The following is a 72089-nucleotide window of genomic DNA, read 5'->3' as shown; positions in this document are numbered from 1 at the left end:
CGCGAATTAATTAATAAATATTTCATGAATTAATATTAGGACAATTTTTTTTTTAATGGGAATGATAAATAAATCTATCAATCATATCAAAGCCAAAGCCGAGCCAAACGATGACAGCGTGAGGGGGCATTCTCTTCTTAACTCTTTAAGAGTTAAATAAAGTGTTTCTTAATATAAAGACAATATTATTCTTCTATTTAATAAATGAGAGATAAATGGCTTTTCATTTAATCTTTTATTTAATTTCCTCATATTTCCCAATTCACATTACATCCACATTTCCCAATTCACACCTTACACAAACCCAACAAGTGTTAGCCCCTCTAACTCTTTATATATTTGGGGGATATGCTCGTCCCAAGTCAGATCACATACGAAATTATTTGAAATACTTTTCCGTGATAAAATCTTCTACTAAAAGTTTTGTATCAAGACTCTCTTTGGTCTACAACTTTAGTCTAACACTTCAAGTAACTTAATATAAGTGTTCCTTGGTATAGTCATCAATTTACAACTACTCTCCCGACATTTCCTCAATAGGTGAAATGATAAGATTGGACACGTAAGTTCTTGGTAGCCTAATTTTAAATACTTCGAATATGTGAGTTGCTACATGGATAAAGAAAATCCATTCGTTTTGTGAGGATTTTCGATGATTAGTGACATGAGTCATAGTTATTGTAAAATCGTTTTTATTATAAAGAAATTCATAAGTTTTTAAAATTAATATTTACCGATTCAAATGATACAATTTTATTTATATCAACCGCTAGAAAAGTAACGAAGAAGAAAAGGAAATTAAAATACCAATTGTTTGTTGGAAATCAAATATGACGATGAATTCTTTGAACCAAGAAAAATCGAAACTTGTGGGTACTTTGGATCCACCGTGACACGTTCACCGTTCACCGTTCACCATAAGATCTCGTGCCCGGCGATTTTACAGTCAATGCCCATACTTCAGGCGCTCTGTTTGCCCTTTCCTTTTTTTTTCCTTCTTTTTTTTTTTTTTGGATATCCTGATTTTCAATCTCTATTCAATTTTTTTTAAAAAAAAAATAAATTTGCCGAAGATTTTCACAATTTATATTTTATATACTTAAAATAAATTATATGCTGAACGTAAAAGTAGTTGCTTTGCTATTCTTCTCCTCCGTCCATACCACGTGTTGTGATGATTTATGTCTAAATCAAGATAACCCCTCTTTTGTCTTTCTCCTTTCTCCTCTGATATTTATGTTGCCCACTTACACACCATTCATCAATATCAATACACAATAATCTTCACCACGAAAAAGGGTTGAGAGCTCTTTTATTCTTCTTTCCTATTTACATATTGTCATTTTTCTCTTAATAAAATATCCTCCTTGCATATTCTATATCAATCTTCCTATTTGAATACCTTCCACTTCCAGTCTTTCCCATTTCTCTATCTAGAAAAGTTTCGATTCTGGACTGGTTACCAGATATATACTTGCAAATTGAGTATGATTCTTACTTTTATTATCACACTTTTCGTGTCTAACAATTTGGTACTCAAGAATATCTTTCGATTTTGATACTGTCATTTTGGTATTCCTCTTTAGTTGATTGTTGGCTTTAATTCTATTCAGTTATTCTATGTGGCTTGTGGTTTATTTTGAAGAGTAAAAATATAAGTGAACATTTTGCTGGTATAGGTTTGTTTTCCAAGTTTGGTGATATGAGCATGGAAGCTAGTGCAAAATCGAATGGAACTGCTATAGGTGATGTGTCAGCAGCTATTGCTCAACCACTTTCTGAAGAGCCAACTGAGATTGCATCTAACATCAAGTATCATGCTTATTTTACTCCTCATTTTTCTCCTTTCAAGTTTGAGCCAGAACAAGCATACTATGCTACTGCTGACAGTGTTCGTGATCGCTTGATTAAAGTGAGTTGAACCTCTACTACTATGGAACTTGTTTTACAAAGTCATTTTTAATGAACTTGTTTTACCCAACCAAACATGTGAAAGTTGATCATTATTAAAGGCAACACTTGATCATTATTAAAGGAATCTTAATATCAGGATGACAAGGATATGCTTATACAAATTGGATGTAGATAGGGGAAGGGAGAGCCAGAAATCACTGATATTTAAAAGGCAAAATTCCTAGTGTAGGTGTGCTCAAATGTAAATAACTTGTATTCTCTATGTTTGTGTATGTCCCATTGGATATAGGATGAATGGAAGGCCCTACATATGCATGGGAGATAAGTTCCCAGGTTTTATGGTAGTATACAGTTCTGTGTGTATAGGATTTCTGAAACCAACTAACTCGTTATTTTTGGGAAAACAGAACTGCGTTATGTAACAACTCCAATTTCACAAAAGAAACATTCAAATATTATATTCACTAAACTCAAAGTTACAAAGGGAATATGAAACTAACAAGGAAATTGTAGAACAACAATGGATTAGAAACCATCGACGAAGATAACTAGAAGGAAGATGAGATGTTTAGACTCAAAGGGGATGAGAGGACTAGACATTTTTCTCAACAATATGCATAATCCTTGAATCACATAGCACTACTCCTTTTGATGGAACTGTTCTCACATCCACTCCTCAACCCGGATCCCAAATTAACCTGGACCTATTGCTTGTTTTCAGCCCAATAGCTCTTGTCAGCCCATTAATAACTTGTGTGACCTTTGTATCTACATTGGGCTGGACTTGGTTCATAACAATACCCCCGTCCCAATTAAGAACCTTGTCCTCAAGGTTCAAGTCATGAAATCCATCCAAAACTCTCTCAATTATTTGATCAGTAGCAATTTCCACATGCTGCAATGTCACAATTCTACAGTGAGACAACACTCCTCCATCCAGCACTAAATTTGGCCAAAGGAAGTAATCTAGATGATCTGATGAAAAATGCAACTTTATGTTGTCTCCTTATACCCTTATTAATAGAAATAGAACATTATTTATTCTCTTACTTTCACCTTTTTTTATGGAAGCTTCCTGTATAGTTTTAGATTTTCATTTTTCACCAACTGAAGATAAAAAAAATGACAATAAATGCTCGATCCAACTTATTCTATTTCAAACATCCAATAGGATAAGCTGTACTGTAACCTACTTGGACGACGCCAACCTAATGGCCTGGCTGTCTGCATTTTAAGATTCCAATACTTCTACATAATGGCATTAGGACATCAAGGTACAGATGCATGGGATCGCTATCAAATACGAGATGCATTCAACGATCTAGGTTTTGAAATTGAGAACCTTACTATGTATTCAGTGATCTATGTTTTGAAATCTAGATGTATTGTTTCTTTTAAAGGGTATGGTTACAAGCTTTTCCTTCTACAGAGCAGTAACATTGAGCTTGATGAGGAGCATGGAAGTTGGATTTCTAAGCGTTACTTCAGCGGCATTCTTGTGCTATTAATCATTGTTGCTAATCTCAGTGTCGCTATTTGTCTCTTTCCTTTGCAGCAATGGAATGACACCTATCTTCATTATGACAAAGTTAATCCAAAGCAAACATACTACTTATCAATGGAGTATCTCCAGGGACGAACTTTGACAAATGCAATTGGAAACTTAGACATCCACAATGCATATGCTGATGCTTTAAAGAAACTGGGTCATGAGCTTGAGGAGGTCGTTGAGCAGGTATTAAAACCTTAGGAATCTTTGGCATGAAATAGTTTTCTTCAATGGTTTGTTATTGTACTAAAACTATCAACTGCTCGGTGGACCTTCCCAAAATCCATATTTGTCAAGCTATCAATTAGATTGTGGAATATGTTTGAGTTGAATACTCTTCACTCTTTGAGACAGTTGTACTTTTTCTTTTGCCTTGAAGCTGCTATAGGTATTGCTATGATATTCTTTTGTTTTTCTTAATTATTTTTAAATTAGGTTTCTCTTTAATTTTGAAGGCGACATGTATTTCAGTGAATGTCGAGCCTGAATAAAAGCCTCCTTTCTGATATTAGTAGGCCGGACCTTTAATGATTGCATAGTGAGTTACGTGTTCCTTTTTTTGATAAGTTAGTGGGTTATGTAAGAAATATAGGAGAAAAATACTATTGAATTGTGTATTTACATTATCACACAGAGACCCTATTTATAGACACTATAAAATCCTTTTCCAATTAGGATACTATAAACTATTCCTATTTCTATTCCTATTCTAAGTAGGATTGTGTACACCTATTCCTATTCTAACACTCCCCCTCAAGCTGGTGCATACAAATCACATGTACCTAACTTGTTACAAATGTAATTAATACGAGGACTAGTGAGGGAGTTGGTGAAGACATCTGCAAATTGATCACTTGACTTCACAAATTTTGTAACAATATCTCCTGAGAGTATCTTTTCTCTGACAAAGTGACAATCAATTTCAATGTGCTTAGTCCTCTCATGAAACACTGAATTTGATGCTATATGAAGGGCCGCTTGATTATCACATACAAGTTCCATATGATCGGTTTTTTCAAATTTTAGTTCTCTCAGCAATCGTTTGATCCAAACTAGCTCACAAGTTGTTACAACCATTGCTCGATATTCTGCTTCTACACTAGATCGAGCAACCACACTCTGTTTCTTACTTTTCCACGACACCAAATTACCTTTTACTAAAACACAGAATCTGGATGTAGAACATCTATTAGATGGTGATCCTGCCCAATTAGCGTCTGTATATCCGCTGATACGCTCGTGATCTTGATCCTCGAAGAGTAGTCCTTTACCGAGAGCTAACTTTATATATCGCAGAATACGAATAACTGCATCCCAATGACTTTCACAATGGGAAGTCATAAACTGACTTACAACACTAACAGGAAAATAAATGTCAGATCTAGTCACTGTGAGATAATTCAGCTTTGCAACCAGCCGTGTATACCTTTCAGGATTACTGAGTGGTTCCCCCTATCCAAGGAGGAGTTTAACAGTCGGATCCATAGGAGTGTCAATGGGTCTACATCCCATCATTCTTGTCTCCTCAAGAATATCTAAGGCATACTTGCGTTGAGAAATAAAAATACCTGATCTAGACTGAGCAACCGCAATACCTAAAAAATACTTCAGTTGTCACGATCCAAAAATCGAGGTCATGATGGCACACATCTCAAAACCCAATCTGATGTGTAACCCTAAAAATAAAACTCATACAAGACTCTCAAAGGGGAAAGTGATGCCACAATTTAAATAAAAAGAAAAACAAAAAAAAATTATCCCAAAACCTGGTGTCATAAGTATAAAGAGCATCTAATACAAGGTTCAAATCTGAAGATACAATATAAGTCTCTGAATGATCCAAAAGACTGAAAAATAAAGATAGAGTAGTGACGATCCGAATTCTGGGACCTCACCACTAATCTGAGAATACACTATCCGCTAGAATATCAACTGCCACGTGAGGTACCCCGACTAGTATCTGCATCAAAAAGGGATACAGAAGTAGGGGTGAGTACAATTCACATGTACTCAGTAGGTTTTAGCTGACTGGGTATAAAGAATTAATCAAACCTATGAAATAAACTAAGGAATGCTTCCACCTGCATACAGAAAAGTCCCACTTCAGCATCGGTGCCGCCAGTTTATATATATATAGTGACGCGAGTAAAGTAAACCCATAATAACAGCTCATAATCGCAATTAATCAAATAATTCAAGCAGCACAGATATCAATGCAATGCAATGCAATATGATGATGCAATGATGTGGTGGTACGGTAGAATCAAGACTGTCGCACAGCCTGTCGTATACACCTGCCGAGCTATGCTACCAAGCAGGACCCATGGGGGTCTCGCAGACCATATACCTCAATCACAATATCTCATTATCCTTGCCACCTCCTCGTGGTCAAGGGATCACAATGCATCCACTACCCTGCCGTAATACTGCCTCGGACAGGGACTCAAGATACAAAAGTTTAAAGGTGTTTCATTTTCTTTCTCAAAAAGAATTTTCATATTTCTCAACTTCTATGATGAATGAGGATGAATGCATCAAAACACATATGACATGGAAGTAATATTCAACTCACATGTGGTAGAAGGTTCAAAGTTCTCAAAATTTAACCTACACATGATATTCACCCTTAATAAATAGTAATAGAAATATTCATCCCTTTCTCAACAATATTTCAATACTCAAGCATTCTCAAAACCCCCAACTCAACCTCTCAGGCGAGCATCACAAGTCAAATAATATACTCAAGCCTCTCTCTTAGGCAAATCACGAATCACATGCTCTCAAAGAAAATAAGATAACAAATAAGGCCTCCACACAAGCTATGTAATACAAATAAACCCCCACATAGAATACATTAATAAATAAGCCCCCACACGGGCATCACAATATATATATAACATTTTCAACTCATACTACGACCTCATCCCAAAGTCTATAACATATGAATGACTAATTATCCCATCTCAATCTCAAAGAAGGATAGCCAAACCTACCTCAATTGCCGAAACCGCACTCGAACACCTCCACCGAACAAGCAACTCTTGAATTCAATGTCCGGACTGACAACCCACTATCAACAATAAAACATACACATCACAAGGAGTCCAATGACACCCATATTGATAGGTTTCGGAACCGGGGGTAAAATGGTTCAAAAGTTAATTATTTTCAAAAAAGGTCAAATCTGGAAATTTATTGGACAATCACATTCTACTTGTAATAAGGAACTCATGGTTGAAAAATTCATAAAAATAAAGCTCAAAACGAGTTAGAAATCACCATTTTCCTTAAATTCGAATTAGGGAAGAAACAAAGATTTTTGGGGTTTGAAACTAAACTTTAGGGGTTAAAATCATCAAAAACTTAATGAAAAGGGAAGGTTTTAGGTCAAAAATCACTTACCCAACACTTTGCCTTAAATATCTCTTCTCAAATCACCTCAAGGAGTTCAAGAACTCAAACAAATGATGAAAAATATTGAAATGGGAAGAAAGGGGCATTTTTTGCCCAAAAAGTTACTGTTCACGTGTGTTACTGTTCACGCGTGTTTTGTACAAATTTTTGAAAATCACCCTCAAGATCATTACATTAGTCTGTCCAGGGCTTTAGTCTGGAAGTGTTGAAAGAGATGCTGCTTCAAATTAGTGATACCATCTTGATCATTGTCGGTGATCACGATATTATCAACGTAAACAACCAAATAAATACACAGATTTGGTGCAGAATGCCAATAAAACACAAAGTGATCAGCTCCAATACGAGTTATGCCAAACTCTTAAATTATTGTGTTGAACTTCCCAAACCGGCTCAGGGAAAACTATTTTAGACCATAGAGTTACCTAGACAATCGACGTACAAGGCTACTAGACTCCCTCTTTCAACAAAACCTGGTGGTAGCTCCATATAGACTTCTTACTCAAGATCACCATGTAGAAAAACATTCTTAATGTTCAACTGATGAAAAGGCCAATGACGAACGACAACCATAGATAGAAAAAGACGGACATATGCTATTTTAGCCACGGGTATGAAAGTGACTATAATCTAGTCCAAATATCTGAGTATACCCTTTGGCAACAAGGCGAGCCTTCAACCGATCAACCTGACCGTCCGGGCCAATTTTGACTAATAAACCCAATGACAACCAACTGTAGATTTACCTGTAGGAAGGGACACAAGCTCCCAAGTAACACTCGTATGTAAAGAAGGCATCTCATCAATCATAGTCTACCTCCATCCAAAATGAGAAATTGCTTCACCTATAGTATTAGGAAAGGAACTAGAGGACAAAGATGATACAAAGGCATAATGTGGTGAGGATAGACGATGATAACTTAAGAAAGTATAATGTGGGTTAGCATTTCAAGTGGATCGTATACCTTTTTGAAGTCTAATCGGTTGGCTAGGAGGAGGCAAGTCCGCAGTAGAAGTAGGGTCTGGCACATGACATGAATAATATGAGACTTGTACTAGATGCGGATGACAATGATAAGTCAGGAGTGGTGGCACTACAACCGAAGATGTAGAAGTAATTGTAGATTCCTCAAAAGTCGGTACAGGTATGGATAAGACCTTAGATACATCAAGATGATTAGAAGATGTATAGTAAGGTTCAAATTCAAAGAATGTGACATCTGCGGGCATAAGGTATCGATGAAGTTTAGGTGAATAACAGTGATACCCTTTTTGAACTCGAGAGTAACTAAGAAAGACACATTTGAGGGCACGAGGGGCTAATTTATCTTTCTCTAGGGCTAAGTTATGAACAAAGAATGAGCTCCCAAAGACACGACGGGGGATAGAGTAAAGATGTGACTGAGGAAACAGTATGGAATGTGGAACCTGATTCTGAATAGAAGATGAGAGCATCCTAATAATTAAATAACAAGTCGCAAGGACTGTATCTCCCCAAAAACATAGTGGAACATGGGATTCAATGAGAAGAGTGCTAGTGGTCTCAATGAGATGCCTATTCTTCCTTTCTATTACACCATTCTATTGAGGGGTGTACGAAAGAGATGTCTGGTGAATAATTCCTTGGTGAGTCATAAACTCCTGAAATTGGGAGAACAAGTATTTTAAAGCATTATCACTACGAAAGGTATGGATAAAAACACCAAATTGATTTTGTATTTCAGCAAAGAAACTTTTGAATATAGAAAATAACTCAGAATGATCTTTCATTAAGAAAACTCAAGTGCATCTTGAATAATCAATAATGAAACTAACAAAATAATGAAATCCTAAGGGTGAACTGACTCTACTAGGACCCCAAATATCATAATGAACTATGAAAAAATAGACTTTGAATGACCCTAGTACTACGTGAAAATATAGCACAAGTATGTTTCCCAAGTTGACACAACTCACAATCTAATGTGGATAAACTAGACAAACAAGGTAGCATCTTATTGTAGCTTGGATAGACTCGAATGTCCTAAACCTTTGTGAATTAGGTCTGGAGGATCTGTAGGGGTGCATGCTGTGAAGGAATTTGAAAAGGTAAGATAGTAAAAACCTTGTGACTCATGTTTTGTGCAAATCATCTGTCTCGTAATGCTATCTTACATGAGAAAAAAATCGTCAAAAAAAGTTAGGCCACAATGTAGGGCATGTGTCAAACGACTAACGGATGTCAGATTAAAAGGAGAGCCAAGAGTATAAACAACAGAGTCTAGAGTGATAGAAGGTAGGGGTTTGGCTTTTCCAACCCCTTTTGGTTTTGTTTGGATCCCATTAGCTAAAGTAATAGCAGGAAGAGATTATGAATAAACAATATCGGACAAAAGTGATTTATTACCAGAGATATGATCAGAAGCACATGAGTCCATGACCCATGATCCAAGAGTACTAGACTGTGAAACACAAGCAAAAGAATTACCCGCAGCAGAAATATCAACTTGTGCAATTGAAGCTACTTGTGGAGACATTTGCTTACTTTCTCGATATTGAAGGAACTCATCATATTCTGTATGAGTAATATGAGCATTATTGGATTATTGATTAGGCTGAGCAACGGATGCTACTTATGGAGATGCCTGCTTACTGGCGATTCCGAAGGAACTCATTATATTCCTTTTGGAGCAATAGGATCATGACTGGGTGGTGGACCATGCAAAATATAACATATGTCATGTGTGTGTCCAAGTTTATGACAATGGCTACACTTGGATCGAGGTTTCCCAAAACACCTTCCTCTTCGCCGATTCTGCATAGACTGATATGTTCGTTTTTCTATGGTTTGAGATGCGAGAATCGAGGAGTCAACTATGGGTGATAAAACTACTTTGTGACTGGAAAGTGCACCCAGACGAAGTAGACAAGAGAATAATTCATCAATTGTAGGAATATTAGGACTAGCTAAAGTATGATCACGCACTGAATCATAGTTAGTAGGAAGCCAGCAAGTGTAAGAACTAGAAATAATGTCTGCCTATGTTTTTGTTGTTTTTCCACATTTGTAGTGACTAGCATCAACGTTTCAAATTCCTCCATGACTGCCTGTAGTTGTCCCAAGTAAATAGACATATCAGATTCTTGTTTCTTCAAGTTTGTCATCCGAGATATCACATCATAGAATCGAGATATGTCATTGGTGTATAAAGCACGGGTTTTTTCCCAAACTGTATAACATGTCTGGAATGGGCGAAACAAGGGCATCAACTTGGAATCAATAGAGCGAGACTACATAATTAGGCATCTACTTTCTCCCATTGTGTTTTGGCTTTTGCATTTTCCTCACTAGCCTTTGCCTTTTCATCTACCACACAAGCATTGTTCGTTAAGTGATCTTGGACACCTTGACCCTTGCACCAGTACCACAACTCAATTGAAGAAGCCCAAGCTAAATAGTTGGAACTTTCCATTAATGGTTCTGAAGTGATTATAGGGGTTGAACCAAAAATATCACACTCAAAAAGACATGGTTTGAAATTTGTCTTGAAAACAACAAGAAACGCCAGATTATAGATATTTGGTTGCTTTGGTTGCTGGAGAATCTAGATCTCGCCGGAAATAGCCTGAAAATTGCCGGAACCCTAATTTCAGCGATCGGATCTGGTTAAAAACTGCATGAGTATGGTCGGAATGGCTGGACGACCACAGCAGAAAAAAATGCTCAAAAATAACGACTAGAACAGCCCTCACGCGCCGCCGCGTGAGCCAGATCTCGCCGGAAACTGTCACTTCCGATCGGCGTGTTAGAGTACGTGGGATGCTATTTTTCGTTGGTTTTGGCTGAGGTTTGGTCGCCTGAGCTTTCCAAGTCTCATGGTGGTGTTGGTTTTCACATAACACCCACATAATAAGAAATGACACAAATCAGTATCAACTGCCAGATGCATGGTGACTTGTTTCTTCCCTTGAATTTTCTCATCAATGCTTTGATACCAGGTGAGAAATATAGGAGAAAAATATTATTGAATTGTGTATTTAAATTATTACATAGAGACCCTATTTATAGACACTATAATACAATCCTTTACCAAATAGGATACTATATTATTCTGATTCCTATTCTAAGTAGGATTGTGTACACCTATTCCTATTCTAACAAGTTACATGTACTTTTTTCCCCTATATGATTACAACAACAACAACAACAACAACCCAGTGAAATCCCACAACATGGGGTCTGGGGAGGGTAGAATGTACGCAGACCTTACTCCTACCAAGGTAGGACGGCTGTTTCCTGGAGACCCTCGGCTCAGTAAAAGCTAATTGCCATATTTTCTTGAGAACGGGTTAAAGATGAAGGCTGGATGAGTGGGTGAAAAGATTCTCTCCCCAAGTCCCAGTCTAAGTCTTCCACAGTTCAACCTTATGGTGATATTATTACTTCGTTAATTCTGGATATTGCCGGATGAATACTTCACCACATAATGTTACTGTATTCTCCAACTGTGTTGTGATTTGTCCATTACGTCATTCTGTCCTGCTATCCTAAATCTTCTCCATTTTCTATTTCTGATAGTAATCAATCAACAATTATCTAACCTTCTATTTGCTATTTCTGAAATGGAGTTGTGACACTTCAAGAGGCTTATTTCTGTTAGTGCCACTGGAAAGTGATGGGAGATTATTTGGCTTGCTATAATTTATCTTCTATTTATAGGAAAAAGATGCAGCATTAGGAAATGGTGGTTTAGGAAGGCTCGCTTCATGCTTTCTTGATTCCATGGCCACATTGAACCTTCCAGCATGGGGTTATGGCTTGAGGTACAAATATGGACTTTTTAAGCAGCTTATCACAAAGGCTGGGCAAGAAGAAGTTCCTGAAGATTGGTTGGAGGTCTGATTTCATGTAAATGCCTTTGTAAAATACCATGAGAATTTGATGCTAGTAATCAAACTTGGTTGTGTACTATGCAGAAATTTAGTCCCTGGGAAATTGTCAGGCATGATGTTGTCTTTCCTATCAGATTTTTTGGTCAAGTTGAAGTCCACCCTTCTGGCTCGTAAGTACTAAAACAAACTATATATGTGGTAAAGTATTTAAAGAAACAGACGTGCCAGATTGAATTTCTTGAAGCCATAAAGCTGTCTAATTCAAACTCAATTATTCGTGGAATTTATCGCAGGCGAAAGTGGGTTGGTGGAGAGGTCATACAGGCTGTTGCGTATGATGTACCAGTTCCAGGATACAGAACTAAAAACACTAATAGTCTTCGTCTCTGGGAAGCCAAAGCAAACTCTGAGGATTTCAACTTGTTTCTGTTTAATGATGGGCAGTATGAATCTGCTGCACAGCTTCATTCTAGGGCTCAGCAGGTTTGCTGCGAGAACTCTACAACTCTTAACTGTTCTGTTTTTTCTTAGTAGTGGAGTTGAATTATTAGGTTGAATATTGTAAGGCTAACCCGGAGATAGAAACGCTTTACCTTGAACTGTCACTCTCTCATTCCATGTTCAAGAGGTGAGTGGTTTAATTTTGGTCCATGCAGATTTGTGCTGTTCTTTACCCTGGGGATGCTACAGAGAATGGAAAACTCTTACGGCTAAAGCAACAATTTTTTCTGTGCAGTGCATCACTTCAGGTTTACAGTTTCCTTTTCTCCTTTTTGCTCCTGTTCCATTTAAATACCATATCTTAAGGCATTCTCTTATTTAGGAAGTCAACCTAATGGGATGATACTAATGAGCGTTTTGTTTCCTCCAGCTTATATTTTCATCTTGATCTTGTGCATTGAAATCTGTCCTCCTGCTAATTGGTTTTGAGTGAATTTTCTTGCTTGTTTCTGGAGCATCCTGAAAAATGTTATGTTTACAATATTTTTTTAAGTAACTTGTGTTTTTAAAAGAAAAAACAAGTCAAAAGAAAAAAAGAACAGATAATAGAAACACAGGAAATTATATTTTTATACTGGAAAACAGTGGAGCATGGAGTCCACTCTCTGCAAAAGCTGAAAGTTCTTCTATAGATTCTATAAATGCATTTTTGGTGCCAAATGTTTCCCTTTTACAACAACTACAATGAACCAAATGTAATCCCACAAGTGGGGATCTTGGGAGGTAGTATTTATCAGCCTTACCCCTGCCTTGTGCAGGCAGAGAGACTGTTGCAAAGGACCCTCGGCTCAAGTAAAGCATAAAAAAAATCAGTATGACAAGGAAATACAATAGTGAAGAAACCATGTTGAAAACAATGTAGAAAAGAACAATAGCAAATGAAACAACAGGTAATAATAAAATCGAAGACTAAGATAGTAGGGGAACAATAATACGGATAAGGGAAACAAGACAACGGTTGACTACCTACTAGTTTTCTACCCTAAATGACTATTACACCTCAATCCCAAATATCCTCAATATTCAGTAGGTTCGAGCCAAAAAGAGTTCTTCATCATTTGTTGAATTTCGAAAGAAAAGCTTAGGTCCATTTGAACTAGTACAACAACAACAACATACCCAGTGATATCCTACAAGTGGGTCTAGGGAAGGTAGAGTGTACACAGACCTTACCACTACCTCATGGAGATAGAGAAGTTGTTTCTGAAAGACCCTCGGTTTAAAAGTATCAGCCCCAAATAAGAAAGAAAAGCAATAGATATAGCATAGCGGCTAAAACGAAGAGCAATGCAAATTCTACAAGAAAAGAACAATAACAGTAGCAAAATAATGTGATAATCAAAAGGCAATAACAACACAACTATAATGAAACGACTAGACCTATGACCAACCCTAAACCGTCACAAGACAAGAGCAACATTCTATCCCCACTAGCCTTCTACCCTAATACGCGACCTCCACTTCATTCTATCTAAGGTCATGTCCTCGGTGATATGAAGCTGCGCCATATCCGTCTAATCACCTCTCCCCAATACTTTTTCGGTCTACTCCGACCCTTTTGTGTAACTCCCAAATCTAACCGCTCGCACCTCCTAACTAGGGCGTCGACACACTTGCTCTGCACATGCCCAAACTGTCTCAGTCTCGCTTTTCTCATCTTGTCTGCCACAGAGGTCGCTCCCACCTTCTCTCGAATAATCTCGTTCCTAATTTTATCACTACTAGTATGTCCACACATTTATCTGAATATCCTCATCTCTTCAACATGCATTTTTTGAACATGAGAGTTCTTGACTGGCGAACACTCCACACCATATAACAAAGACGGTCTAACCACCATTCTATAGATCTTACCTTTAAATTTAAGTGGTACCTTCTTATCACACAGGACTCCAGAGGCAGGCTTCCATTTCATCCATGCTGCTCCAATGCGATTCGTGACATCATCGTTGATGACCCTACTACTCTGGATGACGGATCCAAGATATTTAAAGCTTTCTCTCTTGGGGATAGGTTGAGTGGCAAGCTTCACTTCCATGTCCTCTTCATTCATCGCAACACTGAATTTGCACTCCAAGTATTTTGTTTTGGTCTTGTTCAATTTGAACCCTTTGGACTCCAGAATTTGTCTCCAAGCCTCTAACCTATCATTAAATCTATCCGGAGTCTCATCAATCAATTATATGTCATCCGCCAATAATATACACCATGGAACCTCCTCCTGAATAGACTGTGTCAGCTCATCGATCACCAAGGTAAAAAGAAAAGGACTCGGCACATATACTTGATGTAGTCCCATCTCAACAGGAAAATGTTTTGAGTCACCTCCCATCGTCCTAACCCGAGTCTTGTCTCCAATATACATGTCCTTTATCGCCCTAATATACACCATCGGGACACCTTTAACCTCTAGACACCTCCAAAGGACATCCCTTGGAACCTTGTCATAAGCCTTTTCAACCATATGAAGATCCATCTTTCTTTCCCTAAATTTCTCCATGAGTCTCCGCATAAGATTGATTGCTTTAGTAGTCGACCGCCTCAGCATGAATTTGAACTGATTCTAAGAAATTGACACTCCTTTCACCCTCATCTCTACCACTCTCTCCCATATCTTCATAGTGTGTCTTAGCAGTTTGATACCCTTATAATTATTACAGTTTTGAATATCACCCTTGTTCTTGTACAATGAAACTATAGTACTCCACCTCCATTCATCAGGCATCTTAGTTGTCTTCAAAATAACATTAAAGAACCTAGTCAACCACTACATACCTGCCTTGTCAGTGCTTTTTCGAAAGTCCACCAGAATCTCATCGGGTCCGGTCGCTCTCCCCTCCTCATCCTATTAATAGCACGTCTAACCTCTTCAACCGTTAAACACCTGCAGTACTCAAAATCTCGAAGACTATGAGAGTGCGCCAAATCACCCGGTACAATGTCTCTGACCTCCTTTTCATTTAAGAGTTTGTGGAAGTAAGCTTGCCACCTTTGCTTAATAGAGGTCTCATTTACTAACACTTCACCTTCCTCGTTCTTGATATACTTTACTTGATCCAAGTCGCCACCTTTTCTCTCTCGCATTGGCGAGCCTATACAATATCTTATCCTCACCTTTTCCCCCTAACTCAGCATATAAATGTTCAAAAGCTGCCGTCTTAGCACTCGTGACCGTCGACTTCATCTCCATCTTCGTCGTCTTATAAATATCTTTAAGCCTACACTTCTCATCCTCATCCACGCACTCCAACCACTCCGTATAGGCAACCTTCTTAGCTTTCACTTTACCTTGAACTTCTTCATTCCACCACCAATCTCCTTGACGACCACCAAAGATTCCTCTCAATACCCTTAGTACCTCGGTAGCTGCTTTTCTAATGCAACCAACAGTCATATCCCTCTGAATCTCCAAGTCCATCACCAATAGCTTATGTTGGGTAGTAATATTTTCACTCGGAATAACCTTGCAATCCTTACAAAGGCCTCTTTCACCCTTCCAGAGGAGTAAGTAATCAATCTGAGTCCTAGCTACCGTGCTACTAAAAGTAAACAAGTGATTTTCCCTCTTCAGAAAAGATGAGTTAGCAATTACCAACTCAAAAAGCTTTAGCAAAATCCAGAAGAGATGCCCCGCCACCATTCCTTTCCCCAAAATCAAAGCCTCCATGGACATCATCAAAAACACTAAAAGTTGTATCGATATGACCACTGAAATCTCCACCAATGAAAATCTTTTTGGTGCTCGGTATACCTCTCACTACCTCATCCAAATCCTCCCAAAAAAGCCTTTTGACTTCCTCATCCAGGCTCACATGGGGTGCATACGCACTAACAACGTTCACAATAAGTCTGCCTATAACTAGCTTAATAGTCATCATCCTATCACTAATCCTCTTTACCTCCACCACACACTCCCTAAGATCCCCGTCAATTAGAATACCTACTCCATTTCTATCTCGTGAGCCTCCTGAGTACCACAATTTAAACCCGTCCATGTCCCGAGCTTTGGTACCTACCCATCTAGTCTCCTGAACATTTCATAAAAAAAATGACCAAGTCAGTTTGAATCACCTCCCCCCCACCCCCACCCCCACCCCTCCCCCCCTAACAAACAAAAATAGATGCAAAACCAATCCTTTTAAGAGAACCTCAAAATCAGTTCTCGTAAACCAAATATCAACGCTCACAATTATTTTCTTTACAGGGACAAACTATGTTTTCAAATATTGTACAATGTCCAATTATTTTGGGAACTTTTAAGAGTTTCAGTCTCCAAGAACCTATTTGTCAGAATATTTGAGTGATTAAAAGTTTTCCAAGAAGCGTATTTTCCAAAGTATTTGGATTCTTAATAGGTATATATGCCTTTGATCAACTTTAAATCATGCATAAAGCCAGGTAATTAGCATTTAATTTGACCTAGAGTTTGGTGATATTTGGTAATTCTGTTGTGTCAGAAAAATAACCTTCTTTTACTCAACTGTGTAACTGGCCATTGGATCAACACCAGGATATCATTGCCAGATTCAAAGAGAGAGAAGATGGAAAGGGTGCTCACCAGTGGTCTGAATTCCCCAAGAAGGTTGCAATACAACTAAATGACACACACCCAACTCTTACAATCCCAGAGCTGATGCGGTTGCTAATGGATGATGAAGGACTTGGGTGGGATGAATCTTGGAATATCACTACTAGGTGCTTTTTACAATCTTATTTTGTCTAGTAAGATGCTCTGTGTTGAGTAATACATGAATATGGTTCCTCTGTTTGCTTTGTCTTGGTGCGGTATCGTGCAAACTTATGATTTGGATGATGTAATGCATTATATCCCCAGGACAATTGCCTATACGAATCATACAGTCCTACCTGAAGCACTGGAAAAATGGTCACAGGCAGTCATGTGGAAGCTCCTTCCTAGACATATGGAAATCATTGAAGAAATTGACAAACGGGTATAGAACCAGCCAGTTTGTCTCGTCCTACTTGAAAATATAGCTTACTTAAAAGGTATATTTGAAACTTCTTGCAGTTTGTTGCTACAATAATGTCAGAAAGACCTGATCTTGAGAATAAGATGCCTAGCATGCGCATTTTGGATCACAACACCACGAAGCCTGTTGTGCGTATGGCTAACTTGTGTGTTGTCTCATCACATACGGTAAGAGATACTATGCACCAGAGCGTTTGATAAGTTAACTTCAGTAAACTTATCCAGATTCTCAAACGATGGATAATTCATTCTATAATTCTTTTCATTTGAAGCTGTTTGACTCCAATCAAAAAATAAATATATTCTGATCAAAATAATTCTTTTCATGCAGAACGTTCTTTGATTTTTTTTTCCAACTGTATCTCTTAGTACACGTAAACGAAAAGAATATCAACCACTTATAGAAGAAGACCTTCTATAAATCCCCTGGCTTTTATTTTATTGATGCATAACCCAGAGCTGCATGCCATTATTGATGTTTCAGTTTTAGCCAACTCCAAAAGTATGAAAAAGCTGATAGCATTAAGCTACGTAGCTTTTTTTTTTTTTTTTTAAATCTAAGTTATACTTCAAGTGTTAACCTATCAACAGATACAAAAAAAACTTATTCTTGATAAGTGAAGACTTGAAGAATAACTTATTCACAATAAAATTCTTCAAATCCTTACACATTAGTAGAACAAAAATAAGAATCTCCATATAAAAGTGGTCCTCCTTGTCAAAGTTCCTGTTGAATTTTAAAAAGGGAAGCATAACCCCATTAGCCATATCTGACAGGTAAATGGTGTTGCCCAGCTGCATAGTGACATCCTGAAAGCTGAGTTATTTGCTGATTATGTCTCTGTATGGCCCACCAAGTTCCAGAATAAGACCAATGGTATAACTCCTCGTAGGTGGATCCGATTTTGTAGTCCTGAGCTGAGTCATATAATTACCAAGTGGTTAAAAACAGATCAGTGGGTGACGAACCTTGAACTGCTTGCTAATCTTCGGGAGGTATCTTTTATATATGTGTGTGTGGGGGGAATATATCATTTATCGTAAAAGCCTGCATACATTGAACTTTTTCATTGAAAATGCTTGATGTGCGTAATGATACTGCAATTGACTATACATTTTGCAAAGTTTGCTGATAATGCGAATCTCCATGCTGAATGGGAATCAGCCAAGATGGCCAACAAGCAGCGTTTGGCACAGTATATACTGCATGTGACAGGTGTGAGCATCAATCCAAATACCCTTTTTGACATACAAGTCAAACGTATCCATGAATACAAAAGGCAGCTTCTAAACGTTCTGGGCGTCATCTATAGATACAAGAAGCTTAAGGTGTGTGAAACTGCCAAATTTCCATTTTCTGTTATTTCTCCTTGTTAGCGGTATTAATAGTTCAAGACGGTTTGTCACTGCCAGCAATGATCTAGCAAGTAAAAATAAGGATCATAAATCAGTTTAACTTTTCTACTTTCGTGGTTTCCTTTCTGCACATGATGAAATCTCGAGATTATTGAGATGATGCAAGATTGGAATATTCCATTTTTTAGAAAGTAATGACATTCTTATACTTGTATCATGACTATAGGAAATGAACCCAGAAGAGAGGAAAAATACGACTCCTCGCACAGTCATGGTTGGAGGAAAAGCATTTGCAACATATACAAATGCAAAACGAATTGTCAAACTCGTGACTGATGTTGGCGACGTTGTCAATAGTGACCCTGACGTCAATGACTATTTGAAGGTAAGCAGTTTAATTATAAGTATGTGCAGGTTTAAAGACTGGTGCCTGCCCTCCAAAACTGAATCAAAACTAAACTTTTTACTTTTTGAAGTTTGAGAATTTTCCTAAATATCTCAAGAGACTATTCCCCCCCCCCCCCCAAAAAAAAAAATTGATATATCAAAAATGTATGCGCGTATAGTTTTGCTAAATCTTTTTTACCAGTTCTCCTTCATAACTTGCTCCTTCCTTCCAATTCCTGTGTCCCCCCACTAAGTAGGGAGAGCATTAGATTCTTTTCTGACCAAATATTGCTTTTTCTTTTTGTTAATTCTAGAGATGGTATTTCTGTTTAAGGATACTGATGTATGGAAACTTAGGTATATCTCCTGCAAGGGTGTGCATTGTCGACTCTGCATGTGTGTGTGTGTGTTTCTTTTCCTTTTTAATTTTCTGAAAGTTTTTCCTGTTTTATTTAATAAAAATTCGTCTTTAAAGTAGTATCTTGAATGTGTTTAACTAGCACATTGTATTGTGTATTGATGTAAAGAGCTGATGCTTATGTTCTTACTAGTTTAAAGCATGTGTATATCTTGTGTAAGTTATAAATAAAGTAATATAAGAAAAAACAAACAATTGCATAGTCTAAAGATATTGAATTTATAAAATAGTAATTTAAGTACTTAAAAATTACGATTAATTTGCAAAGTCAGAACATATTGAGAACATCCATCCATATATACCATTTTAAATGATCCAGTACTTATTTCGAAATGATTTGAAAAATGTATAAGCCGATGGTTGTAATAGTAAAATATTAAATTTGTTACAGAAATTCGGATCTGCTTTTGCCGGATATTTTGTTCAGTTGTTATCTTCATTAAAATTGGAGTTTAAGAAAAAAGAATCTATAAATTATTATTTTGCATCTTCTTAACCTCTTCCTCATCTTAACATTTGGATTTGGTTGAATGTATTATAATTTGGACTTAAAAAGTAAACAAGAAGGAAGAAAATTTAATAGATTTTAAAAAAAATTGCAAAATTACATGTGGCAGTGCATGTTATTCACTGCCTATCATGAATTCGGTTCTCTATGCTATGTAAGCACTTAGGATGATATGTATTCCATTATTAAAAAGTTTAGGGGTAATATGACCCCAAAAAGATAAGGTGTGTCCTTAGAACTTCGGGTATCGCTCAGTGGGGTACTTATGCCTTTTCTCAAAACAGAATAAGTCAACATATACAATATGAATATGGGGCTAAAAGAAATTTATACTGCTGGAGCAAAAAAAGACTGAAATAAAACTCCATCTTCATCTTCCCTCAAAACAGAAATTTTGTTATTTTGCTGCGACCAACTGCCCAGAAGAACCAGACAACTGTGCAAGAAGATGAAGTGCGAAAAAGTAAATCAACACAAGCATCTTTACGTGGAAAACTCCTTGCTTAAGGGAGGCAAAAACCATGAGCTATCTCCACTAGAATTTTCCCAAACTCTCCAATACTTTATCTTCTTTGAACCTTGACTTTGGAAGTCCAAGAACCAATTCGTTTGATATCAGTATTGTTGAATAGTGAGAAACTTGCATGCCCAAGCCTTTTGTGCCATATTAATGAGTCTGTCTCATGTGCACGGAGACTTATATCTAGATTCTGGGATGGACCCATGATATCTGTTGTGAAGACATTTTTGTGTCTTCTTCCTCTGAGAACCATTTCCCTGTCTTTGAGTTTGTCACAAGCAATCTTCCGATGAAAAGAGGACCTGGTTACCTTTGTTACACATCTGAGACACACTCAGTAGATTATGGTTTAGGCCTTTGACACAGTACAAACTTTCAACTGCATGGGAGTGAGAAGTGAGATCTTCCAATTTTTCCAATTCCTACTATATTTGCCTTCTTTCCATTGCCAAATCCTACACTTCCTTCATGGTAGGGCTCTAGTGAGATAAAGTTTCCTTTGTCTCATGTAATATGCCTGGAACAAACACTGTCTACATACCACATGTTACCCTTTTTCTCCGTTGGGTTTGCATCATTCTCTTCAGAGTCTGAGTCAGGAGTGGCCATAGATGTCAGGTTCTCTCCTGAGTCAGAGTACTCCATGGCCATTAGGGACTGATCTTTGTCTTCATCATCCTCTTCATCCCCTAAGGATCTCTTTATCGATAGCTAGAACTTAACTTATTGCAGTTATTCTGCTTTTAGGGACCTGTTCCCTGCTTTCCTTCTTAACTAGGCTTCTTCTTAACTGAATTTCTTCTTTAGGATAATCGCTTGTAGAGTGAGTAGTCATGACCCTCCTACTTATGACATAATTTTGAGTTCCCCCTGTCTGTTGTTTTGTAGGTTGGGGTTGTTTCTTTATTCAAGGGCCCCCTTTTGATTATCCTTTAGACTTTTCTTGCTAGAAGAGCCAGTTCTTCTTAGGGTCTGGTCCTTTTTCTTTGGGAATTCTTCTAACATGAGCAGTCGTGGGGATCTTTGAACATTAACCCATAGGTTCTTGTCTTCTCCGGTGTTGAATTCTCACTTTCTTGCTTTCCACCTGTCATCATTGAAGCATTGTGCCTTTGTAGTTGATTTATCTTCTTGTACTCTTCCAAGTACAACCATCTTTATTCTTTCAAGGTGTTAACCCTTTTTGAAAGAACCCACTCTGATACCAATTGTTATTTTTGCTGTGACCTACTGCCTGAAAGAACTAATGATGCAAGAAGATAAAGTGCGGTAAAGTAAATCAACACAAAGATTTTTACATGGAAAACCTGGTTAAGGGCGGCAAAAACCATAACCTATCTCCAATAGGATTTCCCCAAGTTACAACTCCTTTGTACACCTAAGGAACTGACTCTAACAGTCCCTACCCGAATCCTCAACAATTCTCCGTAATTTTTGGTAACTCTCCAACTCTTCAAAAACTATATCTAGTCTAAGAAGTCCCTTTACAACACAATGTAAAACCAATACTTACAAAAATCACTAGGAATGTAAAAACATATAGTTTTGGAACCACAAGAATGTAGTTATTACGACTTAGAACAATAATGATAATTCTTGATAGGAACATGTTCTTCATTGTAGCAGTTGATTCTTATCTTCAGGACTCTCTCTCGTGTAGATTATCTCTATATGTGTGTAGTCTCTCTTCTGTGATGGTTAGCCTGTAAAGAATTAAAGCAATTCATGTTTCTCCAAATTCAACCAAGAATTGGTTCAAGACTTTCCAAGAATCCAATCCTTGTTTGACTTGGTTTGGAGTCGGCCAAACTTCTATTATTTCTAAGCTAATTCCTTTTGTTCAGTTATGGTAACTTTCCAAGTCTTGAAGTTCAGTTCCTTGTAGAATGAATTAAGGCTAGTTACAATTCTACAAGGTTTTCTGTTGTGCACATGGAATTGCTTCTTCTTGCATAAACGAAACAATCTTCAGTTCTTGTCTGAAGGAACAAGCTTTCTCAACCATTCCTCTGCAGTGTTGCCAGCTTCACCAATTCCTTTTGGAGATCTGCTAAGGACCTGGTTCTTGTACTTCTTTGTCCATTTTCCTTGTGCATTGATTGTCACTTGTACGATGTGTGTCAATCATCAAAAACACCATAAGATCTTAAATGAAGATTTTGATTATAACAACTCAATAAATTTGTTATCTCAAATTGCTGATTTCATTATCTTGCGTCGGTAAAACGCCTTCTTCTTGCTAGAAGTGTTCTAGATTGTCAGCACAATCTTTCCAGCTTTATTTTTCTTGAATATGTTGCGAATTGGCTCGTTTGATTACCAATGCTGGATTGGCCAGTTGCTTCCATGTGACTACAAATTTGTGCTATGTTTTGATTGAAAAAGGTTACATGTTTAGTCTTGGCTAGTAGGTCAATTTAATGGCATACCTTATAAGTTGTTTGTAGCAATCCTTTGCAGTATTAGACCTTGGGTTCAATTGGATTCTAGATTGTCAGCACAATCTTTCCAGCTTCATTGTTCTTGAATATGTTGTGAATTGGCTTATATGATTACTAATGCAGGATTGGCCAGTTGCTGCTATAAATTGCCATTAAGTCAATGAAGATCTGTGTACAATAGTGGCAGTCTCATTGCTTAATAAATAAGAAGATGGGTCAGGGAAATGGGTATGGGTCAAATAAAAAGGGGGTCAGTTAAAAAATGGGATTTTATAATTTCCGTTGGCAATTTTAAGTGCTGAGTCCCATGCCACGTGGACCTCCATTAGGGTTGGTGTGAATATGTCTACTTTGTTCAAGGCAAGGGCATATTTGGACTCAAAGTGAAACAGAGGGTAGATGTGAATTATATACCAAAGTAGAGGGTTAAATTTGGCCCTTCTCTCTTATTTTCTTCATATATGTAACTTCCTCTATTTAGAAGTTATAATGGTCATGATCAGGAGAGGATACATATAAACTGTTGGAGCAATAACTAATTTGAATAAAATTGATTGTTTTCGTTAGTTGTTTGCTATACAAAAGGTAAATTCTGGTGGATCTTTAACCAGCACATCAAATTAAATTGTCATATTTGTGGAGCATAAATATTACGACTTCTGTATATGTTTGGGGGAAGAGGAGGAATGAGAGAATCTGAAATGGTGCAAGGATTTTAATTGCAGTCATTAAAAAGAAAAAAGATCAATACAACAAGTTCTACTTTCTTGTAGTCTCCTATTTTCAACTATAAGTGATACTTCAATGTAGTATTTCTCTGATGCTATTTCTCTTTTCAAAGATCTAGTGTTGAATAAGATTAAACTAAACAAAATCATTTTTAATTTGATGTAGAGTCACATCTTTAGGATTCACGCTTAATTGTGGATATTGACCTCTAGTTTCAGTGTAATTTGCAGCAGTATTTGCATGCATTTGTCAGTTTTGGCCTAATAGGAGGTTGGCTGATTTTTCCAGGTGGTATTTGTTCCCAACTACAATGTATCTGTGGCAGAGATGCTTATTCCGGGAAGTGAGCTATCACAACACATCAGTACTGCAGGCATGGAAGCAAGTGGAACAAGCAACATGAAATTTGCACTTAATGGATGCCTTATTGTAGGGACACTAGATGGGGCCAATGTGGAAATTAGGGAGGAAATTGGAGAAGATAACTTCTTTCTTTTTGGTGCAACAGCTGATGAAGTTCCTCAACTGCGCAAAGATCGTGAGAATGGACTGGTATTGTTCTACAGATATAGTATTTACTCTACATTGAAATTTGATTAGTCAGCCATAGTTCTGGCTTAGATCTATTAGCATTTGCAGTATCTTATTTTCATTGCTGTGCTGCTAATTTATAACTCGTCACCGATTAGCCTACTCACTTTGCCATGTGTTGTGGATTTAAGTGTGAGAAATAAATTTCCTTGGTTGTTTAGGCTCCAGATTATCTTATCGTAGAGTGCTTAGTTTCACTACTGGCCATGATTCTGATTGCTGTTTTACCGAGATTTAATGTGCTTTAAAGGATAATGTTTTTCTCATTTTCTGTAGAGATCTTTGTAATAACGCTCCCTCCAACTGGGCACGGAGTTTAAGAAATAAAGAAAGACTTTTGAAACTTCTGATCTAATATAAACCTCAAATATTTGTGTGGCTATAAATCATCTCATTTAAGGATAAAATGAGAATTTTAAAGTTCAATTATTTCTAATTAGAAAGATGACATTCTATTAGGGACAAACTAAAAAAGAAAGTTTGCCACATAAATTTGGAAGGAGGGAGCAATAGGTTACTTTGACAGTAGGTCCTCTCAGTTCAGTCCTAGTTTGACACTTTGACTTGAAAAATCAGTAGGCCAAAGGAATTTGTAGTGATATGACTAACTTACTTCCTCTCATGATAGAAACCTGTGGAAGTCCTCAAATTAAGTCGCACGAACAGTACTAGTCAAAGTTCTCTCATGGAAGTATCTTCTGGTTGGACCAGCCCAAAACACATAGGAGGAATGTCAATTCTGTTTTCTACTAGATTAGCTTACTGCAGTTGAAATACTATTTACCCCATGTAGACTAGAATACACTCATTTGTTGGATTCCCATCAGATAAAGTAGTGCCAGTAACTTGTTTTCTCATTCTAATTATGCAGTTCAAACCTGATTCTCGGTTTGAAGAGGCGAAGCAATTCATAAGGTCCGGAGCATTTGGGATCTATGATTATAATCCCCTCCTTGAATCACTAGAAGGGAACTCGGGCTATGGTCATGGCGACTATTTTCTTGTTGGTCATGATTTTCCGAGCTACATGGATGCTCAGGCAAGGGTAGATGAAGCTTACAAGTAAGACGTTCTTCCTTACTAACTTCTACTGTTTGGTTCCAAAAAAATGTCACTCCATAAAATTATTCTTTAATGAACTGGATTTTACTAGTGGCAACAAAGTTCTTAAATGACGTCATTCTCCCGGAACGCTAGCTTCTGGTGCTTGCCTTTTTATAAACTTCATATACGTGTACTGCTTTCATTCATTAAAATCCGGTCAGAGTAAAGCTGTTAAAAAAGGGGGAAAATGGAAAATAAAACAATAATTTCTGAGTAGGTTTGAAGTTCCCCTTTGACACTGTTACCTGTTTGGCCATGAAAATTTTTCACGTTTTTTTGGAATTTTTTCCACTAGTTGTATTTGGAAAACACCCAAAACTGTTTTTTCACTTTTTCCAGTTTCACTATATTTTCCCTTTTCAAATTTTACCCTAAATTTTTATTTTTGTTAAAATGACTCCACTTAAATTATATTTCATATTTAATCATATATTCTGTTTTTTTTTTAGGAAAAATACTTTTAAACAAAAATTATAACCAAACATAACTCCAACTTCCAAAAATTCCAAATAAAGTGAAAAAATATTGATTGTATGTTTCAGGTAAATTAGTAAGTTGGGTGATTTTGTTAGTATTTAGAAATTGGAGGTATTTAGAGAAAGTGCATTCAAATTCTAAATATTCTTTGCAAAAAGTATGGTCAAATACAACACCAACTTCTTCAAAAATTCCAAAAGAAGTGAAAATATTTGATTTTAATGGCCAACCGCCCACCAAACATCCCAATGTTCATTTCTGGTGATATTTTGAGTTTGTTCTTACATTATGGGTTGCCTTGTGACAATCCATGATGTTTTTTCGAGTATTATACACAAATCGACACTCCATACCAATGATCCTAAGCTGCTATGACTCATTTTACTTATTGAGAGGGTGTGTTTATGTCGTGCATCAGAAGTTTTGGTAGGAAACTCTCAATTCATTGTAAAATATGTGGTAACATGAATACTGAGGTTTTGGGTCCTTTACCCTGACAGGGACAGGCAAAGATGGATAAAGATGTCTATACTGAGCACTTGTGGGAGTGGCAAATTTAGTAGTGACCGTACAATTTCTCAATATGCAAAAGAGATCTGGAACATTGCCGAGTGTCGCGTGCCTTGAGCGACACTTCCGAACCTGGTATCTAATTAAGGATCTAATGTTCATTGTTTACTAGAATATGAATAATGTAAGTTCAAGCACAGCATGCTTTCTTATTGCCTACTGCTCTCAAGCAGCAGTTATTAGCTACATATCTTTGTTGAATATCTATATTCTATGCGTACCTTCAGTTACTCATTTGCTTCTGACATCTCTCATCTCCTTTGATAGAGGTCATATTTGCACCGTTATAACCTGTAGCCAATGCAAAATGCGATCAGCAGTTAACTTTGTTTTTTTCTCTTTCATTTAAATGTGACTATATTTAACGGAAAAGTATAAAAATGTCCTTAAATTATGCAAAATTCCCTACATTTATCTGCTGTTAGTAGTTTGTGTAGCACCTTGTATGGTTTGAACTATCTAACGCATGAAATTAGATCCAAACTCAATAAATCTGATTGCATCTAGGTGTAAAGGTTGAGTTTGAAGGAACCTCTAGCACAAAGTTGAGTTGAAAGTTCATCTACTGATTAAGTCTCTATATAAGCTCATACAAGGACCAACTTCAAATAAGCATAACCTCATACAAGGGTCGAATTTAGACAAGCATATCTCCTACAATATAGTCACATGGTTCATAACCTATCAAATTAAAGGTCTTTCAATGTAGTTTCCAATGCATTCAACTACTTGTCAATTGACTTTTGAGTAAAAAGTTATGCACGTTTTAGTGAAGGATAATCAAATTGGTCGTGCGCTATGTGGGGTGCATTGCGATAGGCCATTTTTCAGCATCTATGATTTTAAGTTACTCTATTTATTATGTTTGAGTTGGGGGTTCATTAGGGTACTCGTCTTGGATGAATTCGGGCTTATTCTCTCATATTCTGTCCCCTCTTCCGCCTCCAACATCAAGGTATGTTCCTTCCATATATCTCAAAATATTTGTGATATTCTCATCATTAATCACAAATTCTTAACAAGATTCTAAACAGACTCTTCCACATCAAGGTAAGCATACTCTCACAATGTTTTAGTGTTTCTAACATATTCTTATGTATCCTAAGAAAGAATCTACAATTAAAATCTTGGTTTCTAAGAGAACCCATCTCAAGGTTCAAGAATGGACTTTTAGAATTCTTCTTCAACATTAGGGTTTCAATTGGAGCGACTCAAGGTATGTAAGGTTGACTCTAAGTGTGGGAGCATCATTGTTCCTCCCCACAATCATTTTTCAATGTATGTAATTGCCTCCATAAACTACTAACTTATGCACGAGAAAGTTCATATTTTCTATGAACTTTGGTTTGTGATTCAATTAGGGCTACCCTATGAATTCAGTTATGTTCATTCATGTAGATTCAATTCGAACTCATGAACTTCTATGAATTATTCGTTTTAGAACCAACTTCAAACAAGCATATCTCCTAGAATATGAAGAGTCATGTGGTTCATTACCTATTAGATTAAATGTTTTTGAATCTAGTTTCCAACCCATTCAACTACTCGTCAATTTGACTTCTGAGTAAAAAGTTGTGCATGTTTTAGTGAAGAATAGTCAAATTGATCGTGCGCTACGTGGGGCGCGTCGCGGGAGGCCATTTCCAGCATCTATGATTTTAAGTTCTCTATTTTTTACGTTTAAGTTGGGGGTCGTTGGGTACTCATCTTGGAAGATTTCAGACTTATTTTCTCTAAAATTATCTCCTATCTTTTACCTCCAACACCAAGGTATGTTCCTCCCATATATCTCAAGTGTTTATAACTTTCTCAATCATTAATCATGAATTCTTCTACCCATTCCAATCAAAATCCCCTTCTTTCCTCGTCCGAGGGACTTAACAAGGTTCTAACATTAACTACTATATGTAGTGAAATTAACAACTCATTTCTAGTATTAAAGACTTGATTTTAAGCAAGATGTACCATCAATCAAAGAGATTATACTTTCTTTCACGTCAAGGTAAGCATACTCTCACGATTTCTTAGTATTTCCAACATATGCCCATCTATCCTTAGCAAGTATCTATAATTAAAACCTAGGTTTCTAAGAGAACTCATCTCAAAGTTCAAAAATGAACTTTTGGGATTCTTCTTCAACGTTAAGATTTTATTGGAGCGACAAAAGGTATGTAAGGCTAATTCTGAGAGTGGAAACATCTTTGTTCCTCCCCGCAATTCTTTTTCCATGTCTATATAATTGCCTCCATTGATTATTAAGTTATGCACGAAAAAGGCCATATTTTCTATGAACTTCCATTTGTGATCAAATTAGGGCTAGCCAATGAATTCAGTTATGTTCGTTCATCTAGATTTAATTCGAACTCATGAACTCCTATGAATTATTTATCTATGCTGATAATTATTTAATCCATGAGCTTCATTATTTTTTTAATGAAAAACATGTATTACGAAAAATATGATTTTTCCTTCAAAGAGAATTTTAAATGATTTTTTTCAAGAAATTTTCTTATAAAAGAAAAACTTATATGACTTATACACTTCTACGCCACACGTGTATCTCTCATGATCTCGTGTTTTGACTTATGAACTTTCAAGCCAAACATGTTTTTATGATATATGAGCTTAAAGCTATTTAATAATATATTAGGAGTAATAATTAACACCGAATAGATATAAGTTTAAATAACAAATGTCCAAAACTATGTTTCCCGACGTAAGATAAGGATTATAGCACTAGTTCAAGCAACTCCTCTATGTGCCCCTGAAAAAGGCTTACTATGGATCCATAATCCATGTATGTATTTTCATACCCAGCAAGACATGAGGTGGCTTAACTGATTGGGCCAAGATCAGGCTCCATATACTCGCAAGGTGGTTATGTTGGGTTAAATTAAATAGTATGATAAATAACAAAATAATAAGATAATCCTTATTAATTATTTTTTTATGAAAGATGATTTTTGGCTAAGGATGACCTCATGATTTTTTTAAAGCTTATGATTTAACTATATGTCTTTAATCATGGTCTTCAGTTAGGCAGTTTACTTCATGTTTCAGTTATGTTCTATTTAGTCATGTTTCATTCAACCATTATACAAATAATACAATTTCATATGTACTTACAATTCTTTTTGTCAAGGTTTTCTTTTTGTCAAGGCCGCTGCATTTAAATGATGCAGATTCATGTACTTAGGATGATCGAGCTGTATGTTAAGTTCTATGTTTCAGCTACTGGTGAGCTTCATTCGTCCCTGAAGCATGTTTATAGTCTGTTTGGATTGACTTTTGACTTAAAAGTCATAAGTTAGAAACTCTAATTTTTTGACTTATTTTTATCACTTTTGCTTAAAATCAAATGCTTATAAGCACTTTTTTTAATTTACCAAAACACTTAAAGAATTAAAAGTTATTTTAACTTAAAATCACTTAAGATAAGACAATCTAGACATGTTGTTAGTTTCAATTTGTTTAAATTTATGGCTCATACCATGGGTTTGTCTCAGTAAACATTATTCAATTATATTAGAGGCTTCATAGATGATTAGTAGTAAGCTCTTGTGTCATGTATTTTAGTTTTAACTTTTGCATCATTATGTTTCTAAACTTAAATGATTTATTTATAAGAAAATTATTTAAAAACTTATTTTCTTTATGCATGATGAATTTTTCAAGAGTTTATTTTTGGGCTATATAATCCTCTTATATATGATGAATGTTCTATGTTCATGTCATGTTATGGGTTTGCTCGAGCAGATTTTCCATACTAAAATTTCATGCAATTACATAGCACAAATAACATCCATTTTAGTATGGAAAATCTTGAAAAATGTCTCATCCTCGGAACATAAGGACTCACCACCAAAGCTACTATAGCAAGTTCTAGCCACGAGTGGACGGAGGATGAACGTGATTATCAAACCTTACATTATGATACAATGTAGGCAAAAAGTATGTATTAGTACATGGAATGCACTAAGTATGTAAAAACATGCATGAACAACAAACATAGGACATAGGCAATATCAATCATGGGATGCAAGACCAATATCTTTAAAACATGAGTAAACCATGAAAACATTAAAACATATATCTTATTGATCAATGCATCAAAACATCATAAGAACTTGCATATGTGGGTGATAATCGTAAGCAATTGCATGGAATCCGATGATCTCCACATCGAGAAGGTGGGATGCTACTTGCCAAGGTAGACTCCGTCCAACATTATCATAATCATGGTCTATATGTGGATCCACTAGTTAGGCCATATTTGGCAATCCTACAGTGACAACGTAGTTTAAGGGAATAGAGATTGCTACTAGGGCTTAGGTCGAGCCCGCACCTCAAAATCCTCTCGGTGCTAAGTAAATCACCCCACGGAATACATATCATATCATAACCTTAAATCGTGCTTGTCATAGATCATAAGCTATTTATAATGATATTTCATAGAAACGTGTTCATGAGAATAGCTCATTATCATGTGATTCGTGTAATGTGGGTGTAGGCCTTTCATCATTACGAATCCTTTTTTTCATAAAATATCATTAGGGTCTTAAGTCACCTTCCTCATTAAGGATCTTAAGTCACCCTTTCATTAATCTTGCTTGAAAATTCATTAATCTTGCTTGAAAAATCTTCAAACATCATTTGAAACCTTTCATGAGAAATTCATAAACCTTGACAATCATTCATGAAGATTTCATTGAATATAACTTGGAAATCATGATCATAATCCATAATTAATACTTAAAACTAGCATATAGCATGGTTCATTGAAATTCATCTTAAAATCATGCAATATGATGTGAATTATGCATAATTAGGCTACTAACATTGAGATATATCACAATTAAGAAGACTCAATACAAATCATGAAAATTAGGGCTTTTTGAATAAGAAAGCACAAGGAGAATTTGAGGAAAAACTTGGGATTCCATGGGTGAAAGGTACCCATGGATGAAGTCGACATACCTTGGTTATGAAGGCCTTACAATGGTGATGTTTGAAGAACCTGAAGACTAACACCCTAGCTTTTCTTCCTTTGTACTTGAGAGAGAATATGAAGAAGGTGAGTTGAGGAATTTGAGAGAATGAGGAAATAGGGTATACTTGAAGGCTAAAAACAGTTATGGGGGTAGTTTATAGTTCCAAAAGGACGTAGTTTAAGTGTACATGGGTTGGAAATTTCCCAAAATACCCCTCATATTAAAACTGGCCGGAAGGACCTACGGATCCACTCTTATGAATTGCAAGGATAGTGACGGGTCATAGGGACGATTCGTCACTCGCTCCAACACTTAGCTAAAATCCAAAAACTCAGGACCCAACCTACGACCCTGGTCTACGGGTCGTCAATTGTCCTACGATAAGACCCGTTCATCCTGGCAAATCTGAAAAACCCTGAAACTTGAGTCTCAGAACTTCTCCTACGAGTCCTTCCTACGAATCTTAGGAACTTCTATGGTTCATAGGAACCCCTCGTAGGGTGGGTTCACACTCAGTGAATTTTTTCCTCCTCAAAACCTTTCTTACGAGTCATTTCTATGACTTGTCAACTTTCCTACGGATCGTGACCTCGACTTGTCTTAGAAAAAAAAAATTATGTAAGTGTCGGGCTTCTTATCAGTCATTCCTACGAGTCGTAATACTTCCTACGGTTCGTAGGTTGACTTGTAAGAACCTACACCTGCAGTTTTCTGCAACTTTTTTTCGTATTTTTTTATCTTGTTTGGCCTTCCAATTTTTGGGGTTTTACATGAGTAGAAGACAGTGTATTATTGATATCACTGCTATTGATCACTATTCTGGTATGTGTCCCATTTTATCTTCACTTAACCCATTAAAATCATTTGGTAAGCTAAAGCTTGTTGATGTCTCTATTACTCCCATTGTTGTGAGTGATACCATGAAAGAAAACCATGAATGTGAAAGAATAGTTGAGTTCTTCCAATAACTAAAAAGTGAAACATGCCACAATTTAATTGGGGTTTGCATTGATGGAGGAACTAAATGGAGAAAAAAATATTCTAATTATAGAATATCTAACGAAATAATCGCGGGAATTGAGATATTTTTTTCTTTTAATCTCAAATATCCAAAAAAAAAATTGTATATTACATGAAGTAATTTTCGCAGACAAAAAGAAGTCCTTATATATGGTCAAGTAAGGCCCTTGGTGGTAAATATAAAACACAAGTTGCATATCCACTTGTCAGGTTAGCTCACCAAGAAAAGTCGATGCTTTGCTTTAAAATATCTGTTGGCTAGATAATCATGAAAGCCAAAAAAAATGGTACTTGTATGCTATTTTAGAAGGAAAAGAAAGTCGATAACGAGGGAGAGCAAATATACGTTAGGATTCTTGAAGACGCAAACTTTAGCATAGAAAGAGACGTTGAAATATTTATCAAATTGTGATGCAGATTATACCCTACGGATAATTTTATTTTATATAAGAGAATGAATAGAGCTGTTAGGAACGAAAATAATTAGGTGTCATGCGGAAGCTAGCAAAACAAACCTCGAATGACCATAAATAAGAAGACAAACGAGAAATATACCAAAAGAGACACAAACATTTAATATGGTTCGGTCAACCGACCTACATCCACAAGAGGAGATGAGCAATCCACTATAAATATGAGAGTACAAATAATCGAGAGAAATAACCTCACACAATTCACTCGGAATAAAAAGAGGTTCACACAAGTGCTAACGCAACACTTGTGTCTAACCGTTTCTCCCCCTAGACAAAACTCTCAAAGCCCCTAAGATTACATTGTGAATGTTACCCAGTTAGAAGGAATAAGCCTCTATTTATAGAGTCATAAACATTTTCCTATAAGAAAAAGGACTAGCCAAATATGGAGACATTGTGTTTTCCTTTTAGAAAAAGGAAAACCTAATTATACTAGAAAAGTCAGGACAAACACCCAACAAGAGCTTCTTACAAAAATACGTAGAAAGCAGAGGACCATTACAATTGGAGATAAATCCCACCCATGACGTGTGAGATGAGTTTGCTAATCAGGAAGACATAAATGAGCATTTCAGAAATTCATAAATAGGCCTTGTTTTGGGATAAGGAATAATTAATCTTTGAATTTATTTAAAATGAATTTATCTTATGTTTGATAGAGATAAAATTGCAACACCGAATCAATTCTTTCAGAATTGTAATATTATTATTATTATTATCCCACATAAAGAACGAAGAATCTTAAGATAATAAAGTTAAAATAATTAATTCCATAATAACTTATTCCCCAATCAAACGATCCCTTAGTGTCAGTTAGAGATTTTGGCAAAACAACAATTTTGGAACAACTTCAAATTTATAAAGCTTCTTAAAACAACTCATGGACCTAAAATTTAATCATTATTTTAAGGAAAAATCACCTAATTACACTACTTTATTTATCAGATTTTCCGTTACTCCCATTCATTTTGAAAAAAAATTAAAATTCCTTCTTTCTACCCGAATACATTAATTCTGTAGTCAGGATACATTAATTCAGTAATCCGGATACATTAATTCTAATTCATAAATTATCTCTATGTTCAATGTATCATGCTTTAAATATTACCTGCTGATACATAAAAACCTAATTAATGCATTCGGATTACTGAATTAATGTATCTGGATTACTGAATTAATGTATCCGAATTATCATATTTTTAAAGGATTTCTGTAAATTAATAAAAGATAGGGAAAAATAGTAATTAGCCCTTTACATTATGTGATTTACGTAAGTTATACTTTTTTAAAGGGCTTCTTACATAAGTTTACATGTGACAACATTTTTTTCCAACAAAAATATAGTAGTATGTAGGGGTGGCAAAATCAAACCCAACCCAATCCGTTTAAGTTTAGATTGGTGATTGACCCGCCCAATCATTAGCTCAACTCATTTTAATTCATAAAAAATGGGTTGAATATGTAACCCGAATTGGCTTATGAAGAATCTTGTTAAAATATTTTTAAAATTATTTTTTTCAATTTAATATGTTATATATAGCCATAATAAGAAAAAAAATTATTAGGTACTAAAATAGTTTAAAAGAACAAATAAAATAATTAAGCTTAGTAAAAATTGAGTTGAGTTGGGTCTTGATCCGTTATATAACCCATTACCTAATCTATTTTGACCCAACCCGTTTTGACCAAAACTAATTTGGGTTGGGTTGAGTCTTGAACCAATTGTTGGCTTAACCCATTATAACCCATCCAAACTTGACTCAATCCGCCCAATTGACACCCCTAGTAGTGTGTATATATGTAATATATCGATATTGTATAAATAGTTATGTAATGTATCGATATGTATAAATAATATTCTATCTGTCTCATTTTATGTGACACCCATTCCGTTTTAGTCTTTCCCCCAAAAAATGTCACCTTATTATAATTAGAAACAATTCAACTTTTAAAATTTCCCATTTATCATTATTGAAAATGATTTACAACCACACACACAAATACACAAGAAATATTTTTACTTTTTTCTTAAATATTGTGTCAAGTCAATGGTGTCACATAAAATGAAAAGGCGGGAGTAATAAATAGTGTATAATTACGTATCAAAGATGTATAAATAGTGTATAATTACGTATCAGAGATGTATATATATTCATATACACTATTTATACAAATTTTTATACGTTGCACCAGTTCATATTTCTCAACGGGCTGGTTTTTTTTATTAATACCGGCAAACTCAAATCTCCTCTAAATAGTCCCAAATTATTAACAAAATACACATGTACATTTTTATACTTCACAAATTATTATTAATTGAAAGTCCAAAATTTTCATACTTAAATGTGCTTAAATACAAGTGAAAATTTAGTTGAAAAATAAATTATAAGTTGTTTTTCAAATTTGAAATACAACTAAGTTGGATTTTAAAATTTTCTTAATCAAACCATGATTTTCAAATAAATTGGAAAAACAATTCGGAAAAAAATGAAAACTTTGGCGAACAGGTCCTAATCATCTTATTTTTATTTAGACGTTAAAATAGGGCTATTGTAATTAATTACTACGCCTTCATAATAGACTAGACGACCCGTATATAGAAATTATGAGAATTTAGATCGTAGATATCATAAAACAATAAAAGTTGGTAGTGGGTACAATATGTAAAACTTTGAAAGGGTCATAGATATCCGCCTGCTCTTCGCCGGCAACAAAGTGAACGCCTAATAAATTATAATTAGGTTGTTTTGAGCCAGGAATTCTGATCCAATAGATATTTTGTCTAATTTTCCCCATTTAAAACACTTTTTGGCTCCTTTTAAATTTAACTATAAATTTCTTTTTAGCCATTAATTATAAAGTTTAACGGAGTGCTAACACAAACTTTCTAAAAATATTTTGTTTAAACCATTATAGGAAGGACAAAAAAGCACTAGTTCTACTGCAAGTTCAATTGTATGTTTGGAACTAACAGCAAATTATTTTGGTAAGAAAGGAAAGGAAAGGAAAGAAGTCGCAAAAAGATGGGCATTCATAGGAACTTATGAGGCTAAAATGATTTACTATTTACTAAAAGTGATTACAATAACCATCCCAACATTGAAAAGAAAGACTTCATAATTTTTGTATATATCCTTGGAAGGACACAATTGATGGGTAACAAGAAGTTTATGTAATAAGGTGGATTATAACAATATAATATATACAGGCTGTACTTGGAATAGATTAGTAGGCTTCCACGTATTTGTTGAATCCTCCATCTGATGTAGATGCTCGGCTAGTGAGGGCAGGTCTCATTGCAACAATGGCACTCTCATTTGCTCCGGCTCTAAGAGCAGCCCTACCAGCTTCCAAGAACCTATTGACTGCATCTTCTACGTATTGATTAGCTTCACCAACATTCATCTTCCATCCAATATCAGGGTAGCTTTTGAGAACATGATCACCATTAAGCTGTGAAGCAAGCTGGATCATTTCTATTTGAAATTCAGAGAGCTTTACATCTTCTCTTGGTCCCCATGGTCTTAGATTTGTCTTCACCTCAGCAAGTTTCTCTGCAACATCATACCGATCAAATGATTATGATTAAACTACCTCTTAAACGGGTGATAAGGCTCTTGTTTAATATGAAGGGTTGGAAATGGAGAGTTGAATCTACCCTTAGGGTAGGGGAATCACGGATACCCCATAACCTCAGAAAAAATATATATACTTCTCTGTTGGCACCCTTGCAACAAAGGTAAAGTGGTTCCACCAGTTGATTTGGGGTGCACGGGTGGACATTTAGTGGGTTTACCTGGGTTTGGTTCTCACTATAGCATTTTCTCAAATTTTAATTTTTTGACATTTTAGTAGTTACTGCCCAAATTTTTTTAGTTGTTTTTTCTTTTTTAGTTTTCACAGAGTTCCACTGCAAACTTTGTAGTACACAATTGACATGTCTATTTGAAGAAAAAAACTAACATGCCTATATTAAAGATAGTGGTGCCTCCGACACTTTCAATTCCTAGGTCCGCCTCTCGCTCCTAATGACCAAAGATATAGAGAAGTATTTAAGTTATTGCAAACCTTATAGTAAATATATAAAAATTGTTCCCTTTAAAAGCGTTTAAGCTTCTAGATGAAGTTCACGTATTACAACGTGGAAGTAGATCAAGCAGAGGTCCTAAGTTTGAGGCTACCCCTAGCCATCAACAGAAATAATTTCACATACTTGGCTCAAGAAAAAAGTCAAGCCGTATGTGGAGGGGCGCATTACAGAACTAAAACAAATATGTTCTCTCTAGCTCTACCCACTTAAGTTTTTAAATGAAATGGTTTTACACAATTCAACATAGTATACAGTATAGACACGCTCGGAAAATCCAATCTTTGGTACATCAGATCAGATATGTTCTACCATATTCAGGCCAGCACTCTGGAAAAAAAAAGGGCAATCAATTCTTCTTCCTCCCTACCTTCTGAATGCTATAACGGATCCTATCTGTTTTATCACACCATACAACTGAACAAAGCACAATAATAGCTTTTAAAAATACAAAAGATGGAAAACATCCCATTGCTCTAAATGATGAAATAAAATTACAACTCATGCACCAGTTGGAGCAGCTAAATTGAGGAAAGGATCAAAAGAAGATTCTATTGAAGAAGGGACAACGAGTTCAGAGGGAGCCAACAGAGCTCCACAAGGACATGTATTTTAAGCCAGCTCATCCAGAAAAAAATGTTTATGGTTGCTTACAACAATAACACATTTGAGGAAAGAAGAAGGTTTTGATATTAATAGTAGTCACAGCAGACAGCACCTTAAAAGTACTAATAAGCATCTTGCAATAGAATATCTTCACCATATGTATTTGAAGAATTTTAGCAAGAATTCTTTTACTCTTAAAGTGTTTCCTAAAGCATCAACATCTACAAGCAGACCATATACCCTGGAAATACTCTCCGTCTTCTAAGTAACTATCAGTCAGTTCCGTATTAACATAGAATTTTCAGTATTAAGCATCCAATAATGGAGAAATTATCTAACTATTTGTTCATGGTTTGCTGAAGTTGTATGCTTACAAACCTGGACAATCATTACGAGGAGTCTTACGCAAGCGGAAATAGTTCTCAAAGGTCCCAGCCCATGCGTCTCTCTTGGTTAAGAAACTTGATTTCAGATTAAAAAGTTTTTTCACAGTTGCTGGTATGGAAGAGTGCTCAAATTGTGAAGACGGAGTTGGACCCGTTGGCCCATGAATCACTGCATCAAACATATTGATCAGGTATATATGTTTAAACATTCCAATCCACCAGCACCAACATGCAGACAAGGAAATGGAAAGGTAAGAAAGATGAATATAGCATATTAACATTAATGTCTTATCACTTGTCAATGAGATAAACTTACTCATTTATCCCATAGCTTTTGCAAGATGCAAACTTTAGGTGCTCATTGAGCTTCTCAAACAATACAGAAAATACAAATTAAATTTCTAGAGGCATGGACATAACAACTAACAGAGTAGCATTTGTATCTTCCTTTTCTTTTTTTTGGCTATATAAGCTTACATTTTAGATGTGCTCTACAATACCAAAAGAGGGCATCTGTACATAAAAGTGTGTGTGAGTGTGCAGTTTTTGAGGGTAACTTATGTCTAAATCGTCTATGCCAAATCACTAAGCCCATATTTATCTCATTGTATGTAATTGTGCAAGTGTAAGTTTTGGAAAAACACCAACAAACTTGTAGATGGCTGCAACTCATTAAATAGTATAGTATGAATATGGGCAAGTTTCACATTATACAAGAATATATGTTAATGACCCTTTGTTGTGCACATAAAGGTAACTTGACATATGCATCTACTGTATCACAGATTTAACTTCAGTAGAAGACCAATTTTTCAAGTTTACAAGGCTTGCAGGTAAATTTCCTATTTTAGTAAGACAAAGTAGAACCCCATATATGTTATATTCACACAGTTCAAGTTATTCACAACTAGTGCAGTAAAAGCTCTGTGAACATCCAAACCCAAAGAATAGCTCAAGATATTCCTGTACAGTTGTAGGCATACCCTTTTAACTCAACATATCTAGTCATAACTCATGAGCTGCAACTCCAGATATAGATATCAATGAGCTTAACTAGTAAGACTTCCACAATAGTTTACGATTTTCATATCAAAGAATCCTGTGAGTCAATAAGTCGAATATAAGGGACAAAATGACTCACCAGTGGCCTTGTCAATCCATGGCGAAATCAAGAAAGTAGGGACACGTACCCCCAATCGGTCAAATCTGAAGTAATATGGTGGAGGCCCAATAATGCCATCAGGATTAGGCACCCCAGAAAGTGGAGTTGGTACATGATCAAAGAAGCCACCATGTTCGTCATATGTAATCAACAGTGCCATTTCTTTCCACTGTGGACTTGCCCTCAATGTCTCATAAACCTCCTTCACAAATTTCTGTCCAAGTGCTACATCGTGTGATGGATGATCATCATTTGCTGGATCAATTTTAACATCGAAATATCTCTGCTCAATCACAACGTAATTTGGTAGTTTCCCAAGTTCAGCGTGGAGTTTGAACTTTAATGCATAACTGTGGAACTTAAAAATATGTTTGAGTTTTCTCAGTGACTTGAAAAAAAAGGTAGCTGGGATGTTTTGGTAATAAATTCCAAACGAGAGGCCATTTTCGTCCAAAGAATCGAATATAGTCTTTTGAGGGAATCCATGGATTAAGTCTTTACGGACATTGCTGGAAGCACCGTGAGAAGTTGCCGAGTGAACGTAAAACCGATTCGGCTGAGTTGAAGCCGGAACTGACGCGAACCACCGGTCAAAAACGCCAAACTCATTCGCTAAATCTGTGTAAACCGGTACTAACTCCGGTTTAAACCCACTCATCACGGTCTGCTCCAGACCAGGAACGCCCATATTAAGAGCCTGCTGCACGAACCCGTTCATCGGAGCTGGGTTTGCTGAAGAAGAATCATTCGACCCGAATATCTGCTCCCGAATAGCTTGAATGGAGTGACCTGGGTCGGAATCAACGAACACAGCATCATCGGAGACAAAGATTTTTGAGGAACAAGGGTCCGAAGCATTAATCCTATTAAACTCGGAGCCCTTCAGTCCATTGATATCGGGTCGGGTCTTGTGGAGCCAACCCAGTACGTGATCAAAAGAACGGTTTTCCATGACCAAAACGACAAGAGTTTTGATGGGTCCATTGATTTTGTGATGCTTGCGAAAGGAAAAGGAAAGGCAAGGGGATAAGAGCAGGTAAAGTATAAAGAATACAGCGAAGCGGGTCGCTGGTAAAAGCATTTTCCGATGGCCCATTACCGGCGATTTGAAAATCCGGTGGCGGTAGTTAAGGAAGATAACGAATTGGCAAGAGAAGTTAGCGGAATAGTCAAGACATATATACTAATGTAGTACTAGTCTTGGAAAATGACATATCCGCTGAAAATCATTTGGTAGTGGTCTTTGTCTTGGGCAACTTAGAACTCGTTTGGATTGGCTTAAAAAAAGTAACTTTTATGTATGAAGTGCTTTTAGAACTTTGAAGTGCTGAAAGTTATTTTTATAAATAAGCAGTTGAGTGTTTGAATATAAGTGTTTATGATGTGAATTTTAGGGTTAAAAGAATAAAAAAAGGTAGTTTGAGAATTTAGTTAAAATATAAGGGATATAAAAGTAATTTTCATGGTCAAAGAAAATGACTTTAAGCACTTTGGAAAAAAAAAGTTAGGAATCCTAACTTTTCATTTTTGACTGACTTTAAGAACTTTATGGCTTAAAGTCAGCATTAGGCAAACACATCCAAAAGCTAAAAAGGCTCCATTTAAGAATCCTCTCTCAAATGTTGCACTCTTTGTAAATTTTTTCCCTATCTTTCCTTCACTTTTTAACCAAACGTGTTAAACTCCCTTGGGTCTAAAGCACATTTCATACTCTTCAAGACTTTTAAAAATAGAATTTATTTATCTTGAAGGTAAAATTACTATTATACCTTTAACTAAAAACACTCTTAACTTGAATGTTAAATTAATAAAATATCCTCAACTAAAGACATTCAATTTCGTATATTTCTATATTTTATATTTACATTATTTATTTATTTATATTATAGTGAAAGAAAACATCATTTCACATTGAATAATTGTGATTTTTTTGAAAAGTTGTGACTTTTTCGAAGGGTTGTGACTTTTTCGAAAGATTGTGACTATTCTGAAGGGTTGTGACTTTTCTGATAAGGTACAACAAACACATGGTCATACTACCATTTGTTATCTATAAATAGAGGGGTTTCATCTCATTTTTAAACTACAAATTTTTTAAGTTTTCTACTCTTATCCTTCTTAAAACACTCAAGTGAGATTTGCCGCCTTTGAGTAGTTCAAAGTTCAATAGAATTTGAATTACGCTTGTGTTTGTTCATGATTAAATTTGATTGTGTATATCATTTTTTTAATGTAGGGGGCCTTTGAGAGGGACTTTCATAAATTATTTTTAGATTATACTTTGTATTGTGGAGGAATATTTTGACAGGAATGTTGATTGATCTTAGATATATGTAAGACCCGAAAGTTGAAAAGTTTAACTGAAAGGAAATATTGTAGAGAAACTGGTTCTTGTACACTGGTCTACGAGATGATCTACGGGGCTGTCACGATCCGATCTAGGGCCTAGTCGTAACACGACGATTAGAATCCCGAAGGACTCCAACCAAACCTCTTAGCATGACATTTATGAGCATACATAAGGAAATTAAGCAATAAACTAAACCAAGATACGGAAGCAAAATCTCAAATAGAACACAAGTCTCAAAATGAGAAAATGACAACATAGACTCCTTTTTTTAATCTAACATGCGTCTAATACTAGTTGGGGCGTGAGACAATCTCACAGCTCACCCAATAGACAACATAGAAGTAATGAAGTACAACTGTCAAATGTGAAATAAATGTCATGTCCTCAAACTGTGAGGACTCACCAACAAGAAGGTAATAGTAAACTCTAGACATGAATGGGAGGAGGATGAACATGATCGTTGATCCCCACATTATGATACAATGTAGGCAAAAAATATGCGTTAGTACATGGAATGCACTAAGTATGTGAGAGGATGCATGAGCAATAAACATAGGACATAATCACTATGAATCATAGGATGCAAGACCAATATCTTTAAAACATGAATAAAGTCATCAAAACATTAAAACATTTATCTCATTGGTCATTGCATCAAAATCTCATAATCATCATAAGAACTCATAATTCAACTGAAACTGTGTGGGATAGGACCTTTAATCGACATATAAGAATATGCGAGCTAATACATGAAATCCAATGACTCCTGCATCGAGACAGGAGAGGCTACCTTGTCAGGGCATACTCCATTGGTAACTCTTTTTAACTAGGCTATGTAGATCTACTAGCTTCGCCATATTGACATATGTAAACCTATGTGGACAACGTAGTTTGGGACTAAAGGTTGCTACTAGTATTCTCTTGGGTACCTAACTGTGTTACCGGACCGAATCCTACAAAAAAGTCCTCTCGGTACTTAGTCATTATCCTAACGAAACTCATAAAACATGATCATAAACATCACATGGAAAGATAATAACTAATATCAATCCATCTTTATAAAACATCATAAGAATAACTCATCTAACACCATCATAGTAAAAGCATAGGATTAGCTCATCTATCATATAACTCATGCAATGTGGGTGTAGGCCTTCCATCATTACACATCTTTGATCATAAATATTTTTAGGGACTTATCTTGCCCTATCATTAACTTGCTTGAAACATCATAAAATCATCATTCATAAACTTTTTTGCATAAAGCATCTTTAACTCATGTATAAAGCTTTCATAAAATATAACTTGAAAATCATAATCATATCTCATAAATCATACTTGAAACTAGTATATAGCATGAGTCATTAAAATTCAACTTGAAATCATACAATATGATGTGAATTATGCATAATTAGACTAATAACATTGAAGAATATTATAACTGAGGAGACCCAACGAAAACCATGCAATTAAGACTTTTTAAATTGAAGAAATCATAAGAGAAATTAAGAAGAAATCTTTGGGACCATGGGTCAAAGGTACCCATGGATGAAGTCCCACATACCTTGACCTTGATTAGCCATAAATTGAAGAGAATGGAAGCTTGACCTCAAATAACTCTTTTGAATTACTTGAAGGAGAAGAAGACTTTGAGAGAAAACTTGGAAGAGAAGGTTTTATGATTTTTGGAGTTATGGAGAGAATAAGAGAGTTAGAAGACTTTAGGGTAGTTAATATGTAGGATTCTAGTCCCAAAAATCGTCCACATTTATTAATGAAAGCATAAGGAATGACCAAATTACCCTTCATTAAAACTGGATCCAAAACCCAAAATGGGCCTTCACCATGGAACATAGTGGACAATATGGTCCATGGTGCACGGACTCCGTGGTGAGGGACTTAGGATTTTGAAGAAAAGAGTTTCGGAGGATTGCCTACCACGAGATCCACCATGGCCCATTATGGGCACCATGGTCCGTGGTGGTCCTTCATGGTGATTGACTTGGACTTGAAGTCTTGGGGGGTTGTAGGGATGGTTTCAGGACTTCCTCCACTGGGACCTTCACGGTCGGTGGAGGACTATATGGTCCTGAATCATTGGCGTGGTACAGGGCCTGCAAGAGGGGTTCACCACGGAAGTCATTATAGACAGTGGTTCGCACTATTGCTCATGGTGGCCTCTCATGGCCCTCACCTTAGGAAACCATTTGGCTGGGCATGGAACATGGTACCTTTCATGGCTCGTGATCCTCTACACGGCCCGTAGTGGGTCCCGTGAAGACTGCTTGATGCCAAAATTGAGATTTTTCTGAAAATTTATTTTTTGATCCTCATTTTTCGTCTTTCGAACTTCTGGGGTCTTATAGGGCCACAGGAATTTTTACGGCACGTAGGGCCATCTGTATAAAGGAGCCAAATTGGAAAATGGCTAAGACATTTTAGACGGACGATCATACGGTCTGTAAAAGGTCTACGGACCATAGACCCAAACAGAAAAAACTGACCGAACTAAACTTCTTTTAATTTTGGTTTTGGTTTTTCTGTTTGAAATTTCGATTTTGGTTTGTAATTTTAAAAATTTAATAATTCGGTTCGGTTTTTGGTTTTTAATTATTTTACTTTGATTAAACCGAAAAATCAAAATTAATTAGTAAACTTTACCTAAATCCCATAATGGAAAAGTTTAATTACTATACATCCCTCATTGTATCAAAATTATCCGATATCCCCTTTTTTCAACTTTTCTGATACATTAGATTTGTATCTGATACATCAATTATCCAATCAGTAATTAATGAAGATCATCTATTTATGGATAGTATCTTAATATAAGGGATGATTGGTTCTTCAAATCAATTAGTGATCTAATTAATGAGATTAATTTGGTTAAAAAAAGAACGGTTGTGCAGTTGAAGATTTAAGCCCAAAAAAACAGAGCATAAATTCAAACCAACTTTGTTTCCATTTTTTTTCCAGTTTGGGTTATGTATCTGATAGATCAGTTATGTATATGATACATCAATTGTAAAAAAAACAATTGTTATGTCCATGAAGATTCAAGCCAAAAAACATAGCGTCGTCTCGAATGGAAAAAACAGAGCATCAATTCATACCGAAGTTGATTTCAATTATTTTTCAACTTTTGCTGATACATAAGTTATGTATCTGATACATAACTTTAGCTATAGAATAGTTAATGCACATCAGCTATTTATGGATAAAAGATTGGCTATTTATATCAATTACTGATCTATTAAAGAAGGCGACAGTTATGTAGATGAATTTTGAAGCCAAAAGTCAGAGCATCGACTACAAGGAAAACAACAGAGTATCAATTCAAATCAAACTTCGCATTTCATCAATTAATCGATATGAATATCTCGATACTACTGAGATATTCTGGAGTTTGGCAATCCGATATTACTTATGAATAATACAAAAGTGATGGAATCGTTGTCGGTGATAATGTATCTTACTCGAATTTAAAAGCAGCAATCGCTGCTGAATTGAGTGTGGATGAATCAGAGAAAGAAATTGAAATCCGATACATAGTTGAAGGTAACTCGTCGCCAATATATATTCGTAATGATATGGGTGTTAATCTTTACATAGAGTTGAAGAAGAAAGAGCCTGGTTTCGTGAATTATCCCCTGTGCATATCAAGCTTTGATATAAAAAGATGTGAGATAAAATCATTCGACAATACATCTGGAGCAATCGTTTGTGCCGAATCAAATGCGAATGAATCCCATAATTTTGGTTTAGAAGAATCTGGTAAAGTTGCAAGTTGTTATATAGCAGAATTGGAGTTGACGAACTACATAGATGATACAAATGGTGCGGAAGTGAAGGAGAATCAATTCTATAAGGATAAAGCAACTCTAGTTGATGTAATGGCCAAATACAAAATCAATAATGAATTTAATTTCAAGGTTAAAAGATCCGACAGTAAAAGGTATGCGCATAATCTGCATTTGGAAATTTTGATGTTGGATAGTATCCAACAGTATGTATCAGATACATATTACTGTGTGTATCTGATACATTCTTAAAATAAAATAATTTTTCATGTCATGATACATCAAAACTCCATTTCTGCATTTGGAAATTTTGATGTTGGATAGTATCCAACAGTATGTATCAGATACATATTACTGTGTGTATCTGATACATTCTTAAAATAAAATAATTTTTCATATCATGATACATCAAAACTCCATTTCTGCATTTGGAAATTTTGATGTTGGATAGTATCCAACAGTATGTATCAGATACATATTACTGTGTGTATCTGATACATTCTTAAAATAAAATAATTTTTCATGTCATGATACATCAAAACTCCATTTCTGCATTTGGAAATTTTGATGTTGGATAGTATCCAACAGTATGTATCAGATACATATTACTATGTGTATCTGATACATTCTTAAAATAAAATAAATTTTCCTGTCATGATACATCAAAACTCCATTTCTGCATTTGGGAATTTTGATGTTGGATAGTATCCAACAGTATGTATCAGATACATATTACTATGTGTATCTGATACATTCTTAAAATAAAATAAATTTTCCTGTCATGATACATCAAAACTCCATTTCTGCATTTGGGAATTTTGATGTTGGATAGTATCCAACAGTATGTATCAGATACATATTACTATGTGTATCTGATACATTCTTAAAATAAAATAAATTTTTCTGTCATGATACATCAAAACTCCATTCCTGTAACTCAGTTAAAAAATGATAATAATGCTGTCAGTATGTATCAGATTCATAATACTCTATGTATCAGATGTTTTTTTTAACAATACATACAAAGAAGCATGTATCAAGTACATGGGTTGACACACTTCCTATCAGTATGTCACTGTATTTGTTAATATTATAAATGAAAAAATATTGATATGATACATGTCATTTTTTTTAATACAAATGCAGTTATGTGTTAGTATGCCTTTCAGAAGGATGTTGTTGGAGAATGAAAGCTTCATGTTGGAAAAAATCGAATATATTCAAAGTTAGATATTTCAATAGTGAACATTCATGTGCACTGAGAGATAGGATTTTCAACAAAGTTCATGCTACAAAGGCTTTTGTTAGTGCATTCACAGCCCCTAAATTGGTTAATCATAAGAGAATTGTCACCCCTAATGATATACGAGAGGATATTAAATCAGCGTATGGAATTGATATTACCTATCAACAGGCATGGCGTTCAAAAGAGCATGCTTTGCAGATGTTAAGGGGAAAACCTGCTGATGGATATAGACAGCTGCCTGTATACATACATATTCTAAAAACCGTATATCCAAATTCGTACATAAGTATGCACAAGTCATCAACTGATGAATTCATGTATTTGTTCATAGCATTAAGGCCATTGATGAGGGAGTTTCAGTTTTGTCGACCAGTAGTTGTTGTTGACGGTGCACATCTTGATGGACCTTATAAAGGAACGTTTGTATCAGCTAGCATACTTGATGGGGCAGGTATTACTTTCTTATACTATTTCTTATTGAATAACAGTGTGTCATCTCATTTTTCATGTTTGTTGTGATTCTGATGAATTCTAATAACTATTGTATCGCTATTATTGATTTATTAGGTTGCATATTGCCATTGGCATATGGTATTGTTGATACGAAAAATGATTCATCATGGACGTGGATTTTTCAGAATTTCAAAAATGCATTTGGAGAGAGGGACAATATGTGTGTTGTATCAGATAGGAACGAAAGCATAAATAAGAGTGTAAGCATGGTATTTCCCAATGTTCCTCATTTTGCATGCATATGGCATATATGGAAAAATGTGTGTACTAAATACAGAAGGAGTAAAGTTGTACTAAGTGACATCTTTTATTCAATGGCCAAGGCATACCGAAAAGATGAAGTCGATAAATTAATGGCCAAAGTTGAAAGAATCGATCAACGGGTGGCACAATATTTAAAAAATGCAGGATACGAAAAGTGGTCAAGGGTTCATGCCACTGTCAACAGGGGTAGAATGATGACTTCTAACATCGCAGAATGTATCAATGGATGTCTTGTTGAAGCACGAGAGCTGCCTATAATTGACTTTTTGGAGCAAACGAGAATGTTATTTGGTTCTTGGAACTGCAAAAATAGAGAAATAGCATCTTATACAAAACATACTTTGGGTAGAAAATTCGAAGATATCCTAGTTTCAAACACGATCAAGTGTTCGAGAATGAAGGTACACGATACATACTTTCTGACACATATATACTGATACATCAGTTCTGGTACATGATAAATACTTTCTGATACATACTTTCTGATACATATATATTGATACATCAGTTCTGATACATCATTTCTGTAATTGAATCATACTTTATGATACATATATGTGATCTTTATTTTTTGGTGGCTGATGATTCATTAGTTATGTATAACATGTGCTAATTAAATAATGAAACTTCAATTATGATACATAAGTTCTACATTTGATACATAAGTTCTGATACATATATGTAAAGATTATTTTCCTTCAGGCTGATGATTAATCAGTTATGCATAAATTGTTCTAAATATATACTGATACATCAGTGTAGATACATTATTTGTGTAGATGATACATAAGTACTATTAGATATATGTGAAGTTTATTTATATCAGTTTGTTGCTTCGTCGTTCAAGTATAGCCTGTGCTCATTATACACTGATATATCAATTCGGATACATCAAATGTGTAGTTGATACATAAGTACTGACACATATAAACATAACATGTTTAAAATACATACTGATACATCAGTTCTGATACATCATTTCTGTAATTGATACGTACTTTCTTATACATATATGTGAAATTTATTTCTTGCTGGCTGTTGATTCATCTGATATGTATATCCTGTGATAATTATTACCCTTTTACATCAGTTCTGATACATAGTTGTGTATGTGAGGAAGCAGTACTGATACATAAATTTGAAATATAATTCCTGCAGGTTATTGCTTCATCAGAGTATCTTTATTCTGTTTACGAATTAGGTATAAGATACATTGTGTGTCTAAAGAGAAAAACATGCACTTGTGGTAGATTTCAACTAGACGAGATACCATGTCCACATGCAATTGCAGTGTTGAAGAGCAAGAACATTACTGACCTGCACCCATATTGTTCTGATTACTACAAATCAGAGGCGTTGGCAAATACTTATGAATTACCAATGGTTCCAATGCCAGATAAGAAAGACTGGACTGCTCCGAAGGAAATTTTAGAAGAAATTGTCTTGCCGCCAATATACAAAAGGATGCCAGGAAAACCAAAGAAAGGGAGAAAAAAGTTCGCTAATGAGAAAATAACAAGTAGCACAAATTCTTGTGGACGTTGTGGCCACGAAGGCCACAACAAAAAGACTTGTAATTTCATTCCTAAATAGATATGATGTTTGTTGTATCTCGGTGTACATTCTAATTGAATCATAAAATAACATCTATTATTATATTTTATATTTGAGTTTGACACATGACATAAATATAAAAATCTTTTTTCAGTTGATATGTATCAAGATTAGAACATTTTATTGCTATAATTTTTTTTAAAATAAAATACAGGACGTCCATCGGTTCGCCTTGACTTGGATTAATGAAATCTCACATGGTTTATTTTTTGGATCGTTATTTTCCCAAACATAAACATTCTTGTCTTTTCGACAACCATAATTACACAAGAGTTGTTGGTGATACATAAGATCCTATTTGATATAGGTTGTAGATTATCATATGTAGTAAATTTTGATAAATGCGAATCTGATACATAAGCAAGATGTATCATATACGTTAAATCTTGAGACATAGAATTCTTATGCAAAAAATTAATGTATCAGAATCATTAAATATTGAGAAATGAGAATCTGATACATGTGCATGATGTATCATAATAAAATAAAACTTATCTCATGTATCAGAATTCACAAAATGTGACACTTATGAATATTATACTCGATACAAATTTGATATAGTAGAATATAAAACATAAACTTTGATTTTATATTTGATTTTGACACTAGAGAAAAACATAGTAAATCTGATGTATGGAAATATTAAAACATATTAAATCTGATACAATCATTAAATCTTGAGAAATGAGAATCTGATACATGTGCATGATGTATCATAATAAAAAAAACTTGATTCATGTATCAGAATTCAAAAAATGTGACACTTATGAATATTATACTCGATACAAGTTTGATACAGTAGAGTATAAAACATAAACTTTGATTTTATATTCCATTTTGACACCAGAGAAAAACATAGTAAATCTGAGGTATGGAAATATTAAAACATACTAAATCTGATACATTACAGTTTATGTATCAGACACATTGAAAGAATCAGAATCACCTAAAATGTTTACTATCAAAAAAAATTATTGGACATCAATCAGTTCTCCTTGGTTTGGAGATATGTCTCTCCTAGGTTTTTTTGGATCGTCGTTATCGCTAACATAACCATCCATGGCCTTCTGACAACCATATCTCCATAAGAGTGCGGCATATCTTGAATGGAAGAATTCAGCGTTTAGTCCGGTATTTGGAATAGAAATTCCATCACTAAGATATTCAGCAAACATGGCCAGGAAAACTCTACAATCCCTGCAAATAAAGGAATACAGGAATTTAAAAAAAGTAAAATTGACATATGAATGATTTAGGTATACATAGCCGATGTTAATACTCACAAGCTGCCACTTCCCTGTTGCGCAATTTCTTCAACATACTCAACTGCAAATGGGTGATGTGGTTCAAGCATGTTACCGGTTGATTTGTCCTTGTATGAATCAAGAGACGACCAATCAGTACGTTCGTTGTTGTCAAAGAAACCACTGTCTTGCAGGTATGTTGGTAGCATTGCTGCTATCTTTTGGATCTCTTGGGAAGGGTTGCTACTTCTTCGTCTAGGCGATGAATCATACACACGTATCAACCTCTCTTTCAACACAACTACCGCAAGAACCCAATGAAAATCCCTGTCGCAGTTTACTGGAATGTATACCTCATCTACCAAATGCCAGGACAAACTGGCTGGTATTGAGAAACCTCTTATTATGTTCTTCACGGATCTCTCTTGATGAGCTGTAACAGTGGCCCTTGCCATATCTTCTTGTGTAGAAATGTTAGGTGGAAGGTGATAGTAGCGTGTGTGTGCATATTCGATGTAATTTTTGAAAATGCAGTTTGTCGTTGTGTATCGATACTGATTGCTCAACTGCATCTTCGATTTCTTCCGAAGGTAGTAAAATATTACATCGATGTGCTGCACATTTTAAGAAAGTATTAGTTATATAACAACTAGCATCATGTATCAGATTATGAATGTATCAGATACATTTATCTATCTATGTATCAGATACATTAATATGTATGTATCAGGTAGTTAGTATGAGTTGTATCATATTATTTATGATGAAATTTTTACCTCATCGTTCCAGCATCTGTCCGGATGTGATATTAGGTAGAACCAGTTCTTATCTTTAGAAAATGCCACAACAAAGTTCATTTTTTCAAAGCCGAATGAAGAGCACTTAGATCTGTAATGATCCTCCTTCGAATTTCTGAATGGAAACTTGTAGTTTAATAACATAACAAATATAATACACGACTTGTATGGGTATAAGTTGAATATGTCATACTTACTTGTTGCCATGTGATTTTAGAAGTCCTTTATCTATCCATTGAGAGTAGTCTGTGACAAGCTCGGAAGGGGGTTGATAGCATATACCAAAACCTTCAAAAGGGTGTGTCTGATGCATAACATCTGACAAATTTTCCTTTCCCTTTTCACTCGACCCAAAGTTTGAAAGATACGGCGACTGTAAGATCTTCGAAGGAATCCTGCTTCTTCGAGATGGTGTCTTCGCATCGTCAAACAATACATTAGCTTTTGATGGAAGAGTGGTTGGTAGCTGGCTATCGCGTAATAGACATTCATCCTGAACTTGCTCATGACTAACAGCTGTCAATGACATGGCTGGTAATGAAAGTCCGTATATTAGAGCATCTATCACATCCAGAGTTTCGGTCGAAAATGGTGCTGAAGTATTGGATTCTGATGTGCTTGGTTTGATTTTTTCTTTTTCAATCTCCTCGACTTGCTCTTCTACTTTGTCAGATTTATCATCGGCTACTCTTCCATCTTTCTTTCCAGTGTTCTACACATAATGTATAACGTCATTAAAAAAATTAATAATGTTGATTTTATCTCAGTAAAGAATCTGATACATTACCTGTAATGTATCAGAATTAGCAATAAGCTGATCAGTATCTGCTCTTTGTGGTTCCATTTGGTGTGCTGATACATCCTTCAATTGTGGTGTAAAATTTAATGTTTTCGATTCCTACAAATGTTAAAAAAACAATTACTAAATAAAAAACTATGGATATAACATTTACTTATGATATATATGTACTAAATATCTATATATATATATATTTAAAGAGGTTGAGCTTATACAAAATATATATATAGAATCAAATTGTTCATCAATTTGTTTCTAATACATTACCTTTAATGTATCAGAATAAACTTGCTGATCAAATAATTCAGGAACATCTGCTGAAATGCTTTGTTCCGATATGTTGTCCACCTGATTTATCATGGTGGATGGTTCAGGTCCCTGAAAACATAATAACATTTACATTTGATACATGACAATGAAAAGTATCCAGAAGTTTAAAAGCATAAATATCAAATATTACATGATGTATGTACCTTAATATCTTCCTGGACATTAGATTTGTCATTTTTTTGGGGTGGGTCAGATTTATTTGCAAAATTGTGCACCTCCAATCCAGTAGGTGCTTCTTGTTGTTCAACCACATGGAATGATTGATCAAAATCATCTTTTTTAACTTGAGATGATGTGCCAGTCATTCGGTTCGCCATACTGTCGATGGCTTTCAAAAGATCAATGTGATTTGAATCCATTTTGTTCTCCAAACGCTTGAACTTCCGGTCAACCTTGATACATGTATATGAAAAATCAGAATGTATCACCTAATTAAAAGTATATTATACGTGATACATCTTAAAGTAATAACTTATGTATCTCTTTAGAGACTTCTTTATGGACTTCTTCAATGCTTTGAATTGCATATGAATAATTTGATCCGAATGACCGGAAGATTCACCTCCTACAGCTGACTTCGCCCCTGGTACATTGTCAGGAGAAACAGGCTTTTCTGATTCCTTTGGTGACTTTGCCCCCGGTTCATTGTCAGGAGAAATAAGATTTTCTGATTCATTTGGTGGTATGAAATCCTTGTGCATGTTGGCTGTTTCTACTTGAATTGGCTTTTTAGCAGGGGAAGTCTTCATTCTCTTGGAAGGAGGTGGAGAAGATGTCTCAGCGACATCCCTGGATCTCTTTAAAAATTCAGTGGGTGGTGTTGTTGAAAAGTCCTCAAATCCAGTGACTTCATTAGGTTTTCTGAAATTGACCTTGGCAGCCGATGTTGAATCTTCAGGTTTCTGTTGGCTGTCATGAACAACAATAGATTCCATTTCATGTTGAGATTGGACAATGTTGGAGCATGAATACTGCAAAAAAATTGAATAATTGATACATGTTAATGCTGATACATAAACATGATGTATCAGAAACATTAATCCTTCATACATGCTAAACTGATAGAAAAACAACATTATCTGATACATACATGCAGATGTATCATGAGATGTAATTCTTGATACATTATAATTTGATACATAAGATAGAGTTTTCATGAGCTGTAAATACTGATAAATGAGTTTTTATGAGATGTAAATACCTTTCTGATACATACAATTATATGTATCAGAAAGGTTATATAAAGTATATGTATAAGATACATTATATCTTGATACATTTATATCCTGATACATAAATATATGAGCTGATACATCTACTTTATGAATCAAATTATACTGTACCAAGGTCATGGATATATAATGTATCTTAGATTTTATGTATAATGAATCAGTGCATAAACGAATAATATTCAAAGCATGTACCTCACTGAAGATGGTAGACATGAAGGTCTCAAATTTTGGCTTCACGGCGACAACACGCCAGTTAAGAATTCTGGGAATTTTATTACCCACTCTTACAGTAATTTCAGAGGGAACTTGAGATGCACATTCATATATTCAAACATTCAGAGCGTATGGCATGCCGCCTAGACGATACATTTGTTTGGCATTTGAAAACTCCTGACGCATTCCTTTTATCAATTTTGAATATTCTAATTTCCCTTATGGATATTGCTCATAACTACCATCTTATACCATCTTGAAATCATCAACTGATATAGGTGCATCACCTAGTTGAGAAAAAACAAAAGTATGGATAAAATAGAGAATGACCATCTGAACGGCATCTTCGTTTGTTTTCCATCCTCCAACCAGAAAATGCTCAACGAAACGAGCTTTGTTGATCCCATTTTTGGCACCAGGAAAATATAAAGACAATAATCTACTTGCTTGATCATCAGAATACTTGAAGTCATTCATATTACCGGTACATCGCAAACCAGTAATGATAGCAAAATCATTTATTGTAAATCGCAGTATATTACCCTGCACATGACGAATGTGCAGTTCTTCTTTGTTTTTTTGGTCTACCTCAAGAAGTAAGCGGCATTTGATGATTTGCCCTTGAAAGTTGCAGTTTGGCATATCTAAGTAGTGACCAAATATAGATTGCCTAAATAACTTTATACCTTCTTCACCTATTGATGATTCAAAATCATTAAGAAAATTAGCCCTATATGCCGTTCCGAATCTCAATGGGTGGGACGGGATCTTCTTGATGACGTATTTCATCACCTGCATTGACATGAAAATGGTTAAATACAACTTGAACTCTATACATGGATACGATGTATCATATGCATTAAGATATCTGATGCATGAGATGAGATTCTGATACATACAGAAGATGTATCAGAAACAATTATATATTATATTCTGATACATACATGTATATGTATCAGAATCATTAAAACTTGAAACATCAAAAAATGACACTTACACATGGTGTATCAGAAATAGTAAATCTCTAAAAAAATTGCATTTGAAAAAAATATTATGTATCTGATACATAAATGTATATGTATCAGAATCATTAAAACTTGAAATAACAAATACTGATGCTTAAAGATGATGAATCAGAATTAGTAATTCTCAAAAAATTTCATATGAAACAGACATTATGTATCTGATACATAAATGAAGATGTATCAGAATCATTAAACTTGAAATAACATAAACTGAGACTTAAACATAATGTATCAGAAATAGTAAATCTCAAATAATTACATTTGAAAAATACATTATGTATCTGATACATAAATATATATGTATCAGAGTCATTAAAAATTAAAACAACAGAAACTGACACTTAATAATGATGTATCAGAAATAGAAAATCTCCAAAAAAAATACATTTGAAAAAGATAATATGTATCTGATACATAAATGTATATGTATCAGAATCATTAAAAATTAAAACAACAGAAACTGACACTTAAACATGATGTATCAGAAATAAAAAATCTCCAAAAGATTTCCTTTTAAAAAGATATTATGTATCTGATACATAAATGATATGTATCAGAAACATTAAAACCTTCACAAAATTTTTATTCTAAAACAAAAAACTTAATTGAACACATACCTTTGGGAGATTAGGGCGTGTTGTAACCCCTTCAATCTTTTTATCTATTTCATTGGGTGCATGTTTAACTGTAGCTTTCGACTTCAAATTCTCACGTAGCTTATTCATCACTGCTGGATCGTTACGATGTTTGGATCTAACTTCGTCGTAACCTTTCCAAGACGAATCAGACCCGGGAGAAACAAGAATTCATTGATTTTTAGTGGACTGTTTGAGACCATGAACGGAATCCATATGTATAAGTTAAGGTATGAGAAACACAAATAGAAAGATTTACAGAAGAAAGCAAATGATAAAAAATTAGAAGATTTTTCAAAGATTTTCAGAAGAAATCAAAATATATAAATTTTAGGAGAAATCATATTGAATGAGGATGAATTAAAATATACATTACCTTATTTGGAACTTTGAAATTGATTAACACTTGAAGAGTAACTAACTAACAAGAGCAAATTAGGGCAAGAATAGAGGAATAAGGCGGATGTATCAGTGACTTTTAGAGAGAGAAAGGAAAAGGAGGGAATTTGGAAATTTTTTGGTGTATATGAGAGTAAAAGTAAATATATTAGGGGAAGTTGTGTAAAAGGGTAATTTACCCAATTAATTAATACCCAAAATAATAATAGTCCAATAGCATCCGGCCATCCATACATGGGCCCAATTCAATTTATCAATTATGAAAGGTGTGACCCAATTAAATGTTCAAACCCAATTCCAATATTCCATAATATATGCCAAAATCCAAATTCCTAAATCTGAAAATTGAAATCCCTAAATAGCTAAACTCTTATTCTCTCTCATTAGGCACTCTGCACTCGGTCGTCTCTCCCCGTCTCCCGCTCGATCTCTGTCAGTCCGTATCCACTCTCTAGTTCCACTCTCCTATCCGATAGTCCTTTCTCCTCGTCGGCTGTCGCAACTGCTCGTCGGCTACATCAACTCATCAAGGACTGCTCGTCTTCTCCATCGACATTCGGCCATCAAGGACTGCTCGTCTGTGACTGTAAGGTACTAAAGTATGCAATATACAAAAGTAATCATCCTTTTTTTTTAAAACCATTTTTTTCGCTCCTCAACCATGTGTAATAAGAGCACCAGTAAACATACTCAGCAGAGGTAAAAATGGATTATATTTAGGTTTATGCTTGTTGTATTGTGCTAATTGTAAGTCCCATAAGAAATTGTGCTCACAAAAGATGTAGAGTGTACTGATATACAGAAAGCTAGATGATTTCGTGTCATTTGAACAATAAAATTGAGTGTGGTCTTCTTTAGCGTAGGCCAACCAATGTGACCTACTTTAACAATTGATTTGTGTTTTCCTTGTTAAGCATATGGCTTACTATGTTAACCTTTCTTGACCTTTGAAGTGTCTTGAAGGAGGAATAGTTGTGGTGTGTGGCCTATTGCATAGTATATATTTTGTCATCTTAAGTTACCTCGCCGAGACTCGACAACTCTTGCCTTAATAAATATTTACTATTTTATTTTAACACCATAGACTAGTACTTCTAGATAGTTCCATAGCATATATTTTGTCATCTTAATATGTACTAGTTGAAGTTGCAACAATATATACTTACATGCTGTGAATCCATTATCAAGGTAATTTGACTAAAGTATATATTTTGTCATCTTAATATTGGCTGTTGTTTCATATAGGTAATTTGGTACAATGTCTTTCTTCTTATAAGATGCTCACAAGCACTTCACATTGAAAATTTTATTGCTAAGTACCTGTTTTCTTTGTTAGCTCTCATAGACCATTGTTATTCCATGCCATCTTATTGATTTAATTCTTCTTGTTTGTTTCACTTTCCACAGATGGAAGAAATTGGAAGTAGGGTAAGTGAATGTGGGAGAAAGCTTACCTAACACTTCATCTCCAAATGAAGTTGAAGTTAATGTTGATACTTCAAGAAAAGAAAAGTCATGGAAGCTCAAGTTGCTTGGTGGAAGCATTTTGATAAGTTCACTGACGAAAGTGGATCTCCGAAAGTCAAATTCAAGTATTATGGGAAAATTTATGCAGCTGCTACAAAAGGTAATGGTGCTACGAAAATGAATAACCATTTGTTGAATAAGTGTCCTAAACTTCCCTGGACCGTAGATGATGGTCAAAAATTAATAAGTTTTCTACCATCTTCAACGGAAGCAAAGGAAGGGGTGATTAGCACTTGGAAATTTGACCAAGCACAAAGTAGGAGAGCTTTAGCCCAAATAGTAATTGTTGATGAGCTACCATTTAGTTTTGTTGAGAAAGAATGTTTTAAAAACTTCATGAAAGTAACAATGCCACAATTTTATATACCTTCTAGTAGAACTTGACAAGAGATTGTTATGAACTCTATAGTGAACAAAGGCAAGTTTGGAAGAAGGTTTTCAAAGAAGCACGTCCAAAAGTTTGTCTTAGGACAGATACTTGGACCTTTATACAAAGAATCACCTACATGTGTCTGACAGCCCGCTTTATAGATAGAAATTGGACTTTGCATAGAAGAATAATAAACTTTTATCCTATTTCTAGTCATAAGGGAGAGGATATGGCGATTTTCATTACTAAATGTTTACTTGAATGGGGTTTGGATAATGTGTTTACTATTACAGTTGATAATGCTAGTTCTAATGATGTCACGGTGAAAAAAATGTCTAAGCAATTGAGTAATTGGGAAACTAACATAATGGGGGGTGAACGCCTTCATGTGAGGTGTATGACACATATTCTTAATCTTATTGTGCAATATGGTTTGAAAGAAATTGGTAAGTCTATCAATAGAGCGAGACAAGCTGTGAAACACATTAAACAATCTCCCGCAAAAATTTGAAAGTTCAAAGAATGTTGTGAATCTCAATTGATAACTTGTAAGAAATCATTATGTTTAGATGTTCCTACTCGGTGGAATTCTACATACTTGATGCTTGATACAACACAACATTTTGAGCTTGCTTTTGAAAGATATAGTTTTTTTTATGAATTGTATTCTTCGATCATCTTCGTACCTATATTTGTGTAGATGGAACTAGTGCAGATATTCTTACAAGTGATGATTGGAAAAATGTGAGGTCAATGGTAAAGTTTCTTGAAACTTTTTATCTTCTTACTTTGAAGGTCTTTGGTTCAAAGTATGTCACTAACAATGTGGATTTTGTGGAAATTGCTGAACTTGATCTTATTTTGAAAGAGATGATGGAAAATGAAGATGGTAATTTGAAAGAAATGGCAAAAAATATGAGGATAAAGTTCAGGAAGTATTGGGGTGAACCAGAGAAAATGTACAAGATGATCTTTATTTCATCTATGTTGGATCCCCGTAATAAGCTTGATTATGTTCCTTTTGCTATTGTGAATATGTTTGGAAAAGAAATTGGGGACAGGCTAATTGAAGCAGTGAAAACATACATGAAAGCTTTGTATGGTTATTATGTTACGAAGTCATCAAAAGACTCTTTATTTCCATCATCTTCACTTACATCATCTGGAAACTCATCAAGTACATCTAGTGTGAGTGATTATGACAACTTTCAAAAAAAGGTACAATGAGAACAAAACAGCAATTTGAGAAGCATAAAGAAGTTAGTGGAGGTTCAGGTAGTAAATCAGAATTGGATAGATATCTTGCCGAAGATATTGAGTCAGATAGTGATGGCTTTGATATATTAATGTGGTGGAAAGTTCATGAGGCAAAATTTCCCATTTTTGCGGAGATGGCTCGTGATGTGCTAGCCATTCTTATTTCAAGCGTCGCATCAGAATACGCATTCTGCACAGGTGGTCGCATTCTTGATCCGTTCAGGAGTTCATTGACTCCTAAACTGTGCAATCTCTTATTTATCTTCAAGATTGGCTTAGAAATGAGTCTATTCCAATCAATATTAAGGAAGATTTGGAGTATCTTGAGCAACTTGAACTTGGTAAGAATTTTGTATTTTTATTTAATTATATAAAAAACAATCTTTTTACTTGTGTTTCGTAACAATTAACAAGTTCTTTCATTTTTTTAGATATGGCTTGTAGTGGAAATGAATCTAATATTATGGATATGTAGTTACATCTATCAACTAGTGATGTGTGGCAAGTAAAATACTTCTATGCATAGCTTGTTTGGTAGTTTTATATATCTTATTAGGAAATGTCTATTATTTGTCTAAAGAGTTTCATTTTCTCGTAATTTGGATGTTATTGCAGATTTGCAGTGGTTGTCTAGTTTATCCATACACGTACATCACTGTGTTGTTGTTTTCTAAGTTGCTGCCTCCTGGAACTAGAAGCTATAAAAGTGCATTATGTTTGTTGCCTTGTTGGTCTTTTGGAGTTTTTGTTGCTGATGCTGCGGTGCTGCATACTGGAAGGCTGGAAGCTATAGAAGGAAAATATTTTGTTATTTTCTTAGCTATAGAATATAGAATAAAAGTGCTTGGTAAGTACCTCTTCATCTGAAAGGACTAGATGCTGCTGTTGATTACAAGAACTCTATGCAGCTTTAAGACTTGTTTTGCATCATACTTTAGCTTTTTGTGTGATGGAAAAATAATTCTTTACATTTGAGTTCTTTTTTGTAAAGGAAAAATGATGCTTTTTTTAAGTAAGGCTTTAGTTCTTGCTGCTGCTGTTTGGGTATAGATAGCAACTGGCACAACTTATACTTCCCCCTTTATTCCCCTGCTTTGAAATTAGATTGGAGTGATAAATGATATTGGGGAGAATATTGGGATTCTTCCAAGTTCCATCCTTCCAGGCATAGCTTGCAATAAGGAGAAAGTCAGCAACAATTGACTATTGCAGCTAGGAGCAGCATCTGACGCCTGACTGTTGCTTCCTCTTTTTCTTTTTACAGTTTAAGTTATGCCTTGCCTTGTCTTCCTCCTATTATCTATCTATGTATTTGTTGATTTCTAAGTTGGGGGTGGGTTATTTTGCTCTGTATTATTTGTAAGTTTTCTCTATTATTTGTTAGTCATATTTTCTATGCCTTGGAGACGGTCTTTCGGAAAGTGTACCGCGGTATTCTTGAGAAAATCATACTTGTTAAATGTAAAGGGCTTGTTGACAAAAGAAGATATATTATTTCATGGGCTAGTGGAAAAATCTCACCAACCGAAAACTAAATTGAAATAAACTGAACCAAAATTACAAAAAATGAACCAAATTGAATTTATTTTAGTTTAGTTTGGATTGACATTTTCACCAAATCAAAAATCGAACCGAATTTTGTAAACTAAACCAAACAGACCGAATGCCCAACCCTACGTAAGGTCATCCGTAGAAAGGAGCCAAATTGGAAAATGGCTAAGACGTTTTAGAAGGACAATCATACGGTCTGTACAAGGTCCTACGGCCATAGAACCATTCGTAGGAAGTCCCTCAAAAAAGTTTGTAAAATAGAGCCTCTGAAGTTGACCCACAAATTAGCAGGATGGACCATGATAGGTCCTATAGACGTGTGAGGGCCCGTAGACCACACCACTAAGACCCCAAGAAAAAATTGACCAAAGTATGTTGGACGAGGGGTTCTACTACCCGTGCAAGGTTCTACGATTCGTAGACCTGATCGTAGGAGTGAAGGTCAGAGAGTTGGAATTGTACGAGTTGGCAGGATGAGGGGATGTACATGGACCGTGTAAATTTCTATGGATCGTAGAAGGAAACCTCAGGAAGCTAATTTTTTCCATTGATTTTCATGAGATCCTATACGGTCTGTATAGAGCTTTATAGATTATAAAAGGTGTCTGTGGGATCAGTCGTCATTGAATTTCTTAGGGGTATTTTGAACATTTACCCATTCCTTTAATGCCTAAACTACGTGCCTATAGCTACCCAAATCCTTCAAATCCCTCTCATTCCCTCTCAAACTCTCCCACTCAAAAATCCTCTCTTTTTAACTTCCTCTCAAAGGATCAAGCTAGGGTTTCAAGGTCAAGTTTAAGTTCAAGTCTCCATTTTTAGAGCTTGTATTAGTGCTTTGATTATCAAGCTATGTGAGAATTCACTAATGGATTTTCTTTCATCCATTGGGTCACAAGAGATCCCTATCTTTCAAGTTCAATTTCATCCAAGTCAATGAGAGTTTCATGTCAATTGTTCATGGGTCCTTTTTATCTTGATTCAATTGATGTTATTCTATTTTATTATGCATGAATATACTAAGACACATGATTTCCAATTGATTTCATATGGACCCATGCATTATGTCTATAATTTTCACTTATGAACTATGAATTATGATCACGAAATTTATGAAGGATTTATGCTTGATTGTGAAAGTGATGAATTATTCTTCAAGGATTTTTTTCAAGTATGTATCAATGAATTGTGAAATATTTTCTCACAATATGAAATCCTGATTTAGATGCTTAGAAAGGTAAATGTCTATATGAATTACATTATGAATCATGATTTGAAAGGAGCTACTCTTATATGGTTTTATGATACGGATTGGTATATGATTATTGCCTTTCCTAATGTTATTTGATAGTTGATTTTTATCTATTCCATTGGGATTTGACTTAGCACCAAGAGGGCTTGAGGTGGAGGCTTGGTAAGGGAGTCTCAAATAGCAACCTTTAGTCCCAAATTACATGCCTCCATAAGTTGTCTTAAATGACTTAGCTAATGGATCCACAAATAACTCTTGATAATAATGATATGGAATCTACCTTGACAAGTTGTAACATCCCAAAGCATCCTAGCTTAGACCCCTTAGAATAGCCGAAAAAGAATGAGCATAAACCCTACAACACTGCACTGCGACCCATGACCAAAACCCTACAGACTATAGACAGAGCTACTGGTCGTGGGTGAGGTTCGTAGGTCACCCCTTCACTTAGTGAAATGGGACTTATGTTGATGACCTTCTACGAGTGGCTTATACTGTAAAAGTTTCTATGGACCGTAAGAAGCACCCATAGAGAAAGCCCTACAAACCCCAAGCCTTTTTCCATGAGCCCATGTACGAGTCATGTCACGATTCATGACTAGGGCCTAGACGTGACACGACGAATGAGACCCCCGAAGATAACTCACCCAAGCCTCTTAGCATTCACTTAGCTTCTCATAGGTAATGACATTAAGACCATAAACGAAAATAAGCGAATAATAGGACTAAGGGAAGCAACATAACATAAGAGTAATTAACAACATCAACATCGTCTATTTGTCCAACAATACCTCTACCACTTTAGACTTAGCGGGGGTTAAGACATGTTTCTAGCTCACCCTCATAATAAATGGAAATAAGTATTGTGACAATTATCCCAAAAGTCTTTACATAAAAAAGCTAGAAAAGAAATGATATTATTCCCGAAATATGGGAACTCACCAACTATGTAGCCTTCAACGAGTCAACTAGCCACGTGAATGTGATTGTGAAGCAACGCTGGTCCTTGCATGGTAATATCATATAGGCAATAGAGTATGCGTTAGTACTTTGAATATACTAAGTATGTAGGCATGCATGAACATTTAAGAAACATTAGAACATTTGTGTAATATGAAACATAGTGCGATGCATGCATAATCAATCATGTACATAACATTTGTTTTATTAAACGGACCTAACCCAAGGATCTCATCCCTCGTGGTGGTCAGGGGTTGAGCCACATATCCCCAAGCCGTAACAAATCCACCCTATATATGTATGTTAAGTGACTAAGGAATTCATTCCTTATCTTAAAACTTAGCCAAAAGCTGAAAAAGCTTGAGAACAAAGGAACATAGCTACGGATGGTTCCTTTTCAAGGTAAGTTCCAATTTTCCTTCGTGAATTAATTATCTACGGTGTTCATCAACATGTGGAGGTGTATATATGTATCTTACAATGTCTACAGAATTAATTCTTTAGCTGGGAACTTGAGAGAAAGTTGAAAGAACAAAGAGGGAAAATGTTAAAAACTAGTTAACAAACCCATTTTTGGAGGGGACAGTTGTTAGTAATATTGGTATAACCTCTTGTGTATAGGTTCATTTTGGGTGATTCAATATGATTTGGAAAGGTATTTCATAGGCATATAACTTTCATATAGACTTTAAAATCCAGTTTTTCTTTTAGCGTCTCGAAAGAGGGTGATGAAGTGTAGAGGAGGTACTGTCTAGATTTTGGTTTTGGATATCTTACACGGACTGCTGTTGGTGTTTTGGGCATATCATTTTGTACATAATTGATGTAGGGGTGATTCAAAATTTTATGCGACCCTAAGACGCATGTCTATAACTTTCATGAAGGACGTAAATCCTGTTTCCCTCCATTACCCCTTCAAAATGAAGCGACAAGGTAAAACAGTAAACTGTCCAGAATTCACGTTTTGATAGTTTTGAGTGAGTTGTTGCTGTAGGGGTGTAATGTATTGTTGCAGGGCCTAAATGCATTCTAAAAGGGGTGTGGATGATTCTGGTTGCATCCACACGACCCCTCATTTCGTATAATGAAAGGCGTTATAGAATAAAGACTAGATGCCCTATTTGATATCATCTTTTTGAATGAGTCATTTGGAGTTTATATTGTATATTGTTCGTCTGAATTGCTGCAGGTTATTGTTGTTGGTTGGCTTTAGGTCTTAGAGACCTAATTGGAAATTTGTATAGGACACATTATAGGGGAGGTGCTGCCCAATTTTCGATAACGCCTTAACTAAATAAAGGACTAGTCGAAGAAACGAACAAGGAAATAGATTCCATGAATACTAAGGTGCAACTGAAAGTGCTGGAAAGTCTGGAGTAGTTGATATTCGCATTAGTTCCACGTTGAATAGGTCCAAAGGACGATGAGGTGAACAGGATAAGGAATAACTCAGACAAGGTATGTGAAGCTTCTCTTGGTATGTTTTTGGTATAGGTATGTAAAGCCTATCTTTTCTCTTTTGACATGTCTTAGATGTAAGCAGGATATGATATGAGCTTTGGGGGTAATTCCATTCCCAAGTTCTGAATATGACTTCAGGACCCTCACTCACTTTTGAATGTTAAACTTTAAAGTAGTAAGCTGCTATCTTTGAGTCTTCTATATGACTGTATAACAATTGATTCGACTAAACTCTTGTTTGTAAAAAAAGAAAGGCTCTGAGATAATCAATGCTTGGACTGCTATAAGATACTTCACATTGGCATACGCCTAAGATTTCTAAAAACTCCTTTTTACATATTCCTTAGTGACAGTTAGAGAGTATACTTCAGATACCTTCTGCCTTGATCCCCAGGTGATGGTTCACTTGATGACTTCATTGAGTCTCAGATAATGATTTAAACTGTGTTTGGTTTCTCACTACTCTACTCGTGTATATTGTAACACTTCTTTCACCGAGTCCTGGGCTGGGTCCGTTATCGTGCACAACTCACTGCATTGTCCACCGAGCCCTTCACTAGAGGGTCGGGTACGTATGTATATATATAATGATAATGTGTTGTAATAAGGTGGCGATGGCATGGGGCCTGATACTGATACTACATATATGATTCACCGGACTCCTGATAGGGCCGGCTATATTGAAAATTTGAGCATGCATATTTTTGTGATTCACAAAGTACTGGTACATGTTTCTGATTTTATAATTGGTTCCCCTGCTTCTTCATTATGGATATACCTCTAGTTGTACTATGTTATGTTTTACATACTCAGTACATATATCGTACTGACCCCCTTTCTCGGGGGGCTGCATTCATGCCCGCAGGTACAGATATAGGTTTTGGGAGTCCGTCAGCTTAGAATTCCATACAGCTCAGCTGGGAAAGGCTCCATTGTATCGGGGCCTAGTTTTTGATACTGTCCACTGATGTATAACATTATTTTGTCCATTCGGGGGTACGGCGGGGGCCCTGTCCCGCCATATGTTGTCATTTATATTTTAGAGGTCTGCAGACATATATATGTGGGTTGTGTATGTCAGTTTGATTCAACTGGGTCTACCTGATATATGATATATGTGATTATGTTATGGCAGCCTTGTCGTCTTGCGTGCCCTATCATATTGGGATACAAACGAAAAGGACTATAGGTTTATGAAAATGTTATCGCTCACTAGGGCTCTATTACATGATATTGTCTTATTTACTATTTAATATGACCACAGCTAACAGATATGTGTACGGGGGGTCCAGGTCGGATCCCAGTTGCAGCCTACGGGGTTGGGTCGTGATAATTGCCTTGCATAGGCTGTGGTGGTTGGCATAGTGATGATAAGATAAGGAAGCTATGCTAGAGGATTTGATGAAGTATAACTCTACAGAACCCACCCTGGACCGTAGTGCCTTGCACGAGCCATGGTGGGTGTTGTAATGCTATCCTTGTAAAGATGTTGCTACAATTTTGGCCAAGTGTAACTCCATAAAACCCATCACAGGTCATGGAGTCCATTACAGACCGTATTGGTTGATCGTATAGGCTGAGGGAAGAAGTTGGAGTATTGTCAAAGGCTATTACCACAGACTTTAGTAAGGACCGTATTCAGCACCATGGGGCGTGATGATTGCCCGTGAAGAGATCAAGGTTTACACAGGTGAAGAAGCCAAGTTAAATACCACGGAAGCCGGACCACGGACCGTTAACTTCAGTACGGTCCATAATGACCTAGCATGAAAAGTGCCGAGTTAAGTTTTCCTAGTTGGTTTAGGAGTTGGTTTTGTAGTTCTATAAATACCCGAATTTATTTTATTTTTAGGATTCAGCGTTTTATTGGTTTTTTAAGTATTTTGTGAACATATTAAAGATACACTCTACTATTTTTGGAGATTGATTCCTGAAATATCATTTCGGCTTTCATTCTTTATTTGTGGTTCGTGTGTTTAATTCAAGATTTACTTCTTTATTCACGTAGGTATTGATTCATAAATTCTTCACAAATTCTTATTCTTTTACTTACAGTTATGAGTAGCTAAGTCCACAACTAGGGTTGTGGGAACCATGCCGACTTAATTAAATAGGCAAGAAGTAGGATTGATATTCGTGATTTGTGTTTGCATGTATTGTGATTTCTTCATTTAAAAGTCTTTCTTAGTGAGTGCATGCATTAAGAAGTTGTCCGTATTCATTGCTTTCCTAATAGGGAGGTAGTGATTAGGAGAAGAATATCACAATGGTAATTCGAAGAGTCTGACTTCAAAAGATGAGATAAACTTCGTCTAAATTACTTGAGATTGGGATAAGATAGTACTCTGAGATGTAGAGTGAGGCTTAGTAAATCATACATTCTGAGATCGAAAGGAGATGAATAAGATACGTCTAAGAAGGACCGGGAGGTGAAATAGATGTTACGTAGCTCGCTAGATTTTGCATGCAATACATTGAATGATATCATGAATATAAATTGTCTATTAAGTTACATGTCATGGGGAACACAATCCTAGCTAAATTCTCATATTGTTCACAACATAATTGTTAGTTACTTTGCTAAAACATCATTAAGTGATTACTAAATTAAAAAACAAAAACCCCCACTTTACTTTATGCAAGTTTATTTTTGGGAAGTAGTAATTACAACTGAATAGTGATAGGTAATAGAACTTGTTTCAACCTATTCCCTGTGGGTTCAACCCCAACTCTTAGTTGAGTAAAATATACTACTAATGATCATCTACATTTCTTTTGAGAGGTATAATTGAGGTTTATCACCAACACAATAAAACTGCAAACCTTGGTAGGAGAAGTGGCCTAGCCCAATCACAAACTGCTACTTTTTTTGCCGGATCCACCATAATCCCATCCTTGGACATTACGTGCCTTAAGAATGTCATAGACTCAAGTCAAAATTCATACTTGGGGATTTTGGAATACAACTGCTTATCTCGCAAGGTCTGGAGTACTATCCTCAAATGTTGCTCATGGTGCTCTCGGAGTAAACTAGGATGTCATTAATGAATATAATAACGAAGGAGTCCAAGTAGGGTTTTATCAAGTCCATGAATGTTGCGGGGGCATTAGTCAACCCAAAATACATGATTAGAAACTCATACTGTTCGTATCTCATCCTAAAATAGTCTTAGCGATTCATGCCTCCCTAATCCTCAACTGGTGATAGCTCGATCTCAAGTCTATCTCAGAGAACACTACTGTACTCTGGAGTTTATCAAATAAGTCATCAATATGCAGTATCAGATACCTCTTCTTAATGGTCATCTTTTTCAGATAACTATAATCAATACACATATGCAAGGTACCATCCTTCTTCTTTACAAACATAATAGGAGCACCCCAGGGAGACATTGGGCCTTATAAAAGCCTTACTCAAGAGGTCTTGGAGCTATACCTTAATCTCCCTTAACTTAGTTGGAGCCATCCGGTATACTGGAATAGAGACTGATTGTGTACCCTGCTCAACTTTAATGCCAAAATTAATATCACGCTCAGCAAGAAGACTAGGTAGATCAGTGGGAAAAACATCAGCAAACTCTCAAACCACCAGAATAGAATCAACATAAGTAGTGTTAATACTAGTGTCACGGACATATGAAAGATTGGACAGACACCCTTTCCCTACTAACTGCTGAGCCTTGAAGAAGGAGATGAGACCACCCGGCGTATGACTAGCTGCACCTATACACATGGTCAGTGGAATACCAGGCATACACAAGGCAATGATCTTAGAGAAACACTCCAAAACTACATGATGGAAGACAACTAATCCATGCCTAGAATCAAGTCAAAGTCTATTATATCGAGTACAATCAAGTCTGCTCTAGTATCATACCCCAAGATAGTCACTATATAGGATAGATACACTCGATCCATTATAAAGAATCACCTATAGGGGTAGCTACACGCACAGGCAAAAGTAATGGCTCACACAAAACATCCAACCGAGTAGCTTAATAAGTAGACACGTACGAGTAAGTAGACCCTAGATCAAATAAAGCATAGACAGGCTAATGAGAGATAGAGATCGTACCTTTGAGGATGACATTCAATGTCTCTGCCTCCAACATACTTGAAAATGCATAAATATGACCACGTCCACCTCCAACGCCTGTTTGGCCTGCCTGGGGACCACTTCTATTACCCTAAGAATCACCTCTGCCACCTTATGGTCCCTGTTGACTCTGGTTCTACAATGGCTGATTGTTGGTCACTCCCTAGAAAAGTGTCCTATCACACCACTCATAATACGAACCTTTAAATGAACCCTCCTATGATGTCCTATTTGAACCTGGATGGACACCATGACCTGAATACCCAGAAGTCTGAACTCGAGAAAACTGACCCAAAGTCTGGCTGCTCTGACCACTGGTACCTATTGATCCACTATCGATAAGCTGTAAGGCTGCCTGAACTGGCTTGCTAGGTGGAAACTATTATGGATAAATCCTGCCAAAAGAACACCTGTCGTATGTCTAGCATCCACTAAAACCGCCCTGACAGCGAGGTCTCTTGTCTTTGTCTCTATAGGCCTCACGATGTATAGCCTCAATAGTATGGGCATGATCCACTATCTGTAAGAAAGAACAGCCTGATACAACCATCTACTCTATAACTAACCTTAAGGGAAGAGATAACCCTCTAAAAAATCAACGCACCCTCTCCTTATCTGTCGGCATAATCATGATGGCATGCCTGGATAACTCATGGGACCAGGAATCATACTATGTGACCATCATTGATCCCTGCACTAGCACTGTGAACTCATCTCTCAGCCTCTTTCTCAAACTTTAGGGCATATATTTCTCCAAAAAATCCTGGGAGAACAACGCCCATGTCATGGGCGGCAATCCCATGGGTCTGCAACTAAGATAGGACCTCCACCACTACTTTGCTAGCCCATCCAGCTAGAAAGTAGTGTGAGTTTATGCAACCTCTTCTGGTAACTGACCAAAAACTCATGGGCATCCTTGCCCGCAGCACTTGAGAACTTGGGAGAACTCAATCTAATAAATCTCCCCATTATGTTCTTCTCCTCTGTTGTCATAACCAGCCTGGCTACCATATGCTTAGCAACTGTAGGAATAGACTGAATCACTAGATGGGGAGCTATAGTAGTAGGCTATAGAAATGGTGTCTGATTGTATTATGCCCCTACCTAGGCCAAAGTCTGTGCCTCCTATCGGACCTAGGCTTCAGCTAAAGTACTAATCAGGTTCCTTGCTTGGGACATACCCTCAATGAAGCTGAGGATCCTGGACAGAGTATCTTATAAAAATGGTGTAGCCATGAATCTGGGTGGGGGCTAGGCTGTATCCACCTCCACCAGTTGATGCTCAAAATTCTCAACCTCTATATCTGGCTCTGGTACTGGTGTTGTGGCTCGGGCTCTACCCTGACCTCTATGTCGATCTCGACCTCTACCCGGGCTAAGGCTCTATTTACAGGTGCAGTAGGCTCTCGCCCACCTATGGTAGATCTCTTCCTCTCTATCTGAGAAAGAGTGAAACAAACAAGATTTAGAGATTTTCTATCATTATCATCATACGATAAAAAAAATAGTTACTTTATTCCTAATAATTTCCCATAGCCTCCCAAAAATTGGATACGGACGTCATCGTACCGATCTGCGGGACTCTACTAGACACTTTCTCCCCGTACTGGTGAGACCGGTGAACCTAGGCTCTGATACCACTTCATCACAACCCAAGACAAGGCCATAATGGTGCCTACCATAACCCTCGAGTAGGCAAGCCAAACCTAACCCTAATTATGGAAGTCAAACATCAATTTAATAAATAAATAATAACATAAGAAGGCAGAAATAGGAATAATAAAATAAAAATGAGCAAGCTATGGTATAGATATGTAAATATGATATAAAATATACAAAAGGGTCATAAGTGACCGAAAATGATAGACTTACACTAGAAAAATCCCCGGATCTAGTGTCACCTAAATAGGAGTTGATATATATATATAACTCAATACAAAATATGGAAAAACAACAAGTCTCTAAATGCCAGGAGCTCAACCTTATCTAGATCTGTCATAGCTATGGATGATCATATGCATGCTGGGGGTGGCTCAAATTGGGAGTTGCATCAAAAGATGCAGAAGCGCAATATGAGTATCAAAACACGGGGTACCCAGAACGCATCATAGGCTGATCCAGTTCAGAAAGAACAAATATATAAATAAGCACCACGATGATACTAATAATAACATAAATGAGTCATAAACTACAACTACAGGTGTATCGAGGTATGGGTAGAATATACAACAGCCAAAAAAACTCAATAACAAATAATTAGCCTCAACAATCAACACAGTCACAATATACAGGAATGAACATAAAAGGTATCCAGTAAAGAAGAAGCAAATAACTCAAAAAATGTCATAGGCCACCCATAATAGCCTTCGAGCTTATCAATATCAAGGAACTAGCTTAGAAATATATATATGGGCCGCTCAAAATTCACACCTCAAGCTCATCAACAGTGAATATAATGATGTAGCCCAAAGTCAATAAAAGAGTCGCCCAAAATCATACATCGAGCTAATCAATAGTAGCAAATGCCATAAACAATAAGATTACCAATATTTTAAAATCCTTTATACTTATCCATTAACAAAACTCATGATATTTCCAGCAACTTGATTATCTTCCCAAGAAAACACCGGTTATTGAGCCATAATGGACAACCACAGTAGGTAATATGGCAAAAGTTCATGTATCACACATACTTGGGAGAGGTCCTCACAAAAGGGCTGCAAGGTACTAACTAGGAACTCCAACGTCTCTAAAGAAAGCCTTTGGGCCCAACATATCAATAACATTAACAAACAAAACACAATTATGAATCCAAAAGTACACCAAAAAGGGAAAACATAACCAATCAAGTCAAACAAGCGGCATCCTAAGTTTCAAGTTACCTTAAATCAAATTCTAAGGATACTAAACGATTCAAGCAAGTCAAGAAAGAACCTAAGCAAAGGCTTCAACGGCTAAAATCCAAACTAGTTACCAACGATGGCCATTAACTCCTAATTTTCTCAAAAAGGCTATCAACACCTAGAACCCACCCTAATCATGCAATAATACTCATAATATAAAAATTCTAACCAAGTCAAGTCTAAAAGAAAGAAACCGTAGCCTACCTTAAGGCTGAAATGCACACGCATCGCTAAACCCAAGCTTTTCCTTTTTAGGCCACCTCCAAACGATGCCACTCTACCAAAATTATGGAAGGAAATATCAAAACAAAGCTAACAATACCCATATTACTAGAATTAAACTCATAATAAAAAAAGGTCAAAATTTTGACCTTGGAACCTATGCACAAAATTGAGAAACCAACTTCTTTATGCGGTTTCAAATAGCTCAAGGAACTTGTGTGCGAAAAATGAGCACAATCCGAGCACCAGAAGGGCTCAAATGAACCGCACCAAGTTCAAGCCCTAAGAAGGTCAAAAATGGAAGAAATCAACAAATTTGTGCAAGACTTACAAGATTTTTAGGATGAGAATAGGTTCTGGAACGTCCCTACAAGGATTTCTAATGCAATTCAACAAGAAACACTAATTTTTAATCATGAATTGCTCTCAAACTCCTAATTTTTCTTAGTTCTGAAATGGGATTTGAGCTGCAAAAATGGGCTATTTTATTTCATTGAAGTCATTGAAGTTGCTCATCGCGATTTCGGGACTCCGGTCCGAGATAGCGAGACTTGGCCAAACTACCCTTCACGATCGTGGTGACCAAATAACCCTTACCTTCACAAATGCTATGTGGATCCCGCGATCATGATGACTAACATTCCTGACCTTCCTGATCGCGGCCTCTTGCCCACAAACATAAAAAGGAATAGATGCTGCACTAGCAGTTTAGTTGGTGCTAAACTTAAGGAATTTTGAATTTCCCCCGATGGGAGTTCAAAATTCTTTCGGAACCCTGTTAATGTAAATGGAATATGTTGTTATACCCCGTACCTTTGTTCTTTGGGACGTCTTTTTAAGCTTCTTAAAAGTTTCCCTGTGACCTAAATTATCTATAACATTTTCAAATAACTCAAAGGAAGGGAGGACGTGATGCCCTGTAATAAGGAAGATTGGAAAAAGGGTTAATGTATCTGGGACTAA

General features: G+C 35.9%; 5 protein-coding genes across 9 annotated transcripts; 3 read left to right on the top strand and 2 right to left on the bottom strand.

Annotated features, from left to right (window-relative positions):
- Nucleotides 1–1134: 1134 nt before the first annotated feature.
- Nucleotides 1135–26586, top strand: LOC129882520 (alpha-glucan phosphorylase, H isozyme). Of its 3 annotated transcripts, none has more exons than XM_055956848.1 (16): nucleotides 1135–1299; nucleotides 1680–1912; nucleotides 3470–3649; nucleotides 11577–11753; nucleotides 11834–11919; nucleotides 12043–12232; nucleotides 12406–12498; nucleotides 16761–16945; nucleotides 17085–17202; nucleotides 17280–17408; nucleotides 18018–18236; nucleotides 18366–18569; nucleotides 18823–18981; nucleotides 23888–24151; nucleotides 25062–25252; nucleotides 26272–26586. In XM_055956848.1, the coding sequence occupies exons 2-16, from the start codon at nucleotides 1703–1705 to the stop codon at nucleotides 26396–26398; spliced, it is 2532 nt and encodes an 843-aa protein (XP_055812823.1). In that variant the 5' UTR covers nucleotides 1135–1299; nucleotides 1680–1702; the 3' UTR covers nucleotides 26399–26586. The 3 variants fall into 3 exon arrangements, with proteins under 3 accessions (XP_055812823.1, XP_055812821.1, XP_055812822.1); XM_055956846.1 differs by having other exon boundaries at nucleotides 1273–1485; XM_055956847.1 differs by lacking the exon at nucleotides 1135–1299 and adding an exon at nucleotides 1557–1572.
- Nucleotides 26587–35855: 9269 nt separating this feature from the next.
- Nucleotides 35856–40292, bottom strand: LOC129882519 (non-specific phospholipase C1). The gene is made up of 3 exons (XM_055956845.1): nucleotides 39046–40292; nucleotides 37897–38073; nucleotides 35856–36379 (listed from the first exon to the last, which is right to left on the bottom strand). Exons 1-3 carry the CDS (start codon nucleotides 40160–40162, stop codon nucleotides 36051–36053), a joined length of 1623 nt encoding a protein of 540 aa, XP_055812820.1. The 5' UTR covers nucleotides 40163–40292; the 3' UTR covers nucleotides 35856–36050.
- Nucleotides 40293–47274: 6982 nt separating this feature from the next.
- LOC129881611 (uncharacterized) lies at nucleotides 47275–48832 on the top strand. Its single transcript, XM_055955767.1, has 2 exons — nucleotides 47275–47640; nucleotides 48398–48832. The coding sequence occupies exons 1-2, from the start codon at nucleotides 47290–47292 to the stop codon at nucleotides 48830–48832; spliced, it is 786 nt and encodes a 261-aa protein (XP_055811742.1). The 5' UTR covers nucleotides 47275–47289.
- Nucleotides 48833–51087: 2255 nt separating this feature from the next.
- On the bottom strand, nucleotides 51088–53945 carry LOC129883536 (uncharacterized). The gene is made up of 6 exons (XM_055958176.1): nucleotides 53721–53945; nucleotides 52593–52994; nucleotides 52239–52415; nucleotides 51961–52071; nucleotides 51682–51792; nucleotides 51088–51606 (listed from the first exon to the last, which is right to left on the bottom strand). Exons 1-6 carry the CDS (start codon nucleotides 53943–53945, stop codon nucleotides 51088–51090), a joined length of 1545 nt encoding a protein of 514 aa, XP_055814151.1.
- Nucleotides 53946–55882: 1937 nt separating this feature from the next.
- LOC129882518 (uncharacterized) lies at nucleotides 55883–59753 on the top strand. 3 transcript variants are annotated; one of them, XM_055956843.1, is made up of 5 exons: nucleotides 55883–56118; nucleotides 56935–57154; nucleotides 58125–58180; nucleotides 58293–59022; nucleotides 59297–59753. In XM_055956843.1, the coding sequence occupies exons 4-5, from the start codon at nucleotides 58648–58650 to the stop codon at nucleotides 59546–59548; spliced, it is 627 nt and encodes a 208-aa protein (XP_055812818.1). In that variant the 5' UTR covers nucleotides 55883–56118; nucleotides 56935–57154; nucleotides 58125–58180; nucleotides 58293–58647; the 3' UTR covers nucleotides 59549–59753. The 3 variants fall into 3 exon arrangements, with proteins under 3 accessions (XP_055812818.1, XP_055812817.1, XP_055812816.1); XM_055956842.1 differs by lacking the exon at nucleotides 58125–58180 and having other exon boundaries at nucleotides 58220–59022; XM_055956841.1 differs by having other exon boundaries at nucleotides 58125–59022.
- Nucleotides 59754–72089: the final 12336 nt, after the last annotated feature.

The sequence above is a fragment of the Solanum dulcamara genome, chromosome 3 (assembly GCF_947179165.1).
Source record: "Solanum dulcamara chromosome 3, daSolDulc1.2, whole genome shotgun sequence".
Classification (NCBI taxonomy): domain Eukaryota; kingdom Viridiplantae; phylum Streptophyta; class Magnoliopsida; order Solanales; family Solanaceae; genus Solanum; species Solanum dulcamara.
The sequence above is the reverse complement of the archived record's forward strand: the minus strand, read 5'-3'. Positions and strand labels throughout refer to the sequence as shown.

Coding starts and splice junctions, on each gene's coding strand:
- LOC129882520 (XM_055956848.1), top strand. CDS start 1,703: ATGAGCATGGAAGCTAGTGCAAAATCGAATGGAACTGCTATAGGTGAT. Junction 11,754..11,833: donor TTCCTGAAGATTGGTTGGAG/GTCTGATTTCAT, acceptor TGTACTATGCAG/AAATTTAGTCCCTGGGAAAT. Junction 11,920..12,042: donor GAAGTCCACCCTTCTGGCTC/GTAAGTACTAAA, acceptor AATTTATCGCAG/GCGAAAGTGGGTTGGTGGAG.
- LOC129882519 (XM_055956845.1), bottom strand. CDS start 40,162: ATGGGCCATCGGAAAATGCTTTTACCAGCGACCCGCTTCGCTGTATTC. Junction 38,074..39,045: donor ATGGATTGACAAGGCCACTG/GTGAGTCATTTT, acceptor TGTTTGATGCAG/TGATTCATGGGCCAACGGGT. Junction 36,380..37,896: donor TCCTCGTAATGATTGTCCAG/GTTTGTAAGCAT, acceptor ATGATGTTGCAG/AGAAACTTGCTGAGGTGAAG.
- LOC129881611 (XM_055955767.1), top strand. CDS start 47,290: ATGGCCAAGGCATACCGAAAAGATGAAGTCGATAAATTAATGGCCAAA. Junction 47,641..48,397: donor TCAAGTGTTCGAGAATGAAG/GTACACGATACA, acceptor TAATTCCTGCAG/GTTATTGCTTCATCAGAGTA.
- LOC129883536 (XM_055958176.1), bottom strand. CDS start 53,945: ATGAATGACTTCAAGTATTCTGATGATCAAGCAAGTAGATTATTGTCT. Junction 52,416..52,592: donor TACCAGGGGCGAAGTCAGCT/GTAGGAGGTGAA, acceptor ACATGTATCAAG/GTTGACCGGAAGTTCAAGCG. Junction 51,607..51,681: donor CTAATTCTGATACATTACAG/GTAATGTATCAG, acceptor CATTATGTGTAG/AACACTGGAAAGAAAGATGG.
- LOC129882518 (XM_055956841.1), top strand. CDS start 57,043: ATGGAAGCTCAAGTTGCTTGGTGGAAGCATTTTGATAAGTTCACTGAC. Junction 57,155..58,124: donor TTATGCAGCTGCTACAAAAG/GTAATGGTGCTA, acceptor ATATTTGTGTAG/ATGGAACTAGTGCAGATATT.